The sequence below is a fragment of the Zingiber officinale genome, chromosome 8B (assembly GCF_018446385.1).
Source record: "Zingiber officinale cultivar Zhangliang chromosome 8B, Zo_v1.1, whole genome shotgun sequence".
Lineage (NCBI taxonomy): Eukaryota > Viridiplantae > Streptophyta > Magnoliopsida > Zingiberales > Zingiberaceae > Zingiber > Zingiber officinale.
The window spans coordinates 58039039-58108973 of record NC_056001.1 but is presented as its reverse complement, the minus strand read 5'-3'; the positions used below and the strand labels follow the sequence as shown (position 1 = coordinate 58108973).

Genomic DNA, 69935 nt, shown 5'->3' with positions numbered 1-69935 from the left:
GCTGCTGTCGGAAGCACGATCACGGAGCAACCGAAAAGCGTTTCAAAATTCACGAGCCAAATCCCAGCCTACGAATGTTTTTCCTTTGCTCGCACACGATCACCTCCAATGCTCCTCTACTCTGATCATCTTTGCAACACAATTCGTCGTCCCTTTTTCTGATTGACTTGGACGCCTCTTATAAGAAGGCTAAGGAAGACGAAGGGGAAAGGACGCCCCTTCGTCTTCCTGCCGTTTGCAGCAAACATGGGTTTGCAGCAGCGAAAGGGACGAACCCTTTCGTCTGCCAAGTGTAACGCCCAACAGTTGTCTTATACTTCTTATAGCAAATACATGAACTTCTTTAAGAATGGGTTTCACTCTCTCCGTAACCGGACATTTTATTGTTCCATGTATGGATTCGCTCTGCAAAAATGTAGACAGAGTAAATATATATATATAATATAAATAAATCAGATAAATATGCTAAAAAAAATAACAAACCTCTTTATCATGAAAGACACATTCTAAGCTAAAATTTATGTTGTTTCCCTATGTAGGTAAATTGTAATAACGAACCATGCGGAGTTTCAGAGTGCGCTACATTTTTGAAGGGTTAACCTCTAGGATGACATTAAAAAGAGGAATCATTTTTTCTACCCAATGTAATAATAACCATTTTAATATAGAAGATACTTTCTTTGAAGAGTGCAGTATTATATATAGCACACAGAACTCCCATCCTCATTGGTATTAAATCATGGAACTGAAATGCAATTTATATTTTCAAACTGTGTAAGCATATTTCCGGATTGTTAGATTTATTTATAGAAATTAAAGTTACAAATAAATATTTAGAGGGCGCTTGGTATATATTTGGCGATGAAAATGATAATGAGTTTTGATTTAGGGGTTAATGGCAATGAGAATGATTGTTGGATTGATGATGCTTGATATAGATTCTGGAATGGATATTATTTGGTCTCCTCGGGGCGGTGCGATGGTTAAGACATGGGGTGTTGCCACATGAGGTATTGGGGTCGAAACTCGGCGTGACCGAGCATAACCTCCCCCATGTCTTGGCCATTTGCACTAATGGCTAGTAGCCATCCGTGATTTACCTCCTCCGTGTTGACCTAGGGACGGGTTGGCGGGGGCGCTGGGGGCGAGCGAATCGCCTTATGCCACATTGAATGGATATTATTCCCATTAATGTTGCTTGGTCTTGCATAATCAAAACATCTACCACAATATCAAAAATGCTAGAAGTAAAAAAGTATTCATCAAATCCAACGACGTCACAAGCATACTATTCCAAGCAACTAAGTATAAAATCAAAAACTTCAAAGGAATCCAAATTGAACAATAACTCAATCTTCACAGAATCTTCACAAATTACTTCAACAATCTTGTACTTGTTCTTACCAACGAAACCATACTTATCCAACATCTCAAGAACTTGTGGCATTTTTAAGGATTTACCTTGAACCCAAGATGGCATTGACTCAAAGTGTGAGCTAACATTTTGCATGAATCCCTCAACTTGATCATCGAGTAACTTGAAGTCAGAATCGACATTTTGCACAGTTGAAGTTGTTGGTGCAATCTTAGGTCAAGGTTGACCTGGTTGACCAGACTCGAGTTGACTTGACTCGAGTTGTGTTTTGATGTTTGACGAGTTATGTTTGACGATGTTTGACGAGAAGAGAAGTTCTATTCTTGATATGGGACAAGAATAGATGTTTGGGAGATTATTGGTGCAACCCTAGGTCAAGGTTGACCTGGTTGACCTGAAAAGTCCAAGTATGGAGACTTGGCACTGGAAAAGTCCAAGCAGGGAGCTTGGCACGCGAAAAGTCCAAGTATGGAGACTTGGCACTGGAGAAGTCCAAGCAGGGAGCTTGGCACGGGAAAAGTCCAAGCAGGGAGCTTGGCACGAGGGAAAGTCCTAACTGGGATGTTAGGCAGTTGGAAAGTCCTGGTGAGTAAAGCCAGGCAGTGGGAAAGTCCTAACTGGGATGTTAGGCAGTTGGAAAGTCCTGGTGAGTGAAGCCAGGCAGTGGGAAAGTCCTAACTGGGATGTTAGGCAGTTGGAAAGTCCCGTGAGTGAAGCTGGGAGAAAGTCCAACTGGATGTTAGGCAGGAAAGTCCGTAAGTGAAGCAGGAGAAAGTCCTAACTGGGATGTTAGGCGGTGTGGAAATCCTGGTGAGTGAAGCTGTTGGAAAGTCCCGTGAGTGAAGCCGGCAAGGAAAATCCAGATGGATCGGTGATCGGACTGGTGTTGGAAAGTCCAAGTAGGTCAAGGGAGTGATCGGATACTTGGCACGAAGAGGAAAATCCAGATGGATCAGGGATGATCGGACATCTGGTGTGGAAAAGTCTAAGTGGGTCAAAGGGATTGACCGGACACTTAGCGGGGAGTGCTAGCAGGTCAAGGGAGTGACCAGATGCTAGGCATGATGTACCAACAGGTCAAGGTTGATCGGATGTTGGTGTGGAAGTCTTAGGTTTAGGGCTGAGAAGTTTGGATCGGGCTGCAGACCGATCCAATGATACATGGCTCATCTGATCGGTCTGGTGACCGATCAGTATGCTACTGATGGTTATCTGATCGGTCTGGAGACCGATCAGAAGGAGATCAGTGGCAAACTAGCAGAGAAGAGAAGCCTGATCGGTCTACGGACCGATCAGAAGGTTCCCTGATCGGTCTGTGGACCGATCAGGATGTTTCCTGATCTGTCCATGGACCGATCAGGACGGAAGTTCTTCCGATCGGTCCGCACCGATCAGATAGTTGCTGATCGGTCCACGCATCGATCAGGTTCTAGCCGCCAGACGCAACGGCTAGTTTCTTCACTGTTTCTTCTTCACGGTATAAGGAGACGAGGGCATCTTCCGTGCACAACTCGGTTCTTTTTCCTCCTTAGAACTTCGTCGCTGAAGTTTCAGCTTCGATCGAGCTTTGTTGAGCTCACTCAAGCCCGCGTGAGCTTCTTTCTACCGAGCTTGTTGGCATTCGTCCGTGAAGTTGTTGCTTCCGGACATCCGACGACAAGAAGGCAAGCTTGTATTGTTACATTCATTGTATTTACTTCTTGTATTCCTTGTATTCTATCTTGCTGTTGCGAGTTATTGTGGCGAGGTTTCTCCACCCACAAGGAGTATCTATTAGTCGGGTTTCCGGGGACTCATCCACCGACGGATTGACTGGACTCGTCCACCTTACGGACACGCCGAGGAGTAGGAGCCCTAATCTCCGAACCTCGTTACATCCTTGTGTTAAGGTTTGGTTTTCTTCTCTTTCGTTTCTTTGTATTTTCCGCTGCGCTAACACGTTTTGTAGAAAGAAACGAGCGAATTGGGGTCGGCTATTCACACCCCCCCTCTCTAGCCGCGTACGAAGAGATCCTAACAAGTGGTATCAGAGCGAGGCCGCTCTTCGACGGATCAACACCCGGGGGAGCACGGGTTAGAGATGGATCTCTATGGAGAAGATGTCACGATTCAACCCTTCTACGAGTCTCATGACAACTTCACATATTGGAAGGTAAGGATGATGTATTTTCTTAGAACTAATATGTTACATTGGTTTTGTGTACAAGAAGGGTTTTCCCCTCCGATGGATGAGGAAGGAAAACCTATCAAGAAGAAGGAGTGGACGAAAGAGCAAATCCGACAATCCGAAATCAATGACGAGGTAACAAAAATTATTGAATTTGCTTTGCCTAATAATGTTTTGTGCAAGATAGATAGGTACAACAACGCCAAGGAATTGTGGAACAATTTGGCAAAATTCCATGAAAAGGAGCCTAGTGAGCCAAGTAGCTCACATCATGGAGGAAGCGAATTGGAAGTTGAGGGCTACTCAACATCCAAGGAAGAAGAGGAGAGCTCTTGTTCAAGATCGGAGCAAGAAGAGGCATCTACCTCCGGAAGGGATGAAGAAGAAAGCTCATCTCCATCCACAAACCTAGGTAACTCAAACACTTTAATTTCGAGCAAATTACATATATTATGCTTTGAGTGTAGGGAGTATGGACATTACAAGAGCAAATGTCCAAAGAGAGTTAGGAAGACTCCACCGGCGCCTAAGGTCAAGGAAGCCGGAGGCCCGATACGCAAAGGCAAGGAGCACGTGGTGTGCTTCCAATGCAAGCGAAGGGGACACTATAGGAGCCAATGTCCGAGGGGAAGGCAACCTCACAAGGACAAGAAACCAAGCACATCAATAGGGGGGGCTAAGGCAAACCCTAAGGTAATCTCTAAGGTTCATTATTGCAATTCTAATAAAACTCATGCTAGTAGTTTTGTTGCAATTGTTAATAATGATAAGCATGTTAACCTTAGGAACCAATACATGTGCTTAGGAGCTAAACATGTTAGCCTAGGTAAGGATAACACTAGAAATACCAACCCTAGGATTAACGCTTCTAAAGTTAAGGAAAACCTAGGTAGAAATCCCAAGAAGACTAGACACATGCCTAGGAATATCTCAAGAGAAAATGGCAAATTAACACTTGAGGTATTAGAGAGGGAAAATCAAGTCTTGAGGTCAAGACTTGATAATTTAGAAAAGGCTCTTAAAAACATGGAGAAGTCATCTCTAGGGTTTAAGAGTCAAAAACCCAAGTCCAAGGACAAGAAAGGTTTGGGTCACAAACCTAAGTCCCAAGTGGTCAAGCCCACTTATCATAATGTTTCATTCGATTATGGAACAAAACCTAGGGCTAGGAAGACCATTACCAAGGTCACAAGGGAAGTCACCCCTATAGTTGACCTTGATGAGACCCAAATGACCAAGGCTTTAAAGCCTAAGAGGGTCATTAGGAGGGTTGCTAGGGAAGTTATCCCTAGTGAATATTTAGTGAACCCAATGAGCTCTAATAGGTATTGGGTTCCTAGGAGCATCTTCTCTACCCCATAGATGGGTTAGAGAGTGTCAACTCCGATTAGAAGGGTAGTTAACCCAACTTTGAGGAAATTGACACTCAAGGAGCATTTTCAAGGTTTTGAGAACTTTTGAAAATGAAATGGAATTATCATTTACTCCTTTGAAGAGTTAAATGTGCCTAAAAGATTGGAAATTTCATTTTTAATCTCAATTGGCACAATTTGGGAAAATCTAGAGAACTCTCGAGGAAAAATGAAACATGCCAAGTTTTGAGGATAAATTTGATCTTTAAGTGGCATGAATTAATCTAGAGTTCAAGAAGTGTCAAAATTAGGATTTTGGCATATTAGGGCAATCAAGGGTTAAAGCTTAAGTTTTAGCTAAGGCTAAGGATACTTAGATAGGTAATCTAGGTATGTCTTATTCATGCTAAATCTTGCCATGATTGTTTTGCCCTCACATGTCATGACATCATGTTTAATTTTATCATTTGATATGTCATGATAATGCTTAGGCTAGTTTTTATGTCATGTTTATTTAAGTTTCAAACTTTATGCCATGACATCATGACATTGGCACATGTTTTCATTTATGATACCATTTTATGCCATGTCATCATCTCTTGCATTAATAATCAATTGAATTGATTTAAGGATGAAAAACACATTTTGATATTGAGATCAAATTTGTGTTTAGAAAATGCATGAGACCTTAGTCTAAGATACCTAAACCCATATCTCACATCAAAATTGCCATGGATGTGTTTGATACACTTTAGATGTGTGTGAGATATTAGGATCATGAATTAGGATCAAGGTGCATAGTTCTTGTACCTAGATGAGCCTAATTCAAGAAATGGAGGATCATAGGGAAAGCTTGTGTACAAGCCATGTACATTTAGCCCTAAGATTATGGTCCTAAATTAAAAGGTTTAAAATCATTTTGAAATTGATTTGGAAAACCTTGATGAAGCCATCTTAGTGATTGCATTCATCATTGAACATTGTGATACAAAGTTGAGTTAAACTTGAACTATTTCAAAGTTTCTTGAACTTTGTATCAAGATTGAAAAATGGAAGTTATTTTCATAGAAAACTATTTTTCCATGATAGTATATGTTATGAGGAATGTATCCTCAAAATTTCACAATTTTTTAAATTTTCTGGAATTTTCTAGGAGTTTCTGAATTTCGGGAAGGAAATTTCCTGTCAGAGTCTGGATCGATCTGGGGACCGATCCAGGGAAGTCCTGATCGGTCTGTGGACCGATCCAGTGAAGCATGGATCGGTCTGCAGACCGATCCAGTAAGAACCAGAGAGCTTGGTGCGATCTGGTGACCGATCCAGTGAAGGTTGACCGGTCCGGGACCGATCAGCGCGTGCCACTTGCTGATTTTCACTGTTGGTCTGAAATTTCAGCTGAAGTTGGGTTTTGGATTTCTAAAGGTTTGAAACTCTCCAAGACATTGTTGGTGCAATGGTCAAGGGAGTTGACCTTTAGGAGAGTTTTACCTAATTGTCAAGGGGAGTTGACTTTAGGGGAGTTTTACTCCTTAAGACTTTTGAGGATTAGTGATATGGGATTATCACTAAGTTGATTGTTGAGTTTAGTATCAAGGGGGAAATTAAGAGTTTCAATGAAAGGTATGGGACTTTCATTAGGAAGAAACTCTTGACCTCGATACCCTCCTTTTTCCTTTTTGATGTGTGTCAAAAAGGGGAGAGTATTCATTGGAGAATTATTGGAGAACCCAAGTTAGGTTATCGGGTTAACCTAAGCTAGGGGAAGAATGTCAAGGAATGTTCGAGGAAAAACATTGGAATTCTTTTTGATGTGTGTCAAAAAGGGGGAGAATTATTGGAGAACCCAAGTTAGGTTATCGGGTTAACCTAAGGGGAGAATGTCCAGAGAATGTTCAAGGAAAGAACATTAGACATTGGAAGATAGTTGGAAAACCTAAGTTAGGTTATCGGGTTAACCTAACTTGATTTTGGATTTTGTCAAACATCAAAAAGGGGGAGATTGTTGGTGCAATCTTAGGTCAAGGTTGACCTGGTTGACCAGACTCGAGTTGACTTGACTCGAGTTGTGTTTTGATGTTTGACGAGTTATGTTTGACGATGTTTGACGAGAAGAGAAGTTCTATTCTTGATATGGGACAAGAATAGATGTTTGGGAGATTATTGGTGCAACCCTAGGTCAAGGTTGACCTGGTTGACCTGAAAAGTCCAAGTATGGAGACTTGGCACTGGAAAGTCCAAGCAGGGAGCTTGGCACGCGAAAAGTCCAAGTATGGAGACTTGGCACTGGAGAAGTCCAAGCAGGGAGCTTGGCACGGGAAAAGTCCAAGCAGGGAGTTTGGCACGAGGGAAAGTCCTAACTGGGATGTTAGGCAGTTGGAAAGTCCCGTGAGTAAAGGCAAAGGGAAAGTCCTAACTGGGATGTTAGGCAGTTGGAAAGTCCTGGTGAGTGAAGCCAGGCAGTGGGAAAGTCCAACTGGGATGTTAGGCAGTTGGAAAGTCCTGGTAAGTGAAGCCAGGCAGTGAGAAAGTCCTAACTGGGATGTTAGGCAGTGTGGAAATCCTGGTGAGTGAAGCCAGGTGGAAAGTCCTGGTGAGTGAAGCCAGGTGGAAAGTCCTGGTGAGTGAAGCCGGGCAAGGGAAAATCCAGATGGATCAGGGATGATCGGACTTCTGGTGTTGGAAAGTCCAAGTAGGTCAAGGGAGTGATCGGATACTTGGCACGAAGAGGAAAATCCAGATGGATCAGGGATGATCGGACATCTGGTGTGGAAAAGTCTAAGTGGGTCAAAGGGATTGACCGGACACTTAGCGGGGAGTGCTAGCAGGTCAAGGGAGTGACCAGATGCTAGGCATGATGTACCAACAGGTCAAGGTTGATCGGATGTTGGTGTGGAAGTCTTAGGTTTAGGGCTGAGAAGTTTGGATCGGGCTGCAGACCGATCCAATGATACATGGCTCATCTGATCGGTCTGGTGACCGATCAGTATGCTATTGATGGTTATCTGATCGGTCTGGAGACCGATCAGAAGGAGATCAGTGGCAAACTAGCAGAGAAGAGAAGCCTGATCGGTCTACGGACCGATCAGAAGGTTCCCTGATCGGTTTGTGGACCGATCAGGATGTTTCCTGATCGGTCCATGGACCGATCAGGGACGGAACAGAAGCGAAGGCTTCTTCCCTGATCGGTCTGCAGACCGATCAGGATGTTGCCTGATCGGTCCACAGACCGATCAGGGTTCTAGCCGTTGTGACGCAACGGCTAGTTTCTTCGCTGTTTCTTCTTCGCAGGTATAAGGAGACGAGGGCATCTTCTGTGCAGAAAATTCTTCCTTTTTCCTCCTTAGAACTTCTATTTTGCTGCTGAAGTTTCAGCTTCGACTGAGCTTTGTTGAGCTCACTTCCGAAGCCCCGCGTGAGCTTCTTTCGGCTGAGCTGCTTGTTGGCATTCGTCCGTGAAGTTGTTGCTTCCAGGACTTCAGTCGACGACAAGAAGGCAAGCTTGTATTGTTACATTCATTGTATTTACTTCTTGTATTCCTTGTATTCTATCTTGCTGTTGCGAGTTATTGTGGTGAGGTTTCTCCACCCACAAGGAGTATCTATTAGCCGGGTTTCCAGGGACTCATCCACCGACGGATTGACTGGACTCGTCCACCTTACGGACACGCCGAGGAGTAGGAGCCCTAATCTCCGAACCTCGTTACATCCTTGTGTTAAGGTTTGGTTTTCTTCTCTTTCGTTTCTTTGTATTTTCCGCTGCGCTAACACTTTTTGTAGAAAGAAACGAGCGAATTGGGGTCGGCTATTCACACCCCCCCTCTCTAGCCGCGTACGAAGAGATCCTAACAGAAGTCATTGCCCTCTTCGAAACTTTTTGAACTCTGTCAACGGATGATTTCTTTTTCTCCTTAGAGTGAGATGCCCTTGATGTAACAGAAGGTTATTGATTTGCCATCGAATCAACTTCAACTCCTTTTTCAACAAGTGAATTATCATCCGATATGGTCAACTCGTCATCCACATTAGTGATATTTTGTGCAGCCATCATAGGATCTTCCGTAACAATGCTTGTTTCTCTGTCTTTACCATATACTATCTCTAACTCTGAAAAATAAGGGAATGATATATTATAGAAACTTTTGGCGCCATGTGATTCTGTCCAAAAACAAAACATAATAATTAATTTAACAAAGTTTGATAGCGTGTAATTTGAAAAAAAAATAAATAATGAGTAATACACATATCTTGATCCATTCAAAATACCATGTTTCTTCATAAGTTATCTTTTTTTTATATCATTCCAAGTAAAACCACTTTGCCTGCACATTTCATTGATAGCATGGAATTTCCTCTTTAAGGTTTTGATCCTAGATTCAATGTGATTGACAGATTTTGTGAAAGTTGGCAGCTTTTGAATCATTTTATTTCTTATCTCGACCATGTAGTTGTTCTTGAACCCTCCGTCTATTTTCCAAAAAGGATCGGTTGTCATATCTTGCAAACATCTTATTAATGCCCAACTCTCCTCTTCCATCCAAAAAACTTTGTTTTTACCTCTTCCTCGTGCTACATTCTTTCCCACAGATTCCTCAGGATTACTCTCCATCCTACTATTCAGGTCATATCAGAGTCACATAAAATATAATATAAAGAGGAAAAAATGTTACATAATATGACACATAATATAACAATGAAATTACAAGAATATCAAATATGGTTGAGAGAATGTTAATTACACATAAAAAAAAATTTTTATAGACAACAGACCAAATGGAATAAGCATCAAAATAAGGAGTACACATAAAAGTTTTCACAAAGTTGCATAGACAACAGAACAAGCATCACAACAATGAAAGTCATTCCATATCAAATACTTCATTTTCTCCATTGTGAAACATTTGTAGTGCTAAATTATTCCTAAATGCAGTCCACTGATTAGTTGGGGTAATTGTACGTATGCACTCCGTTTTAGTCCCGCAATCATTATCTATTGGATCGGATGAGTGTGATAGAGGGGGGTGAATATCGCACTCTTAAAATTTTTCTTTTACTTTAAAAACAAAGTTGTGCAGCGGAAAGTAAAAGGGACTCATTCGGTTACTTGGTTCGAAGTGTAGGTCGACTCCTACTCCAAGTCTCACGATCCTTGACCGCACCGATGGGCAATCCACTAAGATTCTTCTTCCCGAAAACCTCGGAAAGAAGTAATGCGTACAGTATGCAATGATATAAGATAATAACAATCCTACTATCTTATATGAATTTAAGTGCAATACAAATAAAGTATACTGACAATAGTAAGTGAAGGTTGAAGCTCGGTCGGTACTTCCGGACGGAGTAGCTAGAAGAGTCGTAGAGAACTTGTAGCACGGACCACTTGCAAAGAATAGTTTTGAGATTATTAGAAAAGTATATCCTTTAGCCTCAGACCTTGAGCTACTTTTTATAAGATCATCGAGGTTCGGACGACCGATCCCGGGTTCGGTCGACCAAACTAGCTTCCTTCCTTCCTAGCTGAGATCCGATGTTGATTCGATCTTTGACATTAATTGATCATTAAAGGTTCGGTCGATCGATCCCTTTGTTCGATCGACCGAACAGGATCCTTCCCTGTTCGTCGAGATTTGTCGTGATTTATATTTACTATGCGTTTAATATTGATCGTTCGATCGACCGATCCTCTAGTTCGGTCGACCGATCAAATGTAGCTTTCTTCTGCTTTTGATCATTGTTGATTAAACTGACATGTGCTGAGTCATCCTGGTTCGGTTGACCGATCCCTACATTCGATCGACCGATCCGACCGAACCTGCAACACAGAGTTAAACAAAGTATCCCTGCAACACAAAGGTTAGCACAGTAATATATAATGCATGAGTAATATTAGACAGTAGAACTGTCTTGATCTCTACTTGGAAACCTTCCTGATTTCTTTAGTTGGATCAGCGACATTAGGTTGTTCCCTTCAGGAACCCGACCTCATTGTTGCTCCTCCAGTTGTTTACCTCAACTTACCTGCCAAACATGGTCCTCCAGATATGTTTGGAATTTGCTTGCTCAGTGTCTGATCGTCTAATCTACTAAGACCTTTCCTGCAATATTATATTAACCAACAGCAATAATAATGTAGAATACAATGGTAAACCTAAACTTATATTTACCGAGATCCGTTGGTCCGGTCGACCGAAAACCATCCGATCAACCTTGCTTGGAGTTCACTCCTCCAAGACTTCTCTTACCTAAGGTTATCTCCCCCTAGGTTTTTCACCACTTGGCTTCACTCACCAAGACTCAGTATTCGGTTACCCAGGGATCAGATCATCTAAACCTATCCACCTGGCTTCCACGATATACCGAGATTTCCCTTGCCTCAGTATTCAGCTACTTAGGGATTAGGTCCTCTAGACCTATCCACCTGGCTTCCACGATCTATCGAGATTTCCCTTGCCTAGCCTGCAACTAGGATCGACTTCCCTTGCCTAGGCTACAATTAGGACTTCCCTAGATCAAGCTCCATACTTAACATACTTAAACATATTTGTCTGACATTAAAACTTTGGAGGTCGATTGCACCAACACTATCATCATTTTCACTTTGTTCATCTTCATCAGGAATACACTTATGGGGATCATGGCTCATGAATTTACGGATCAAGTTATGAAGCAAACAACAGGCAATGATAATACGAACTTGGGTTTGCATTAGAAAAAATGAAGGGGAAGCTAAGATTTTCCAATGACCCTTCAACAATCCAAAACACCTCTCAATAACATTCCTAGCTCTAGAGTGCTTCATGTTAAAATATTCTTCGATTGTCTCGGGACGACGACCTTCCCATTCATTGAGGTGATACCTATGCCCTCGTTAAGGTGCCAGAAATCCATCTGAGTTGGAATATCTAGCATTGACCAAATAATAATAGCCTAAACCAAGGACACTAGTTAAATTAATAAATGCAAGTATTCCAGAAATTTGAAACCTGTCATAATTCTAACTTCAAATAAAAAGTATTTGTTATTTACCTTGGAGGAGTTTAAGACCAAATGATCTACTGATGGCCGAACCTTCCCACCCAGGTAACAAATATATGAATTGCATTTGTGGGCAATACACTCCCAACACATTTGTTGCAATCCCTCCCTTTCTTGCATTTGTGGGCAATATATGAATTGCATTTGACGTTGTTTTCCTTCTTTAGGAGGTGTTACTTGGATAAAAGTACCGTCTAAAGTACCTAAACAATCTTATAATAATTTTTAATTAATTATAATAATTAGAGATAATTATTAGAATTATAGATTAAATAAAAAATATAATTAAACTGAAGAATTATAGGTGATTAAAAATGCTTACTTTAAATGGTTTCCATCTATCTTCTTCGTAGTCATCGCGTATCGGTTCGGGTTTCTTGAGCAATATGTTGTGCAGTTGTAAAATTGCTCAAAGACATAGATTGAAATAACGGCTCACTGTCTCCCGACTTTGTTTAAAAAGGAGACTTATCGTTCGATTTTTTTTATGATGTGCCAACCGTAGACAAATAAGGCTACAATTTCATCAAGGGTGGACTTTTTTGTGACTTTTAAACCTCCAACATCTTGAATCATATCACACAATATCCTGAATATTCTCTTATCCATTCGAAGTTCACTAATACTTATTTCATCTCTCTCTTTTGTAAGGTTGAACATCTATTCCACACGTACAATCGATTTGTCCTCCCTACTTTTTATTTGACGAATCCTACTTTGATGATATGCAAGTATTGCAATTTGATAAAGTATGACAACCAAACAACCCATGAGCATTCCATACATATTCCACAAAGTGTATAATAATCTACGTCTTCTATAGTTAAACGGTAGTCATGCCATGTTTATCTACATTATATAACAACCGATGTTACCAATAATAAGTCAGAACCAAAACCATACGTGAATAAATATCAAACAGCTTATGCATACATGAATAAATACAGAACCAAATCAGAACAATGCTCAACATTTCAGATAAAAAACATGTAACTACAAGGTAGCATACTGCTTGTAAAAACTTACCTCTGCAATCACAGCTTCCTCAATCTGTAGAGAGGAGAAGAAAGTTTCTGTAATCATAGCTTTTTCAATCTATAGGGAGGAGAAGAAAGTTTTTGCAATCATAGCTTCTTCAATATGTTCAATATGTAGGCAGGAGAAGAAGTAGGAGCAAGGAGGAGAAAGGAAGAAAACGAAGAAGAGGAGGAAGAGAAGGGAAAGGGAGTGGAGGAGCTCGAACTGTCGAACAGGGAGGAGGAGGAGAAGAGGGGGTCAACAAAAGAAGGGGGAGAAGAAAGGGGGTGGCCGAGAGGAAGAGGTGTGGGCGGTCGGGGAAGAAGAAGCGCGGGTCGGCGGTCGGTCGGGGAAGCAAAGCCGCAGGTGGGGTCGGGGAAGAAGAAGCACGAGCGATCAGGGAAGAAGAAGTGCGAGCAGGTGAGCGGCCGGGGAAGCAGAGCCGCGGGCAAGGTTGGGGAAGAAGAAGTGTAGGTGGGGTTAGGGAAGAAGAAGTACTGGCAAGCGAGCGGGTAGCCAGGGAAGCAGAGTCGCGGGTGGGCCGACAAGCAGGGAAGCAAAGACGCAGCGACAAGCGAGGAAGAAAGGCGCAGAGATGAAATGCGAAAAGTAAAAGAGAAGAAAAGAAGAAAAAGGTTCGGAGGCGGGGGACTGGGTCGTCAAAAAAAATCACACGAGTAGGAAGGAATGAGTTTAGTTATAACCTAGAGGGGGTGAGTTATGAAATTAGGAGTATTAAATCCATATTTTAATTTCGATTCACATCTACCAAGCATCAAGAATGAGAATGAAATATATTTCATTCTCATTCCAGTCTCCTAAATTCATTTATCGAACACCCTAACTTTGTTGGCAGAAATTTGTAAAGAAATTATGAATGATATATTTATTTTTAATAATTAAACATCGAAAGATTGTGTAAATATGTTTTTGAATTATTAGTTCTATTTATTGAAACTGAAATCACTATTTTCAAAAAATATTAATTTGTTTCCAGGTATTTAAAAGTATTAATGATATATCTATTTTTAATAATTATCAAAGCGCATATTTTTAAATTATTACGACTATTTATAGAAAATAAAATTACAAATAAATATTTACTTTATCCACATAAATTTGTAAATAAAGTATTAATAATATATCTATTTTTAATAATTAAACATTGAAAAAAAATTATAAAATTTCTACTTTAGCATATAACTAAATATTTACTTCTAATTAACTCTCTCTCATAAACAAATTAATTTAATTTTTTTATATCATGATATTAAATTGATAATAACAGATACTATATTTATCTTAGTAAAAAGGTCAAGCAAGATATATTTTCTAATGTAGATATATTTTCTAATGTAGTCATCCAAAATATTTATAAAAATTTCTCCATTTTTGTATTATTAAGATATGTGACGGTGTGTATTTTTTATATAAAAATAATAAAACTTAAAATTATTTTCAATATGAAAATAAAAAAACATTAATGACAAAAGAAGTTTTAGAAAAAGCTGCTGTATGAGGTCGTATTTTGATCAGTACATTCTTGAACTAACATAATTTAATTGAATTTTACCAAAATTAATTATTAAACAGTTTAATATATATATCCATATATATATGATTAAAATTATTTTAATATTAGTTAAAACTATTATTTTAATATTTATTAAAATTAGTTTAATGCCGGTGAAAACTGCTACACTCCTAATATTATTTTGTTTTAATATTCATTAAAATTTAATAGTTTTAACTAAAACTAATATAATAATATTAGATTGATGGTGTAAGAAGGATGATTTTAATTAGAATTAAATTTAGGATGAAGAATTGTTTTAATATATATTTTTAAATATATTACGATTATAAAAATAAGAAAAACCATTCACTTGACATTTTAAAATACTTCTTATTAATATTAAAATATTTTGATATTTTGTATCCTTTCTCCAATTAACTTAGTGGCAATTGAGAAGGATAAATTAGAAAGTGTAGATGGTAAAATAGAAATATAAGGGTGTTTTGCTAACAATAAATTATAAAATGAAGGTAAAATAAAATAAAATAAATCAATAAAGTGTAAGGGTCTGAAGATAAAAAAAGTCTACCATATAATTACGGAAATGCCACCGTTGGGTTGTCAAAGTCTGCTCTGTTTTAAGAAGAGCAGAATCGCTGGCTTTCCCTGAAACAGAGCTGAGCCGAGCTGCTTCTGATCGATCGGCCATGGCGGAAGGACTGATCCCTTTCATCTACAGAGCGATCAAGAGTAGGAGGCGGAGGGACCAGACGTTCAGCCGCTCCCTCTCCACCGGGTCCGAGCGGTGGTTCGGTCTCCCCAGCCACCGCCACCACAAGCTCCTCCAACCGCCGGCGATCAAGCTCGGGAGCTTCTCCGAAGGTGCAGCCGGGCAGGGCGCCGGCGTCCACCACCGGAGGCACCGCTCCATGGAGGGCTTCTCCGCCGCGGAAGAGATCTCCACGCCGGAGGGCGGCGGCAGCCGCCAGGCGAAGGAGATGGTGAGGTTTGGAAGCGGCCGCCGAGTCTTCTCCTGCATCACCGGCGCCAATTGAGCCGATAAGTAGATTAATTAATTAATTAATTATTAATAATCATGCAATTAACCGTGATTTTAAAATAATTAAGCACCTCCTCTTTAATTTCTATTTTTTATTTTTATTGAAAAATGTAGAAAAATACAAGTTGTGTTTGAATGGCTGGTGAAGTATAATAATCTCCTTTTTCTAAAATAAATTATTTGAATTTTTAAATTGACTATCTACCAAACTCTCATTTAAAATATCAAATAAATTTATATTTTATTTTCTAAAATAAATTGTTTTATATTTTATACGAGTGGGGCATTAAAGTGACTATCTATCTACTACCAACAAGAAATCTAATGAACATGATGGGTGCATTTATTGATGCCATTATGAAAGTGCTTATCTAATTTTATAATTTTATTTATAGAAAATAGATCTAAGATAGTTTGGTATGTAGGTTGATCTCGATTGTGATGCTTGATTTGATCTATATAATTTATTTATTAGTTCGATTTGATCAATTATTTCTCATCTATTTTAAGTGTTTCACTCTCAATTTATTATTTCATCTCGAGCAAAGTCATGGCAAAAAATAAATATCGATGAACTAGATAATAGTGTCTTGTTTCAGTCCCATAAAATTTTTTTATTAAGATAAATTAAAAAATATTTTTAGCATATAATTAGAAGTTCAACATCCTATAAAATTTTTTTATTAGGATAAATTAAAAAAATACTTTTGGCATATAATTAGAAGTTCAGCATCTCATAGTTATATATTTCACTTAGATAAAAAGTTAACTAGAGGATGATAAATTTACTATAATGGATAAAGATCAATTCTTATTGAGCACATGTTTTCGGAGAAAAAACTCTTCTCACCCCTAGTCATTTGATGGTTGACTATAAATTGATCTCATAATTTATCTCCTTTGACATAACCTGAGGACTTTTTGTTATAATACAATATGAATATTTCATATCTTATCAATATTATATTATAACAACATTTCAATTTTGATCAACATTAATAATATCGTATTGTAATAATTACCGTTTATAAATTTTTTAATATAAATATTTCATCTTTAGTCAACACCAATTAATAATAGTTATAACATTTATGAATCATAGCAGTTACAACCTATATAATTTATTTTTATCAATACTAATTAGTATTGCATTGTAATCATTATAAAATTGTAGTTATTATAATTATATAGTATTTATGATTTTGTAATTACTATAATAATTTAAAATTAAGGATAATTTTAAAAAGTAAAATGTACCGAGATAAAACACCCTTTGATAATAAATAAAAAAAACAATATTGGCAATTCTAATAAAAATGGACATCGTCTGAAAATTAAACCCTCATTATTAAACAGTTGATATTTGACAAAGATACACATACGGTTGGTCAGTTCGATCGAGTTCAACATAGACCAACCCGCCTTATGGCAGACAATTTTATTTTTAAAATAAATAATTAAAATATAATTTTGAAAAATATTTTTTATACGAGAGATGTGGAGTCGACCAGTGGCAAACACGTGGCACGTCCATGAGCGGTTACTTATCTCTAAATTTAATTCGCCCTCGACGCGGAAGCAGGCGCAGCGCTTTCAGCGCACGCGCAATCGACGCGCGGACCTCGCCATTAGATGCAGAGCCTACAGCTGGATCGAAGCCCACTCCTCCTCCTCCTCCTCCTCCAGCTACCGGTCTTCCATCTCCAACTACAAGATCGGAAGAGCGCCACCGAGCGATATCCCCTTCGGCCCCCTCCGGATCTGCTCTCGGTACGTGATGGCCCGTGTTTTTTTGCCTTCCCGTCAAGGTTTCGTCTTTCCGTGTTTTGAAACCAGATGCGTTTGTTGATCTTGTAGGCGATCCGCCATGGCGTCCTCCGGCGAGCCCAAACTCGCGGAACGGGAATCGAAAGAGGACGAGAATGAAGGAAAAGGGGGCTTTTTGGACAAGGTCAAGGACTTTATTCATGATGTGGGCGAGAGAATCGAGGAGGCAGTCGGATTCGGGAAGCCCACCGCCGACGTAACCGCCGTCCATCTACCTTCCATCAACATGAAGAAGGCAGACATCGTCGTCGATGTCCTGGTCACAAACCCTAATCCGATCCCCATCCCTCTCGTCGACATCGATTACTTGATCGAAAGCGACGGGAGGAAGCTGGTCTCTGGATTGATCCCCGATGCGGGCACGATTCACGCGCACGGTTCGGAGACGGTGAAGATCCCGGTCACTTTGATCTACGATGATATCAAGAACACTTACGGCGACATCAAGCCTGGAAGCATCATCCCTTATAGGGTCAAGGTCGATCTCATTGTAGATGTGCCAGTTTTCGGCAGGATTACGCTGCCCCTGGAGAAGACTGGCGAGATTCCAGTGCCCTACAAGCCGGATATTGATGTTGAAAAGATCCACTTCGATAAGTTCTCCTTCGAGGAGACGATAGCTTCGCTGCACTTGAAGCTAGAGAACAAGAACGACTTCGACCTGGGGCTGAACGCATTGGATTATGAATTTTGGCTGTCTGAAATCAGCATTTCTAGTGCGAAGTTCAACAAAACCACAACAATTGAGAAGAACGGGGTTGCAAGGATGGAGATCCCTATCTCTTTTAGGCCCAAGGATTTCGGCTCTGCACTGTGGGATATGATTAGGGGAAGAGGCACCGGGTATTCCATTAAAGGGAGCATCGATGCCGACACTCCATTTGGCCACATGAATTTGCCGATCAGCAAAGAGGGAGGAACCACTCGCCTTAAGAAAGGAGATGAAGATGATGATGACAATGAGGTAAACTAGTAATTATATCGTCCTTTGCTTTGTACTAGAGTAACATGCTTGCAATTCAATTTGTTGGTAGTTTTTATAGATCCATCTTTAAGCTCTGCCGATGACAAATAAACTCTACTATGGTCAGTCCAAGACCGAATAAAAGAGGACTATGTTAGATTGTCAGCCAACATAAAACATGGATAAATATTATGTATGAATCCATAAAATTATTGTGCTAATGTTAGATTATTCTCGGAAAAAAATATAGTAAGGGATCGAGCCTAATGGCGTAGATCCTAACCTTTGCCAATGATAAATAAACTCTGCTATGGTCATAACTCAAAACGGAATAAAAGAGGACTTTGTTAGGTTGTCAACCAGCATAAAATGTAAGCAAATGTTATGTATGAATCCATAAAATTATCGTGTTAATGCAAGATGGTTCTTTAAAAAAGATATAATAAGGGATTGAGCAGCTGAGCCCAATGAAGTAGGAGGATCTATATAGCTGGTTGATTATTGTTGTATAGCTGGTTGATTATTGTTGTATAGATCCATTCTTAGCCATGTGTTATATTTAACTGCCTGTATGAAAGTAGTTGTCACATTGTGAATTCTAACTGTGGAACAGAGTTTGGTCTTGGATGCAAACCTCACTTAGATGGACTAGATGCATACAATATGTTTAGATAGTAACACCAGTTTGTGTAGACGAGAAAACTGGACGCGAGTATGAATTACTTGAGCAAAATTTATAGAGAAAAAGTAGGGGCCTCTATCCATTCTCCAACAATGACATCTTTAAGACGACCTAGACAACTTGTAAAGAATTACTTTGCATTTGGCTAAGGACTACACTTGCATCACATGGAATAGAGAAGAAAACATCACTAAGTGTTGAACATGGTAAACTTATCTGTTGTTAACAAGTTCTAGGAAGTTAAAATCTAGTCCATTTATATCCTCGAACTGTGTTTACAAGTTGATTGATTTGCTGAACCTGTCATATTTTCATGCAGGACTAGAGCAAAGAGTCAAGTCTTCTATGTGAGAGGAGCATAAGGTTATATATACTTATTTGAGATAGAAAAATCTGTTACTATTTTCTTTGCAAATAAGCTGCTCAGATTTATAGTCCATTTGTGTTTTTTTATCTCTTGACCTTTGGACCATGAGTATGAGGTGTTGTGTGACTTGTGAACTGTTTTAGTGTGTTGGTTTTAATGTATATTTGGCAGCCATTTATCGTGCTTGTTTCTGTTATGTTGTAAGTTTTAGAATTAAACAAAATTTTTGAAAGAAATGAGCCAATATATTAGGATTAAAATTCTCCATTTTCAGCTACCTAGTGCTTAAAGATGCTCACTGTTTTTTTAGGAGAATGGAAGAGACTAATTAGTCCTCATGCTCAATTGGTAGAAATGTCTCAGATAGAAATGTATTTTGAAGAAATAGATAAACTATGAAATGAAGTATTAAAAGGTTATTTTTATATAATTATATTGTTAAAATGATGTTTTTTAAAAAAAATTATTAAAATAATATTTCATTTTAATTTAATATTTAAAATACTCTTATCACCTCGAAAGCTACTCTAAAATGTGAATCAATACAACTTGGATAAAAATAAAAAGAGCATTGTCTTTTTTTTTTTTTCTTTTTTCTTTTTTTTTTCTTTTTTTTTTTAATTGTCAAATATATATATGTTGTTATAGTAATTAACAATAACATGTGCATCGGGTCAAATTAATATTATTTTTATTAATAGTGGTCCATAATGTGACATTCATCGCTCATCAAACCAATATTATATTATATCAATCCCCAGGACGTAGCACAGATGGAGAGTGCATGGTTCTGTAGTTGAAAAGTCCAGGGGTTGATCCTCGGAGTGTTACTGTCTGGGGTTAACGTCTCCGTCATGTATTTTCTACCTGTGTACCTGTATTTACCTTCCTCCATATCCGTGGGACCGGCTCTAGGGGAGCTGCTTCTGAATATTATATTATAACAAATCAATATTATATTATATTGTAATAGTCATAAATCATAAAGACTATAATACATATATATTTTTAATTATATTATAGTAACTATAGTCTATAGAAATGTAAGTTTTATAATTATATAGTTATATATAATTATAGCAGTTATAACATCATAATTACAAGTAATAATAATAGTTATAAGATCATAATTACTACAATATCTTAGAAAATAAAATTTAATAAATAAAAAAATTAATGCCTCATTACCAATTCTAATAAGAAGGGATGCTCTTTTAATTTTTGCTCATATAATTTTAAATTTTAATCAAAGTTGTTCCTTTAGAACAATGTATTTCTAGGTGGCAGTAGTTTTGATTTGATCTAAATACTACGTCCTTGGGTAAAGCTGTTTTACTGTCCTGCAATACAACAGTTGAAGGATATTTTAGATATTAAATTATAAAATGAGTTGATGGTTTTAATAATTTTTAAAAGAGGATTTTTTTTTTTTTTTTTTTTTTTTACGATCTAGATATTTAGATGCCTCTATTTTTCCTCATTTTATTATAAAAGAACTATCATTTTAAATAATTATTACAATATCTTTTAATATTTTCATCAAAATTCTACACTCGAGAAGATGTACCTCGGTGTATGCATCGTCGGCGGCGCGGAGGCGTTTCTTGCTGAAGTGTCGGCTGCCATCTTTCTTCAGGAAATCTGCCTGCCTCGCCACTCTCGCCTGCAACGCTGCCGCCTACCGTCCGCGACTGCCTGATCTGAAAGAGGCGAAAGAAAGAATGAACAACGAAAATGCGGCCTGATTATGAAATAAAAATGACCTTAAGGTGGTGACTGTAAAATTATGCACCGAATGTACAGTCATTATCCTCCAATTAAAGCGAAAATAATAAAATTAAATTTCTCCTAATGATGTTAATAATATGAAATAATTAGATACTCTATGTAACATAACGGATCTCGTCTTCATGGATAATTAAATGATAAATTTAAATTAAACAATCCAATTTCTCTTTATATAGAGAATAAAATGATATATTTTTTCTTTAAAAACAACCCAATTTTTTTTTTATATCACAGATTTGCATCTCAAACTCTACGGCACAGTCAAAGGCACAAACAAATTTTACAGTATTACAACAAACAAAACTGCAAGAGGATGTGTCAACACACATCGAAAAGTTCGATAGGCAAGTAACTCCAGCAGTACACAAGCAAAATTGTTTCGGAAAATGATCTCTGTCTCCCAGTTTGCAGGGAGCAGAAACTGGGAGAGCAAATCCGAAATAGAATGTCACCACTTTGTCAGTCGAGTGGTTTTGGTAGACTTTCTAACTCTGCGGTGGCATAAGATGTTCACGTACCTGAGACTAGCAATCCACCGCTCGTGTGTTAAGATCTGATACGAAGAAATAGTTTCAGCATCAAATTCTCTGCGTCGAAATTTAAACGAGAAACCAGCAAAACAAAGGAACCTCTGAATTTATGGATGGTGATCGCAGATCAGTGGTGTAGAGTACTAACTAGCCGTGCTCTACCCGGATTAAGCAAAGAGTGAGACATTATCCATCCCTAAGCAAAAGAAATGGCATCGTCAATAGAGAGTTCAGAAATACTTGAAATATAGATCAGTTTCAATGATAGAAGAACCAACAAAAAGTTTACAATAATTAGATTGAACATAAAAAATGGTAAGTCGACAATGCATCACCTGTTTGGTAGCTTTATTCTTGAACATTGTATATGATGATGACACGATCTTGCAAGACTCAGCGATGTGAGAAAGAAAGTTGTCATTTGAAACAAGCAAAGTTCCTTCGTGTCTTGATTGGTCACTGCTGCTAAATCTTCTCAAAGCTAGTTTTGAGTTTGACGACCGGATGAAATGCAGAAGAACATGCGCCTGTCGTAAAAGAAAGTTGTCTTGTTAAGTTGGTGTTTTTTTTTTTGTATATTTGCCATTTAGTAATCAGTGCTTACATGGAACGCCGCTTTTAGTATATCATCTGATTTTGCTTGATCCTTGAGCAATGCATAAATTTTACCCTTTGAAGGGTTATAGGTGACCATGTATCTCTCCTCCTGCAATTAGAAGCAACAAGATAGGCGTGTGGATTAAAATTATAGCAAGCAGGAATCACAATCTCAGTATATACCTCGAACAAGGGTTGCGTGGCAAGAAATGAAGACAGCTCCTGGAACGCTTCAGAAAATCTTGATCCTGAAGACGATGTAAAGTAGATGTAGAAGCCTAGCCGGATGAATAGAGATAAGGGTACCTTATTTGCCGCGTACCTATAACTACTGGTGTATGGTTAGACCATGGAGGATTGAAAATATTCTCCTTTACGTTTCCTTCCTTTAATGATGGAACATGTCCTAAAATTTTTTTGGAGTATTATTAGTAGGTATTACCAAAGAAGATGATAAGAAAAAATCTGCTCCAAAGGTTGCCAAATGTCATTATCTTAGTCGATGTACTAGAAATGAAATAAAACTCACAAAACATAGTTCAATTTGGTTATATTTGAATTAAATCCAATATAAGATTTTCTGTTCTAGTATATAATTAACAATTATAACCAGATCTCCATTTACTAAAGCCTTAGTCCATATCTAAGGACCTTTGAATTTATTCTCTGTTTATCAAGGTGATTTATGTAGAATGAGCTTCTCAGAATAGATGGTATCGACAGTTGACAAGTTAAATAGGATTGGAATTAGAAACGTGATGGATAAAGGAAAAATCTAGTTAACATAGTAAAAGGGTTAAACAAAAGCGATATAAGAGATTAGTATTGCTAGTGGCATAGCATGACATAGCATATAATTGCAAAATCCATAAAGCCAACCTAAATAGTTTGGACTAACATAACTTAGAAAAAAAAGGGCAGCCCGGTGTACGAAGCTTCCACTATGCGGGTCCCGGGGAAGGATCCATTGTACGCAACCTTATCCTACTTTTTGCAAGAGGTTGTTTCCAGAATTCCAACCCGTGACCTTTTGGTCACAAATCAACAACTTTACCGTTGCTCCAAGGCTCCCCTTCTTGCGCCAAGGCTCCCCTTCTAACTAACATGACTTAGATGTTGAAAAATCTGCTCTAACATATGGCCCTTTTCTTTCTTTTTCCAAAAGAACCATTCATTATTCTTAAATACCATTACCTATTCACCTGATTTTATTATTCAATCAGTATGTATCTATACAGTCGCTAGTTTTTCAAACTTTTCTCTATTAACAAGATCCTCATAAGTTTGGGAGCATTGCCTACCTGAATAGATCCTAGTTCAGAGTTGATCATGCAAGTAGTTAAGCACACAACATCAAAGTACTTCAGCATATCTTAGTGCAAACAAAAATGCATTTAAACTATACATATCTTGCTTGACTTACCAGTCTTGATGAAGGAATCCACAGCCACAGTGAATCTTGCTGTGTTTAACGTATTCAATACTACTGATTTGACCTAGCAAAAATGAAGAATAAGCAAAATAAATTTGTTGAAGAAACTGTCAGAGAAAGGCACACAGCACCTTAGGCCCGATAGAGACTAACCTCTTGATATGAGCTAAATAGATATCCACATGACAAGAATGTGAATGAGGCCACCAAAGATGGATTTCGTTTCGATATCAAGATACTCAGTCCAGTGCCCAACTAAACAAAGATAATTTATCAGCCATTAAGATTTGATGCAGTATTATTGTCAAAAATTAGTAAAGGAAAATGCAGTATAGTCAAGACAATTTATCTGCATTCTAATTTCTAAAATAATAAATCATTTTTCGGAAAAGCATATAAGCATTGCTGTATAATTTATTCAAAAAAAAATGCATTCCTAATAGTAAGATCCTCATTATCTTGAATAGTTGAAGCAAATGCAAGCGGTTGATTTGATATATATTATAATTGTCTGAAAGTTCTTTTAATGTAGAACACAATCCAACATAGTATCTGTGAAGGCTAAGAAAAGTTGCATATCAACTCTACCAAGTTGCTTGTCTTCTAATGCATATTTTAAAATCTTTCTGAGGTAACTGTGAATTTATTTATTTACCTTTATCTTCTTATTATATTTCTATTTTGAATAGTTTGCAAGAATTACTGTCAATCTAGAAAATAAAACTGTGGGACAAAAAAAGGAAGTTGGAAACTCAAAAACAAAGCATAGCTTACAAATACTGCTTTCTAATTCCATCCATTCCAACATTTGCAGAATTCGATATGCCTTGAGAAACATCAAAAGGATTTATTAGGGCATGTCATCGAGAAAAAAGAGAGTAACTTAACTGACTCCTGCATAATAGCATATTAGCATACAAAAGTTACACTATGAGAATAGAAGGGATGAACCAATTTGCTAATTGGAAAGTTCTCGAACTTTTAGGATGTCCATATTCCAAGTAATGATTGATCAGAATAGCCTACCAGATCAGCTATATTGGCAACACATTCTCCTTTAGCAGTGACGTCCCCTATATTTTCTCCTTTTGCATAGGCCTTGTATATTGGAGTGCGTGTGGATGTCGAGGTAACAACAGCAACATTCTGTAAGGGAGACAGTTAAGCTATCACACATCATCTACATCCTTTTATCCTTGGGTAGAAACTAGACACCGAGCGCATAGCTTCCTAACCTTAAGAACATTGGCTGCACATGCAAGTGGCAAGAAAAGCTGTGGAACTGCAGCAGTTGCTAACTCTACTCCTGCACCTAACTCCATTAAAAGATCACCTGCAAAGCGAAGCTGAGGAGAAATATAAACTATCAATCAACACCATACATAGAACCTATGAAGTCGAAAGAGCACAGGTATGTACCTGCTTCAGATCATAGTCAAACTTCTTTCCTTGACGTGAATAGAGCATTTTGCCGACACGGCCAGCTCCATCCTGGAGAATTTTTTAAAATAGAGGGTAAAAGCCCAAAATGAAGTACTTGGTCAAACACAGGCAAATGGAACTGTTTGGACCAACCAACAACACAAAATCTATCATCAAATAACAATAACAAATCATTCTTCAAGTAATGCAAATTTTGTTTTTTTACAGGATGTGTACTTGAAAGTGTATAGAAATTCTCTTATTTAAAGCAATTATTTCCTGCAAGGCAAGGATATACACAAGAAAGAATAGTAAGATCAGAAAAGAAACAAGTTTACATATAGACACTATCTGATCATAACCAAAAAAAATAGGTGAAAGTTGATCCATCCCATTACACAAAAAAAAAGCCTGTCACTTTTTTTGCCCCAATGGTACCCGATTCAGCATTGTTTTTTTAGCAATGCTATTCATAGGAATCCAAGACTTGTTACAATATTATAGGGAAAGATAATAGGAGGTTGCTTCAAAAAAGAGATCTATCATCTCCATTAAAAGAGTAAACACATCCATGAACATAATTTTGCAGATAACTAGAACATAATTTTGCATCTACATGAGATACTGTTTTTTTAACACACACAAAAAAAATAATTTACCTTGAGTATCCAATTGATGGCAACAGCACCTGATGCAGCTGTATTTTTGGATACTCCCGCAGAATTTAACAGAGTCCTTGTTGTGAAAACACCCATGGCTCCACCAAAGAAATGCTGAACAAAAGAAGTAAACACTAGTGAGGAAGAACTCAAGTAAACAAGAAACAACAATGTCATCCTCCAGTATAAGGACAAATTAATAACTGGATTCACACTATTTTGGATAAACTAGTATGTACCTTCAAAGCCCTCCATGTCATATATGGGACATAAGAAGGGGTTACACAGTCAGGAAAGCCATCAGGCACTACATACGATCTTATGAATGACATCATCTCCTGCATAAATGTGAATTTAGCAGTCAACGTTGATCTTAATACTAGTGCTAACTAGCTACAACCTCCATTTAAATCCACAAAATATAAGTCATCACTTCCTCTAGGAGTCACTGGATAAATTACACACAATTGTTATACCACATAGCATACAACATTAAAAATTTCAATAATGTTTTTCAGAACCGAAGCAAAAAAATTACATATCTCAATCTTTGTAGATATACATATGTAATGTAAGCAAGATGGCCCACATTAAAAGGGACAAACATGAACTAAGACAGCATGGAAAAATAACCTTATTTCATCACTTGGAAAACTGTGGTATGCTTCCCTCATTTCAGAGGAAGCATATGCTTCAATATCTTAAAACTCAAGTGTGTTTACACTTTACAGGTACACTCATATCGTGTTTTTTTTTACAAAGGTAAGATACTCTTTCTACCAACATTTTCAAGGAAAAAGGGACCTTGAAAACATCTTCCATATTATGATCTCTCATCTTCCTACTCGAGCAAATTCTTTCTATAGGATGTTAAGGAACAAAAGATAGTGTTAAATAAAAGATATATAATTCTGTTTCGATTAAATCCATGAGAATATGATCTCTCTGGTGTATTCGTAAAACATGACACAAGATGCCAGCTTAATGATATTTTCTTACATGAGATAAAAGGAATTCCACAGTGCTAGAATCAAATTAAGCATCAACCTCAATCAGAACAGAACTGAGGATCGTCGGAAGAATTCACCTCCAAGGGATCCACGGGGTTCTGCATCGGGACGGCGCGAAGAGACGGTCCCTTCCTCGCCTTCGTCCCGGGGGGGCCTTCCACGTCATCCAGCACGTAGCTCCACCTCCTCCCGTCGATCTCCTCACAGCAGAGAACCCTAGGAGCGGCTGGCGCGACGAGGGCGAGGCCAGGGTCGATAGCCGTCCCGAACTTGATCCCGGCCTGGATCCAGTCGTCCCGCGCCGTCAGCGCAGGGGACGAGGCGAGGGTAGCAGCGGCGCTGGAGCGGACGGCGTCCCGGACGATGTCGCGGGTCTCGGGCGCGAGACCCGGCGAAGGCTTCAGCGGAACCGGAGCCATGGACGGATCTAAGGGGGACAGATGCGGATTCAGATGAGGAGAGGAGGTTCGCCTCGGTTTTATCGCGGGAGCTTCGGGGGGCGTCGACGTCGCCGGGGCAGTGACAGCGGCCAAACCGACGCCGTCCAAATAAAATTAGTTCTATAAATAGATAATTAAACACTTGTGAAATTCTTGCGTGGCTGGCGGTGGATCACCGAACCGGCCCCACTTGGTCCGGACGAATCGCTTAATGAACCGAGTTCACGTGGGAGTTGCATCAGGAGTTAAGTTTGCCGTTGGGTTGGTACGATCCAATTCCTTTTACTTGTGTTTGTTTGTTTATTTGTTTTTTTGTGTTTTTTTTCGTTTCCCACTAACTATAACGTAAATCAAGAAGCAAAGATCGTGTCACGAATAATTCAAATTCTGTAATATGTCATGGATGAGATTCAAATTATTATTGTCCAAGGAGTTCGTCACACTGTTTGCCATGACAGTGTACTCGGGAGGCTTGTTTTTGTGTATTTGTGTTCATTTTTTGGATGTAATTGAGATGAGATGAATAAGAATGAGAAATGAAATAAAACTGCTAAGAAGACGAAATTGTTTACGGGTATAATAAGGTCATCGACCGAGTAAAGTAACACACTAGAGGTTATGTGACCTAGAGTCAGTCTCATGAGCTAGCTTCGTTGCTTTAGTAGCTAGAGATGTAATTTTATTGGCATGATGTAGCTTAAAAATGTAGAACCGTCGTATTAACAACTCCCTAAAATGATCTCAGGTTGTATGGAGCAAGATTTAACAGGAGCACTTGTAGCACATGATGTAGCCCAAGGGATTATGGATGATAAACAAACTTAATTACTAACATATTGTGGCTCTACTCTCCACATCCAAGTTGTTTCTTTGTTTGCACGTCAACATCTTTCTACGGGTGCCAACTGTCATGTCTGGAAGTTGAGTCAGTCGAATTATCAGGATGATATAGCTGGAATGTTGACCAAATCGCTATGACCTAAAAGGGGGTATGCTAAGTTGTTTCTTATGTTGACCAAGTTGTCAGAAGTCTTCTGATCAATGCTACCTGTAGCCAGCGACCGGGTTATCCGGATCCCTGGTACCCCGATGCTCGAGGCAGATCTAACGAATATGTAAGGAATAGACTAATAGTAGAATAATGAAATGAATGTAGAGTAAGTACGGTAACGTACCCTGGCCCGGGGGGCGTCCTCTGGTGGATCGGTGAACTAGTCGTGACACTGCTCGAGTTGTCGCGACCCGGAAGAGTAGATGACTCCGAGCAGGATGAAGAACTGGATCTAACGACACCTAGACGAGCGTGACCTAGATCCGGAAGACGGCATATAGGCCGGGATATGATATCGGCACGTGGGTCGGGATACAATAACAGCATGAAGGCCGGAACATGACAAACGGCTGGAACAAGATAACGACGCGAAAGCCGAGAATAACCACAACTCAAAGGCTAGAGACGGGCTAGATGAAAAAGGTCGAGCAAAATGCTGAATGGTCAAAACACAGGCACCATTAAACACGGATCAGCATCGTATCTAAAGGCATGAGCGTCGGCAAGTCAGATCCGCCAATAAGGGTGCCCGTTGGTTGGATTCAACGACGGGGGCGCCGACAGTGACGTTGGCAGCAGCGTTGACGGCTGGTGGTTGCTCACCGGGACTGTAGACCGGGCGAGAGGTGGCACTGTGGCGTTGGCGTGGAGAGGCAGAGAGAATCGTCAACGCGTGGAAGGTGGCGGTGGTTGCTGGAAGCGGTTGTGGATGCGCCGACGCGCCAAGGGAGAGGGAGACGACATGCGTGGTAGCTACCTGACCCGCAATGAGGACTACGCGGCAGATCGCGATGGTGGTTGGAATGCTGTTGTAATCACCAAAAGCTATCGGCGGGTGATGTGGGGGAACAGGAGGCGACTACGGCGTCGCGAGAGAAAACAACGGCCGCTAGAGGCGGTGGGGGGACGACTGTGGAAAGGGTGGAGCTAGCACTGGCGTTAGAGAATAGGCGGCGCTGGCTAGTCCAGTGAGCGGCGAAGGCGACGGGAGTCCCCCCTCTCCCTATGTGTGTGGTAGCAGAGAAAAACACCAACCAGCCTCTTGTGAATAGTGTCTTCTCCTCCTCTTAATGCTCTAAACCCTGATTTGACAAAAATATCCCTCCTTTTCTTCTTAATTCCTCCTGGGCCCTTAAGCTATATCCATATCACCGACAATGCCCAATTTGATCCCTCCAACGATCAAGTCATCGTTGAGCTGAAACAAGATAAAATGGCGAAGAAAAAGAGCAAAAGTAAAGTTTTGATACCACTATGTATAGAGGTATGTTCCTAAACTTTAATGGTCCCCTCAGGATGGACAGTTGGCTAGTGTGTGGTGGTGTTACCACCATAAGATCCGGAGGTCAAATCTATTGGGGCAATTTCCCTAGGTCAAGTTTAACCAGTTTGACTAAACTTGAGTCAGGATTTGAGTTTTGATGTTTCACAATATAAGGAGATTGCTGGAGCAATCGTCCGGTTATGAAGGTGGACAAAGGATTGACCAGGTTGATGAGAATACAAGTCAAGTAGGTCAAGGTTGACAGGAGACTTGGCTGGGAAAGTTCTAACTGGAGGTTAGACATTTGGAAAGTCCTGGTGAGGAGCCAGACAACGGGAAAGTCCTAGTGTGGAGTTAGGTAGGAGAAAGTCTTGGTGAGGAGTCAGGCAACGGGAAAGTTCTAGTGTGGAGCTAGGCAGGAGAAAGTCCAAGTATGATCTTGGCAAAGGAAAAGTTCTGGTGAGGAGCCAGGCAATTGGAAAGTCCAAGTGTGATCTTGGCAAAGGAGAAAGTCCTTGTAAGGAGCCAGACAATTGAAAAGTCCAAGTGTGATCTTGGCAAAGAGTGTAAGTCCAAGCATGTGATCCTGGCAAGGTAAGTCCTGGTATGACTTGGCAAGGAAGACCTGACAACTAGGATGAGGCCGAAGGAAGCTCCTAAAGGCAAGGCGCGAAGGATGGGAAGATATCCGAGGGACGCGAGGCTGATGAAGGAGGCTAGAAGGCTCGTTCGAGGTTGGTCGGGTGTGGCCAAATGTTAGGCATAGAGACCCAACAGGTCATGGTTGACCGGGATTGGGTTGGAGACTTTGGACTTGAGATTGAGTTAAGTCCAGGATGGTCAATCGATTGGGAAATTGATTGAACCAGGTTCCAATCGATCAGCCGATCGATTGGAGTGTGTTGCGAAGGAAGAAATGACCTAATCGATTGGTCGATCGATTGAGTGTATAAGTTGCGAGCACAGAGGCCTTCCCAATCGATCGGAAAATCGATTGGGAATCTCCAATCGATCGGTCGATCGATTGGAGCTGGGAGTTCTCGCGTGATCGCGAGAACACAGAAAGCATCTGAATCGATCGCTGGATCGATTCAGAATGTCCCAATCGATTGGCCGATCGATTGGGATTCGACTGTTGCGCAGGATGCAGGTGATGGACGGCTGGGATTGTGCGGAGCTAACGTGGCGATCGATTGGGGTTGATTTCAATCGATTGGGAGCACAGGATATAGCCGTTGCGGAGCGTTTTTCTCCGTAGATCTTTGCAATCTTCTCCTGCGAGCTTACAGCGATCTTCACAGTGATTTCTCCGGCACTCACGCCAGTTCTTGAAGGCACTTGAGGAGCATCTTCAAGGTTCAAGAGGCAACAACAAGTAGCAAGAAGAAAGGTGTATTCACTTGTATTCTTAGAGTTTCTTCTTGTATTTGTGTTTGTGTTATGTGTGAGTTTGTACGAGGCTTCTCCGCCTTCGGCTGCGACCGAGAAGGAGGTTTTCATTAGTAAAGATAGCATGTCGTGTGTGGATCCTTGGATTAGTCATCTCTTCTTGAGGTAGATACCAAGTAAATCCTAGGTGTTAGCATTGTGAGTGTTTGTCTTCGAGTATTCCATTGCACAACAACAAGACGAAGCAAACCGACGCAAGCACGACGTAACGTTATTCACCCCCTCTAGTGGGCACATCGGTCCCAACAAAATCTTGACTAGTAGTCGGGTCTCTAGCTAGCTTCGTTGCTTTAGCTAGCTAGAGATGTAATTTTATTGGCATGATGTAGCTTAAAAATGTAGAACCGTCATATTAACAACTCCCTATAATGATCTCAGGTTGTATGGAGAGAGATTTAACAGGAGCACTGGTAGCACATGATGTAGCCCAAGGGATTATGGATGGTAAACAAACTTAATTACTAATTGTTGTGGCTCCTACTCTCCACATCCAAGTTATTTCTTTGCTTGCACGTCAACATCTTTTTACGGGTGCCAACTGTCATGTCTGGAAGTTGAGTCAGACTAATTACCAAGATGATGTGGCTGGAATATTGATCAAATCGTTATGACCCCAAAGGGGGTATGCTAACCTATCTTCTATGTTGACCAAGTTGTCAAAAGTCTTCTAGTCAATACTACCTGTAGCCAACGACCGAGTTATCCCGGTCCCTGGTACCCCGATGCTCGAGGTAGATCTAACGAATATGTAAGGAACAGACTAAAAATAGAATAATGAAATGAATGTAGAGTGAGTACGGTAACGTACCCTTGCTTGGGGGCGCCCTCTAGTGGATCGGTGAGCTAGTCAGGACGCTGCTCGAGTTGTCACAACCCGGAAGAGTAGATTACTTTGAGCAGGATGAAGAGCTGGATCTGAAGACACCTAGTCGAGCGCGACCTGGATCCGGAAGACGACATGTAGACCGAGATATGATATCGACACGCGGGCTGGGATACAATAACGGCATGAAGGCTGTAACATGACAATGGGTTGGAATAAGATAACGGCGCAAAAGCCGAGAACAACCACAACTCAAAGGCTAGAGACAGGCTAGATCAAAAGGGTCGAGCGAAATGTTGGATGGTCAAAACACAGACACCATTAAACACGGATCAGCGTCATATCTAAAGGCAAGAGCGTCGACAAGTTAGATTTGCCAATAAGGGTGCCCGTTGGTCGGATTCAGCAACGGGGGCGCAGGCAGTGATTCTGGCGGCAGCGTTGGCGGCTAGTGGTTGCTCACCGGGACTGTAGACCGGGAGAGAGGCGGCGTTGTGGCATTGGCGTGGAGAGGGAGCGAGAGTCGTCGACGCGTGGAAGGTGGCGGTGGTTGCTGGAACTGGCTTTGGACGCAGCCGACCGCTAGAAGCTGCTATGGACGTCGACGTGCCAAGGGAGAGGGAGACAACGTGCGTGGTAGCTACCTGACCCGCAATGAGGACTACGAGGCAGATCGCGATGGTGGTCGGAATGTTGTTGCGATGGCCGAAAGCTATCGGCGAGCGACGTGTGGGATCCAGCCACAATACCACTTGCAAGTATACCTGGGATGGGTTTGCTCCATTCCCCTCAAGACGGTCTAGTGGTTAGTGCATAAAATGCTACCAACTTAAGGTCTAGAGTTTGAATATTGATACAACCGAAGTAAATGTCTCCCTTATGTTCACCCGTGATTTATCTCATCTTTTGCCAACTTGGGTTGCGTTTGCCCCATGTGAGCCAGATTCAAGAGTCCCTTGGTATCCCTAACCTTGCGATGGTTAGGGCTCACACTCTCAGGGCCGGAGGTGGGTATCGTTCAAGATTGAGCAACTTTGACACGATCAATGACATCGATCCGACAATGTACTTCAAACATCAAACATTCTGCTGTGATCAGACTTTTGATGCTATGTGTGTCCTAAACAACACAAACAAAACGCTGAAGCAAATCCACACTAATAAAATTATTCATTATCCACAAGAACATCAGTGCAAGGTTACATGCCAACAAATAACAATTAAAATTCGACGAGCAAACAACTTATTCAACTCGCATAACCTTAGCATTCGGGGCGATGGAGGTCTATCTATACAAATAAATAAATAATCGAACAGTTTCAGTAACGGGCAATACCACATAGGAAGGAGCCATCGAACATTATGCTTTTATATGGTTCTCCGATGATCCCCTGACATCGATAAATACTAATGGGCAGAGCAGCATATTGCACATTTGCCAATCACCGTCCTGTTTTGGCTCGTTTCATGCCCGTGCTATTGAACGGAGACAAGCTCGGGCTCAATTGAGGGCTTTCTTCTCGGAGAGTTCCGTTCAGAATGGCTAATTCCCTCAGCTGTTGCTTCTTGTAGTAGTCCACAGACTCATCCTGCGAGATTAGCATTAAGTAAGTTGATCAGGATTTGGAAACCAGTGGCAATACAGCGATAGCGAGGCATTGATGTATACCACTGGCTTCAAGAGGTCTTCCAGTATCGTCACAGCTTGATCCAAACGACCGTCGACTACATCAGCCGTGAATTCGGCCTCTACAAGAACATGTAATGGCTCATTCAGGTGCTCGTATCCAGGTTTATCTCTTAACTTTTCCTCCTGCAAAAGCGAAAAATAAATAAACTACAATTTATTATAAACTTCTCTCAATGGCAGGACAGATTAAAAGAATCTTATGTATTTTTGTTATAAGCATATTTATCCAAAGACAAGCAACATTCCATGAACCATAGCAACTACAAAGGTGCTCAGACCTGTTTGAAAGCCGTAGTATTAGATAATCAAACTTCTTATACTAGAATAGCATATACCTTAAGAAAAAGAATTTTATTCAATTGATATTGTAGAAGCAAACGAGAGGTATCTGTATTGTTGATTTGTTCACAACAAACCCCACACTAGGGACATGGATACATTGAAAACAATAGAATATTGTTGGAAGGACTCCAGGATGATCGGCAAACACAGCCATAATAGAAGTAATCAGTTGATGTACTTGAGAAAGTTTGTTTCAATTGATTTTTTTTCCAAAAAAAAAAACAAAAACAAAATCTTACAGTTTGCATTTTAAAGGCTGCACTTCTCTGTTTCATTTAACAAAAAAAGGAGATTCCTCAATATCAAAGGTTGAAGAGGACGAATATCGAAGCATCAGTCTCACTCAAAAACTAGGACTTATATAGTTGATCATATTTTCTTTCGAGAAAAACGCAGACCATGTTATGAACTACCTTCACCAAATCCTTCACGGAGCCTCTACCTCGGATATATACTCTGCATTGAGTTGTAGCTTCAACTCTTTTCAAGGAGTTCCCTCGAGGTCCCAACAAGCGACCAACAAAGTTGTACTAAGTAAAATAGAGTGACACGTTAGTAAAAGTTTACTATCCAGTGACTGAAAGATAGGAGAAATGTACAGACATTAGGATACTTGTCGACAGGGACATCTAGCCTCACAATTTTCTTCACAATTGGGCTTGTGTTAACTCTAGTAATTCCATTCCAGCCTATATTTGATGTTTGGATAGTCCCAACTCTGTTGAGGTACCCATTTTCCTGGAAAAAAAAAGAAGAAGAAGCATAACAATGGTGAGTTGTCTTAATGCAAAATTCGGTATCCTCTAAACAATACTAGCCAATAAAAAGAATGATCTTATAAATTCACATCGTTGAGGAATGAACATTATTTAGTTTATCCTCACTGTGTTTCCTCCCTTCCTCTCTGCCCTTCTTTATTTCAATCAAGCAAAAAAGTAAATAAGTTTGGATATTCACGAACAAAAAAGTAAAAGACTGATAAAACTGATATAATTAAAAATGAGTTCATTTTTTAAATGATAATTTTGTCAAACTTTTTTTCTAAGGAATCAAAATAGTTCATTTTCGAAGATGATTGTATCACTTGCATTCTGTTATTTGGAAATTAAACAATATCAGTGTATTAGTGAAATTTAAGTGTATTCGTGAAATTCTTGGTTTCTGTGTTGCACAAAACCAGAAACATATATATGGAATAAAAATAAATAATTGTAAGTGAGAAAGCAGATCAACCACCGGTGAAATAAATTTTCTTTTTTATGGAAATTATCACTCTAAAATTTGTTATTTGAACTCAGTCAGACCTCACTGCTTTGCCAATCTGCATCTATCAGGTTTCTGTTCTTTGAAGTTTTAACCAGCTATTTAAGCTGCTAGTTTTGGTAGCAAATATGTCTTTATTGTAGTGATCTAAAGAGCTAAAGCTTGACGCAAGGTTTCTCCAATATTGAAGATAAGTAATGCCCAGATAAGGTGTTGATGCACAAAGAGATGCCATTGAATTAACATGCATAACACTTCAGTTTAGAGTGAGTTAGATTGAATTTTTTTTTAAGAATTATAACTCTGTTAGCCAGACTTAAAGCCACACAATGAACTTTGTGGTGGATCATAACTAGCACAGTATAAATTTGACGTTGAACAAAAAAAAAGGAAGAAAAGACTTCATGGCTTGAATGGAGGAAAGGAAAGAGATATAGGTACCAAACAAAAATGACTCTTAGCCAGTTAGAAAATGTTAGCCTGCAATTGTAACCAAAACCAGACTGCAGGACCATAATAACTGAGGATCTGAATAGAAAAAAACTACTGAATAACCTCATATAATTTGAATTAGCTGCTTTGTCACACCAGTTTGGTTTAATTTGAACAAATAAACACATGTACTTTCTTCTTTATGGACTTGAGAAACAGCAAAAAAAAAAACTCATATTAGCTAACAACCGAGATGTTAGACATTATATGATGTAGCTAGAGATTGTGAGGCCTGGTGAATATATAATGGCAGCACATATGGGAGAGCTGCAGAGATGGCATATTTTACTGGTTGAGGTTGATTAATAATGTTTTTGGAATCTTACAGAATTTCTAGAACTCCATAACATATTCCATTCATCTCATCAACATTTTATATAATATCTTTGATGTCTCCATTTGGTAAGAAAAAGAACAACCTGAATCTGTGAGTATTAGAATATAACCAATTTGTTTCCCAAGTAACCATGAAATTAGAGATTTATGCATTCAAAAAGGGCAAAAACTCCGAGTGTAGTAAAAAACCACATAAAACTGTATTACCTCTGTCTGCATTCCTGACCATCCCTCTAGATCCATTGGTTCACCTAATCTTAGTGGAGAACCATGATCCATTCTCTCAGAATCAACAAAAGAATGATTAGGCACCAAACCAGAAGCCCTCATAATTTCTGAAAAAATAACAGTAATTTCATGATCAATTTTGTTGTCATGCAGGATATGGAACAGGTAAATGATCCAATGGAATTATTTGCAAACATCAAGTCATCTGACAGAGTGCAGGGATTAGCAAAAGAATTAGTCCACAAAGAAATGTGCAAATCATTTGATTCAAATAAACAGAAAAAAAAAACATTACAGCCAATGATACCACCATCATTATAGGTCAAAGCTTCAATCATGGATAATTGAAAATCGGGCACCTGCGTCATTGCTATGCTCATGATTTGACACTGAGAATGATTGCTACCATGCACACTTTTTATAGAAGCTTGACTTCAAATTACATATATAGCATTTTCCCATACATTATATGAGGTTTAGTTCAATGGCTCCAAGTCATCCATCAATCCTTGGTAACGAGCTTTTTTTCTCCAAGGGAGGACATCTCACTCTGATCGATATTGTTTACCTGCAGTGATTCTACATCCATCACAAATTTATCATACTCTATCTTGGATGCTAATAAATTGGACCATATCTGTAGTGCTTTTTTGGGCACCACCAATAAGAGGGTTCATCATCTAACAAGCAACATAGGATCACATTTTTCAGTTGATTTTATTGGAGCCTGATAGTGTTCAACCAGACTTACTTATGACATCGGCGGCAATTATACTTTCTTGTGGTGCACTCCCCCTTTATAATCGATTATTGTCAGATCCTACTCTAACATTTCGTGTGAATTACTTTCCCTTGGCTCAAGTTGACATTCAGTTAGAGGTGCATCTGGTATATTATAGATTTTTATACGGTGAGCATCTGTTGTTGCTCTTTATATCTTCTGATGGTGCACTCCCCCTTTATAATCGATTATTGTCAGATCCTAGTCTAACATTTCGTGTGAATTACTTTCCCTTGGCTCAAGTTGACATTCAGTTAGAGGTGCATCTGGTATATTATAGATTTTTATACGGTGAGCATCTGTTGTTGCTCTTTATATCTTCTGATATGCTCCTTCACTGTGGCAGATGGTCCAAGGCAATCCTGCCGAAGTGCCAAATTTCCCATGTTTTAATCCCTGTAAACTTATCAAGATATTCACAGCAACTAAAATGACTTTGCCTTGGTGACTCTTGGTCTATCCTTTTTAAACCCACCCCTTCCATTGATTTAGGGAATTCAGGAAGCCAAGCGGTCCCTAGCATTCTGCAAATTTTGAATAATCGGTGGCATGTAAGGTCTATACCAACATACAAGCAACCCTTTCCAACCTCTCACCATGCCTAGGATTAGAACTGTTCAATTAACCCATTAACTTCTCGAGCTCAACCATTGTCACAAAATTCTTAAGCCAAAGTTAATAGTAATCTCACGCATTTCATTAAATCTTCTTTAATATCCCACAACTCACCACCTGGGACTAAACTAGTGTGTGCCCCAATTTACAACAACTAGATCAATTGATTCCACACCAGATAAACTATCTAAAGAAAGTTTTAAAGCAATTAAAGATCCATCAAAAGCAACATGTGGAGTCAACCAAACCAATCAATGTAACAAGCAGAAGAAACATGCGACTGCATACCTAGGTTTAAAAGCCTATGGCAGAAGGGAAGGACTTGCATAAATGGTATCATTTTCTGCCTCTCAGCCAGTAATTCAGTCAAATATCTGCAAAGACACCAATATCAGCTAATGAATCACAAATCCTCAGATTATAAATCAATTTTAAACTGCAGCGGACATAATTATGCAGTAGTTTCAACTACTAGATCTTCTTTTGATTGAATACACTATGGAGAAGTTGGCTGCCGCCTTTAGAAGACTAGCACAATGATGGAAGCAGAACCAGGTGCGGATCTGGCAATAACTAAACATCAAGCATTACAAAGTAGCATATTTACGATACAGCAAGCGAAAACCATGTCCAGAAGCAAAACTTAAGCATGAAATCTTAATCAGCAGCACGAAATCTAGAAAAGCCCCAAACTCAAAGATTCAAAAGCTACATCAAATTCAGGTCAACCGATTGAGAGCCAAACATCCGAAACTCCAAACCAATAACCGCAAAAGCATCATCAGAGGGGGTAGCACCGGTTACCAAACCTCTCTCTTTCCGAAGTCGCAGGCGACCTGATGGAGTGGTGCGGGGAAGGAGATGAGTGGACACCGGAAGGCGAGTACTGGAAGTAAGCAGGAGAAGGGATTCTCTCGTCCATGCTCAATCCGCACCGATACCTTTCAAAGAGGCAATTTTGCAAACCCAAAAGAGGCAACTTTGAAGAACGCTGCTGCTGCTGCTGCTCCACCACCTCCTCCTCCTCCTCCGCCTCCTCCCTATCGAGGTAGAGATCGGAGAGGGAGAGACGTGCCCAGAAAGAGAGCCTTGGATGCTCCTTCTGGGAGTATATATAGAATTCAAATGATTGAGAGGACGGGGCTGGTCGCTGCGTGTTACAGATCTTGCACAGGCTTTGGAGTTATATTTCTGTCGGTGCTTGCTCTGCTTCCGTGTACGGGCGGCGCGGCTGCTGTTGCCGTTGCCGCTAAGGCGGCGCATCAGAGCCGTTCGTCCCCGGGCGGACGGATGGCGATGCACCTGGAACTTATCTTACTCGCCATCTGTTCGTTGACTTGGAAAGTTTGGGGTCGTTCCGCGGGTTAGTTTGAGCAGGCGGTTCGTTCCTTGACTCCGGTCCGGTTTTCTATAATTGGACCGGATCAGACCGACAACCTCGTACAGCGACAACCTTTTCCATTTTTTAAAAAATATTTGGTGCACTTTTAAAAAAAGTTTCACTATTTTTTTATTATCTTTTATATATATATGAGTGTTTTCTAAAATTTAAATTATTTTAACATTAAAACATCTCTATTTTATTTTATTTTTTAAAATTATCATCTAAATTATTCATTCCTTGAAGGAGAACAATTTTGACTAAAATTTAAGATGCATTTGAAAAATCAACAAAGATTAAGGAGCCAAAATTGACTTCTCGGGCATGACATAAACCTAAACGAAAAAATAAAATAAAAATAAAAATAATTATTTATTTAATAGAATATTTATAAAAGGGGACTTCTGGTTGCCTGTTGGTGTGTTTATTTAGAAGGAAATAAGATGGAATAGCAATATAAATGAAATAGCTTTTCAGTTTTTTTCTTTATGTTTATTTGGAAGGAAGAGTGAAGAAGAAAGCAACTTAATCCCGTCTAGTGAGACCCAAATTGAGAAAGCAAATTTTGGTACACTACATTTAATATCTAAGAGATATGCAGTCATATTGATGTGGCTCACATAAATCATGTGCATATCGTCTTATCTGGCTAAGAGCATCCACATCAGATACTCTAAATATATATTTTACTTTAAATTTTATATTTTACCTAAAAATATCCCTTGCATCAGATACCTTATTAGTTCCCTAAATTTAGATTAACAATAACTCCCTAAATTTAAGGAATAAAAACGCTACCCTAAACATTAAAATATTATTATCATCGTTTCTTTTTCTCTCTCTCCAAGGCTTGCAATACTATTCTCTTCGTTTCTTTTCTCTCTCTCCAAGGCTTGCAATATTATTCTCTTCGTTTCTTTTCTCTCTCTCCAAGGTTTGTCGTTTCTCTCAACGCCAACGCTGATTTCTTCTTCTTGCTCAGGTTTTCCATTTCTTCTCTTCGTTTCTTCTTCTCTGCTCAAAGGTTTGTCATTTCTTCTTCTCTCAAAACCTATTTCTTCTTCTCGCTCAGGTTTGTCATTTCTTCTTCTCTGCTCAAAGATTTGTCGTTTGTTCTTATCTCAACATCTGCTTCTTCTTATCTCAACCCTCATTTTCTAAAACCTCTCACACTTTATTTATCTGAATTTTACAGATCGACGGCCATCCGTGGAAGAGTATTCCGAGTTTTTGTTTTCTCTCCCTAGGGTTTTTGGGGCATTTTTCAGCAGATTTCACATTCTGAGTTTAGGATCACTAGATCTTTGATCGGGAACTTGTAAGTTTTCTCACGATCTTATTTTCTTTGTATTTATCTTGCAATTTTATTTTTAGTTGCTTTATTGTTGATTTTGTATGAATGTGCAGATTTTATGAAGGATTTTAGTTTTTTTATTTTTGTATAGTTTACTGACTCAAGGGGTTCTTTTGTCATTTTCAGTTATTTTTTTTATACTATATTTTCTTCTTGGAGAAGAGTCGTGCATGTTACGATTGTGAGGTATTTATGGAGAGTTTTGGTTGTGTGATTATAAAGTTGGTCGATTGCGATTTTTAATAGGTGTTTGTGAGATGACTTGATTGCCTTGGTTTATAAATGAATTGAAGTCGTTTAATGAAAACGATTAATATTTGTTGCGCATCTGCCATTCTACATGTTCGTTTGCATTTAGTGATTTTTACTTCTTTTTTTCATCTGCTTGTTCCCATGTTTATATGTATAATTTTGTAATGGAGAGTTGGCTTAACTAAAAATCATGGGAATCGAGCAAAGAATTAACTGTGTGTGAGATCTAATATGTTGTTCGTGGTACAGATTCTTTGAAACAATGATATTTTCATCAGTAATGTCTTATGCAATGAGTGTAAGGAACTAAGGGGGTGTTTGGTTGATGGGTTTAGGAATGAGGGAATGGAATGATAGTAAAAGATGGTGTTTGAATTGTGAGTTTGAGAATCACATTTTGGGAATGATTACCAGATTTATGGGAATCAACCAAACTCATATAACTAGGTGGGTTTCATTTCCATTCCTATTTCCATTCCACCCTACTATTAAACTCATACTCATAGTCATTCCCATCATTTAACCAAACGCCCCCTAAATGATTTTACTGCATGGAAAGTTTAACTTAAGAAGGGAATCGAGATCACCATCTACTATAAAATTTTTTGGTTAATATATATCTCACTATTTCTTTGACTGGTATCTATACATGTTGATTATATAACAAATTGTTTAATTTTTCAGCACTATGGATCCTCAAAGTGGTGATGGAATCTTCACTCAACTTTTACAAGATAGAGATCCAAACCTTCTGAATGATTTCGTGACGGCCATTCCGACTCCTCAAACTACCATCGAAGGCACTAGTAAAAAAATTCAGCGAGGTGTGAATTTCACTCATGAAGAAGACAAAATATTAGTTAGTGGTTGGCTTAGTACAAGCTTAGATGCAATTGTTGGGAATGATCAAAAATCCATTACATTTTGGAGTAGGGTACATCAATACTACCATGAATGCAAGAAGCTTAATTTTCAAGAACGAACCGTTCACTCACTAACAAATCGTTAGAGCACTATTCAACGTTCAATCAATAAGTTTTGTGCTTGCTTGGCTCAAGTTGAAAACTTGCATCAAAGTGGTCATAGTGAGAATGATAAGGTACCGATTTTTTTTGTTCAGGTTATTTTGTTTGATATGCAAACACTTTTTAGATTTCTTTTGTTCAAGTTATTTTCTTTGATATGCAAACACTTTTGGTCATGATAAATTTATACTCTTTACAGATTAAGCTGACCAAAGCTAGCTACAAAGAGAATGAAAACAATGAATTCACATTTGAGCATTGTTGGGAAATATTAAGATATCAACCAAAATGGATATTGTAGAAAGAAGAAGTCAAGGGAAAAAAAAAAAAAAGGTCACTTCTGCTTCTCCTCCTACCCCACACACTATAAATTTGGGAGATGAAGACTTGTCTTCAATGTCCTCTCATTGGGGGAGACCACAAAGCAGGAAGGCTCAAAAAGATCAAGAGAAGAAAAAAAATCACAAAGAAGAAAAATCGAAACAACTTGAAGCAGTGGTTGAGCGAATAACTAATGACAAGAAGCAACTCCACGATGAAAAGATGGCCAAAATAGATATGTTGGTAGAAATTGAAAAGGAGAAGATTAAGCTGAAAACATAAATTGAAAAAGAAAAGGTGAAGCAGAAAGACCGTTTGATCACGATGGTCGAGGAAGAAAAAAAATGAAAAGATTATGTTGATGGATATTAGTGGATTGGATGAAGTGCAACGAGAGTACATTATGAAACGACGATTACAAATTCATCAAAATATGAAGAATTGATATATCAGATTTTATACTTTTGGTATTGTGTTGTAATATGATACTATATTCTGTTTTTTGGAATAACTATTGAAATTTTATTATGGTTTGTAAATATGCTACTTCATCATACAATATTACATCAAAACCAACTTAAATTCAAGTGCAATAACATTGTAAATAAAATGTAATATAAAAAACACATATTTTGGTTGATATTGGTTCACTTTTCACCTCGTAGCATCCATTGATGTTCAATAAGGTCAAATTGTAGTTGTGAATGAGTTTCTTTGTTTCTAATGCCGCGATGACGTTGAAGAAAATCTACAAATTGAGAAGTGGGATAACGGGAAATTGGTTCTAGGTTTGTATCATCTTCTTAGTCATAATCAAAGTCATGTGCTCTAAGGTAAGAATTTCTTTCATCCTCAACGATCATGTTGTGTAATATTATGCACGCCATCATAATATCTTTTAGTTCAGATTGACAAAAATATCGTGCTGGTCCACGAACAATTGCAAATCGTGCCTGTAGAACTCCAAATGCTCGCTCGACATCCTTCCTTGTAGATTCTTGAGCTGATGCAAACAATTGCCTTTTACGACCTTGTGGTGTTGGAATGGTTTTGACAAATATAGATCATGAAGGATAGATTCCATCTGCAAGATAGTATCCCATAGTATAATCGTGACCATTGATTGAGTAGTTAACTTTAGGAGCACGACCTTCAGCAAGTTCTGTAAATATATTAGATCTTTCCAGCACATTGATATCATTATGTGACCCAGGTAAACCAAAAAATGCATGTCACATCCAAAGATCATAAGACGTCACTGCTTTCAAAATAATTGTTGGCTCATGTGCATGACCAGTATACATACCTCTTCATGCAGTCGGACAATTCTTCCATTTCCAGTGCATACAGTCAATGCTCCCCAACATACCTGGAAATCCCCGTTTCTCACCGACTGCTAGCAATCTAGCAATGCCATTGTTATTTGGAGACTGCAAGTACTCATCTCCAAAGATTGAGATTACCGCTTTGGCAAAAAGTTTCATGCTCTTTATGACTGTGGTTTCTCCAATTCTTACATACTCATCCATGAGATCAGCTCCAACTCCATAAGCTAGGATCCTCAAGGCGGCAGTCACCTTTTGTAAAGAAGAAAGCCCAAGAGTTCCAACAGCATTTCTTCTTTGAACGAAGTATGATTCATGATTCTCCACATTGTTAAGAATTCGAAGAAAGATGTCACGATTCATTTGAAACCTCCTCCTGAATATATTAGGAGGATATATCGATGGATCGGCAAAGTAGTCATTGAAGAGACGTATGTGACCCTCCAAAGGATTTCTCCTAATAAACACACGTCGTTGCTTGCCGGGAATGATCTGTGATCGCGAACCTTCTTCATCATCTAATGAATCTTCAATTAAAAAGGCAGTTACAATTGTTTCCAACTCATCATCAGAAGAAAGTAGACAATCGTAATTACAAATGAAATGAGACATTATTGGAAATTTTTGGGAAAATTGTAATTGTATGAGATTGATGATATGGCTAGGTATTCATAATATTATGTAATTTTATACTAAAAAAATATGGCCGTCGGAGGAATATAGACGTTGGGAAAGTTGGTGCAAAATCATTAATATAGATAATAATAAAAAAATATAGAGGAGAAAGAAATAATAATAAATAAATAAAGATATGATAAATTATAAAGTAGCTGATGTACCCTATATTGAAAAGAGATTCTTTAAATTTAATAAAGTTGATTATTTACTTTAAATTTTAGAAAAGTTGATAAGGAAACTGATGCAATGCAGATGCTCTAACCAACTCACAACCACAAAACTTATCAAACCAAGCAAACGAACACGTCAAGTGAATGCAAACCAAACCGGATAAGATTACCCAAAACCAAACCGATAAGATTACCTGAAACCAAACCGATGAAGCACTAAACTAAGTTTTTACCTGAAACCAAACCGATGAACCACTAAACTAAGTTTTCGGGTTTGGTTCGACTTAGTCAATCTGTAACCACCGCAATTCAGCATTACAAAACTGAACACCTCCACTATGAAGTTACATGAATTGGTATTCATAAAATCGATAATGACAACTTTATTAATAACCCTATTTTTCAATCCCTCGTGTTGGATTTTCTCTAGGAGTTTCAAACTAACATGTATAAATAATAAGAGGGATGGAATGTCGATTATATAGCAATTACCTCTCCGGCCTTAGGAGGTGGTGGGTTTGAACTAAAAGCTTCAGAATCCCATCGCTCTTGAAGAGAGGTTGAGAAGAGGGCCCAAGGCATTCGGGGAGAACTTCCTGGCAAAGAGGAAACAAACTGATGTCGGTTTCGAGTTGTAGGTACATGTGGTTCCATTGTTTCGAATAGACTGGATAAATTCCAGTGTGATACTGGAAGCACCATATGCTGCTGGATGAGGCCCTCCCCTCGACCAGTCAACCCAGGTGACAGTCCGATTCGAGTTTAAAGAACCATGGAACATGTTCAGGTAAGTCGGCATATAGTGCTCGTCTGGATAGCAAGAAGGCTTGCAGTATTTGCGGAAGATTAAGTAGTACTGGTAATCTGCTACGATGTACGCTGCCAGTTCTCTGTTGAGTTCAAACCACTGGGAACCTTTTCTCCAGTGATAGAGCTTGATTGTAGGAGCCATGCGACGGTTATAACGGCCGCGACCTTGTTGAGAGATCTCGTCGTAGGATTCAACAAAGCTGTGGGCAGAGTATACGAGATAGTTGTAAACGGTTGAGAAGTCGTACACTGGAATGCAACTTTCAGAGAGGAGAACAAAGCGTTCGTTGGAGAAATCCAGCAAAGCATTGGCCAAGAGACGCTTCTCTGCATCGACTAATGTCACTGATCCCCAAGAAACCTCCTGCAGGAAGAGAAGTTATTAGCATATAGAAATAGCAGCAGTTATAAGCTAAAATGAATATGTTAGTTAACAAATCCTTCATCATACTCTATCTAAGTACATTCCAAATTTGTGTGCTCAAATGAATGCCCGTAATGACTGCAAAACCTTAATTAAGCCCCTATTGTATAATTTAGTGAAGAATGTCAATGGTTTGACTAAAGTAAACATTCTTCAACCAGTTTACTGTCAACCAGTTCATCTTCATTCTCCAGTTCTAACTTAGCGTTCTGTTTATTTGGAGGCAAATAGGAGGGGAAAGAAAAGAGAAAAGGAAATGAATTTGCTATTCTCTTGTTCACTTGGAACCAAGATGACTACAAAACCTAATTCTATACAATTTCTCCATTTTCTTTCTGCCCAAATTGAATGGTTGCAGAAGTATAGAGTAAGATCTAATAGATAAAAGTAATGAAAAGACAAGAAATGAAATATGTTATCTGACTTCTATTCAATTCCATATCTTTGAAAACTTGGATGGAAATAACATCACTACCAATTTGTGTTAATTAGATGTTTAAACTTTATTTCCGTAGAGGAATTGGATTCCTCTTCTCTACTTGCTTCTGAGAAAACAAGAGAAATTTATCTCTTTTTTTCCCTCCTACTTCCATCCAAGTAAGCACATAATTCTTTTCCATCTGGTTTCATAAAAAAAAACAAGATATAAGGAAACGGGTGAAAATATGATTCAAATTACTTCTCTCGCATTTTTTCCCCCTTCAAGTAACTAGCCTTTAAACAGAGAATAAAGATCACACATACACCTTAAGCTTTAGCAAAATTTAGCATGCTCTAACCATACATCATCCAATATCCTATAACAAGGTCAAGAAAAAAGCAATTCATCTTTGCATAAAAAAGAACCTTAAAACCAGAGAAAGCCACATGCATCTGCAAAGCTTGACACGGTTGGTCATCAAGCCAGTAGTGGGTAGCACTTCAATTATGATTTTAACCTTTGATACTAAATATACACAGGAGACATCATTTCAAAAACAAAAGATGAATCTCACCTCGCTAGGGATCTGCCGGCTGTAGAACGCAGAACTTTCGGAGACATTAAGTTTGTAATCAGGAAGTGTGTGGACATATACTGAATACAGCCCCTCATGGCCTTTGAAGAATCTGTCCCACAGTTGCACGAAGGGCAGAGGCCCTCTTGTCATGAACATGAAGGCCACCTTTGGCACCCTTTGAAATGGATACTCTTCCATCTTAGGCACCATAGAAGCTCTCCAGAATAGCTCTTCGTCTGTCATACTATGCATCAAATGCTCAGGAGTTACAAAACTCTTGAAGCTCAAAAACTCCTTATCACAGTTGGCCATGTACATTGTACTCGGGAAAAAGATTTCGGTCTGTGAATTGAAGGAACGGGTGAAGCGACCACTCGCTGACAAGCCTATGACGACCCCGGCCATGAATATGACCAGAAAAGAGATGAATTTGATCAACCCAACAGACCAGTTTTTCCTCGGAGGGCAAGGGAAGAAGTCAGCCTCATCTTCATCTGGTTTGCTCCTCGGCTTCATCTTTTCTGCTCTAGCTAATCACCCTTTTCTGATCAAAGGAAGATGCTCGAACAACAGGCTGAATTTCACACCAAATAGAACAAACCGCCGAATCTCCCGACACAAACCCTAAATCCTCCCGGGAAAACTATCTAATGAGACGGCGAGGGATCGAGAAACCCTACGAAATCATCTACCAAATATTTGCGATCCAATCCTCCAAAGATGGGATTTTCTCCAGAAGGGATCACGAGACGCTCACCAGCAAGCCAACTGTTCGTCTTTGCGCCTCGATCCTCCAGCAGCCGCAGCAGCGATTCTAGGGTTCGCACAAGGACGAATCGAGAGCGAGCGGAGAAAAAAAAGGATCGTCTTTTCTGCACTTGGATCGATCGCAATTCATTCTCCGTCGTCAACGGATCGCCTTCGATCGAATCGTCCGTTTCAAACTGCTACCGCACCAGTCACCACGACATTGCCGAACCAACACACATGGATTCTGTCAACTGTCCACTGTATACGATCGGTAATGAGAAATAATTATATTTATATGTTTTAAATTTAAAATCATATCATTTGAATTATAAATTGAGTAAAAAATAATTAAAAGGGTAAAAATCAAAATAACATCTCAAAATATACAAATTATTAAACTTTTCAAAAAAAAAAAAAGAAGTAAAAGGCACCCATCCAATAATTTATATTCAAAATACTCCTTCTTAATATAGAAACTACCAATAACTACTCCAACATGTAATAACTACTTGATAACTACTACAATATCATTATTTTTACTTTCAAAGTCATTATAATAGCTAAGACTAACTGTGTTTGTTACAATGTGTAAAGTTACTTTATAACTATCATAGAAGCCTAGAAGTACTAAAGTAGTTGCTATAATTATTTTAAAATGATTTTGATAATATTTAAATATTTTTACCAAATTGTTAAATAATATTTTATATAATAGTATTTCGCCTTTAATATTTATGATTCAAGATTTTAATATTTAAAATTTAGCTACATGGTAGCGGCTAATTATAGTACTAAAAACTAGTTATTTAATTGCTACAATATGAAAATTCAAATATTTCATATTAAAAATTATGATTTAAGATTCACGATTATAAATTTAGGATTTAACTACCATGTATAAAAATTATTTAGTAGTTATTACAACATGAAGAAAAAAAACAACTAATTTTCTAAACTTTAAATCATAAATTCTAAATTTTATTATGTCAAAATACTCTTTACAACTTAGGGGATATTTGATTCTTTCCTAAGAATAGGAATCGAAATAGAAATCATAATATTTTGGAATGAGAATGACTATGACTGCAGGGGCGAAGAATAATATGGACAAAGCTGGCCACAAGCCCAGCAGAAATTTTAAAATTTTAAGCCTAGGTATATATATTTAAAGCCCATTTCATTTAGAGGTAATTATTAAATCAAACTCAATTCATTTTTAAAGCTCAATTCAAGGACTAGGTTATTAATAGCTGATTATTAAATATTTGATAAAGCATTAAAGCCACCGACTAAAGTCACTAAACCCTAAATCATTCACAAAGAAGTTAGAAGTGGCGGCTTGCACACAGACAAAAAAGTGGCGGCTTGGAAAAGTTTGAAGAAACTAAAATTCTCTTAGGTTTGTGTTTCGATTTTATTTATATATAATAGTATAATCAATTACATAGTATATAGATTACGTTTTTTTTAATATTATGTGAATATATTAAGATTTTTATTTTCTAGGGTTGAAATTGAATATTGGAGATTTTAAGATTTCTAATATTTAGGATTGAAAATGTAAACATTGAACTTAGTATCTAGTTTATATTTGTTCAAAGAAGATAAATTTGTGAAAATTTTTAGGGTTGAAATTTGAAAATGTTGTGTACGGTTGAAATTTTTATCTTGATATTTGAAAATGTAGAGAAATTTGTTTCATTTGTTAGCTTCCCACATGTTCGAAGTGTATTTTTTAAAAAATTATTTTTGAAAAATGATTTTACTTGTTATTTTATATTTATAATTGTGCTGATTCTTTTTAATTGAACTTATATTATAGGTTAAAAAAAGTAAAAAATTTGCAATTTGAATTGAATTAGCTTAAATAATTTAGACTTACAAAATTTATTTTGATTACAGGTGAAATATTACAATGAAGAATCAAAAAATCTTTGATTTCTTCAGAAAGAAGAATGATGAATCAACAAGTGATTTAAATGGGTCAAATAACATATCTCCTTGTATTTCAGAACCAGCATCTACTAAAAGACCAAGACTTGAAAATGAGGCTCTTGATGAGCCGCTTCCGAATTCAAGTAACAATTTGCAATATGTTTCTGATCCTGGAATTCGCATCCCAATTTTACAACATCCCATTGAACTTCAAGATGAGGTAAGAAGAGCATATATTGATAAAGGGCCAATTCAACCTATATATGATTATCCTTTTACTGAATGTGAAGGTCAAAAGCGTAGATTCCAATCTTCTTGGTTTCAAAAATATCCTTGGCTTGAATTTTCTATTGAGAAACAAAGTGCATTTTGTTTCCCTTGCTATGTTTTTGACACTAACTCAGCACAATTTGACACATTAACTGTCACGGGATTTAAAAATTGGAAAAGAGTTAATTGTAAAAATTGTCCATTCAAGAGACATGAAGGAGATGGGAATTCAAGACATAGCTTTGCCATGCGAAAATGGGGAGATTTGAAAAATCTTGATCAGCATATTGATAGAAGATTAGAAAAACAATATTCTAAGCAAATTGAGCAAAATCGGTTGCTCTTAAAGGTGTCCATAGGAAGTGTGAAGTTTCTTGCAATGCAAGGTTGTGCTTTTAGGGGTCATGATGAATCAGTTGCCTCTAAAAACCGTGGAAATTATTTGGAATTGGTAGCTTTGTTGGGAAGAATGAATCCAGAAATTGGTAGTACTTTGGAAAAAGCATCTAAAAATGCAAAGTACACATCACCAGAAATTCAAAGAGAGATTTTGAAAATTATTGCTGATATTGTGAGGGATAAAATTCGTGCAGAAATTGGAGAAGCCAAGTTTTGTATCCTCGTTGATGAAGTAATTGATGAGTCAAGTAAAGAACAAATGGCTATCATTTTAAGATATGTTGATCGGGATGGGTTCATGTTAGTTAGAACCCTAGAGCCAATCATTTGATGATTATAAGGACTCATTGTATCATATTCTTGTATATATATTAAGGCATTTGGTTTTTGGTTATTATGCTTATTTGTATTAGTGCCAGATAAAATAAGTATAGTAACGTCCTTGAGTAGAAGGTTCTTACCTATATCAATCGATTGGTTGAATCGATAGTGAGATGATATAGGGAACACTACTCTAAATCATTCCTAGTCGAGTATTAACATTCAGGGATGATGTTAATACAATAAGACTAGCATGTAGGTCAGCTCGATGACTTGATCTCACAAGTCATGGATATAGAGATATCAAGCTGACACATGGGTATGCATTAGAGAATGTATACTGAATGACCCGCCATGAGAAAGTATCATGGATCGTTATATGAGTGTCATATACTTTCTCAAGTGGCTATTAGTATGACTATTAGTCCTTTGACCTGAAGTCACCATGGATCCCTACATAAGAAGTTATGTACTTTAGTTTCATCAAACGTCACCCGTAACTGGGTGAACTATAAAGGCGATTACTGGGTATATAACGAATTATGTAGAGGGATGTGAGTGATGTAGATGGGATCTATCCCTCCCATATGACGGGAGCGACATCAATATTCTTGATAGAGTGAGACCACTAAATGCATGTCCATGCCCAAATGAGTCAACATGAGATGTTGAGCTCATTTGATCGAGTGAGTCTACTTGGAGTTCAAGATTTAGATTGATTAGAGGATGACACGGTCTATGCCTCACATTGATCAATCTAGATGTCTAGGATAGAAGGACAATGTCACATATTGTGAGGAGTCACAATTAGTAGTCACAAGGTGATGTTGGATCTCAACATTCTTGTAACTTGGGTAGTAATGATGTATTGCTAGATACCGCTCATTACTTATGCTTCTAAATGAGTTTAGGGGCATTGCCAACGTTACAAGAACTTATTGGGTCACACACAAAGAACATGTGGATGGAGATTAGGTTCATATGATGAACCAATTGGATTAGGTTCATTTGATGCACTAAAGATTGGATTCAAATTAGACTTATTGAGTTAGACTCAATTAGATTCAATTGTTGAATGAGTCTAATTTAAATTTGATTTATTGAGTCAATTTATATTAATGAATTGAGATTCATTAAATTGAAATTGACTTGAATCAAAGGTTGGATTTAACTCAACAAGGAAGAAAATTGGTCAATTTTGACTTGACTAAATGGATGTTGAAACATCAAGTTTGACTTGATGCATTGCCACATCATGTAGGTTGACTCATCCTACATGGCATGACACATCCTTGCCACATCATCACCACCTCATAATGGTGTGCCACCTCATGGAGGTTACACACCCATTCCTTTTAATGTGGTCGGCCACATTAAATGAGGGGGTTACATTTGTGTGGCCGGCCACACATTTGATGGGGTGTGAATGCAATTGATTTGCATTCATTCTTGCTTCTTCTTCCTTGGATGCTTGCTTCTCTTGGTGGTTGCCGTGACTTCCATGGTGGTGAGAAGGTGTTGAGTTTTCATCCAAGAAAAGATAAGAGAGTGTGAAGGACACAAGAAGAGGATACTACTAGTTGAGTATGTGAGAGTCTTCTTGTTTTCTCTCTTTTCTCCCTTTCCCATCCGAGAGCTCTAGAAAGTGCTAGCACACTTGGGGCTCTCTTCTCCATCCTTGAGTGCTAGAGAGCACTCCTTGTTCGTGTGGATATCACTAGAGAAGTATCTACCTTGATACTTTGGAGATCCGACATGTACCTTGGACGAGCGGGAATTTTGCGAGGGCACGCTTCAAAGGTAAAAACTCTCAACATGTAGATCTAGGAGTAGATCTAAAGTTTTTGAAACTCGTACTTGTATTTCGTTCGGTTTTCCTTGCACGGATCTACAACTTTGGGTGATTCGGGGTTTCCGCGACGCGAAAAGCGATTTTCGCGGCCCGAAAAACCCAACAGTTCATTAGAGAACGATTTTTTGAAGTTGTTCACGTTGAAAATACAAGTGCATTAACTTTGAAAAAAGAGATATGCAATGTATTCAACCAATACAATATGTTAACTGAAAATCTAAGGGGGCAAGGCTATGATGGCGCAAGTAATATGCGTGGGGAATGGAATGGACTCCAGGCTTTATTTCTTAAAGATTCTCCACATGCTTATTATATTCATTGTTTTGCTCATAGACTACAACTTGCTTTAGTTGCAGTTTCTAAAGAGGTGCATGATGTGTGGCCTTTCTTTTCAACATTAACTTCGGCTATTAATTTTGTTGGTTCATCTGCTAAACGTCAGTTTCAATTAAAATCTATCCGAAAAGCTGAAATTAATGATTTGATAAAATTGGGAGAAATTGACACTGGTACTGGATCTAATCAAAATTGTTCTTTGGTACAAGCTGGAGCTACTCGTTGGAGTTCACATTTCAACTCTGTTAGGAGATTCATTGGTTTGTTTGGTTCAGTGAGTACACTTCTTCAAGATCTTGTCGACAAAGGTCTCAATAGTAACATTCAAGGAGAGGCTAAAGGTTTGTACTTGGATATAAAATCATTTGACTTTGTATTTGTATTATTTTTGATGCATGAAGTTTTGGGAATATCAGATAAGTTGTGTCAGACATTACAGAAGAATGACATAGATATTTTGAATGCTATAAATTTGGTTTCTACTACTAGACTAAATCTTCAACAGATCCGAGATGATAGATGGGAAGGTTTTCTTTGGAGTGTGTTGAAGTTTTGTGAAAGCAATGATGTTGAGGTGCTAGACTTTGATGATTGCTACACACGAGGTACAAAACATTCTTGCCAGCAGAAAAACAATATAACAGTCCATGATCACTATCATTTTGAAATATTTAATACAGTAATAGATTTTCAGTTGATGGAATTGAATGAAAGATTTCCAGAGGGCACAATATAACTTCTTACTCTCAGTAATGCTTTGAGTCCCATTGATGGATTCAAATCATTTTCTCTGCCTAACATTTGTTCTCTTGTTGATAAATTTTACTACTATGATTTCAATCTAGAAGAAAGAGGAGATTTGGAGAGAGAATTAGATCATTATAAATTTGATATACCGCGTCATGTGTAGTTTCAGAATCTTAATTCTTTGCATCATTTGTGCCAAACATTGGCCAGAACGACAAAGTCAGTTATCTATTCTTTGATTGATAGGTTGGTTCGATTGGTTTTGACTCTTCCAGTTTCTACAACAACTACAGAACGAGCCTTTTTAGGGATGAAACTCATTAAGACGCCACTTCGTAATAAAATGGAAAATGACCTTATGGCCAATACCATGGTTGTTTATATAGAGAGGGATATTGCTTCAGGTATTGATACAGAATTTATCATAAACAAGTTTGATGTATTGAAAAATCGCAAAATACGACTTAAATAAGAATTCAGTATGTTTATTTAGTTTCTTTTATTTTTATTATGTGAAGTTCAAATTAATATGTAAAAACACTTTGCCCAGTGCCCACCAGACAAAATATTGCTGGCTACGCCCCTGTATGACTGTATGAACATGAATATCACTCTTAAAAGTAATGTTTGATTAGATGGATATTTTCTATCGAAATAAATTTAAAAAAAATACCCTTAAAGAAAAATAAGAGAAACAATTATTTGTGAGAGAAAGTTGAATGTGAGAAAAATATGATGAGAGAGAATGATGAGAGAAAAAGTGTAATAAGAAAGAATGAAGAGAGAGAAAGCACAATGAGAAAAAATGAGAAAAGAGAGTGTGATGGGAGAGAGCATGATGATAAAAGACAGAAAGAGGAAATATGATGAGAGAAAAAATATGATAAGAGAGTATGAAGAGAGAGGAAGTGTAATGAGAAAAAAATGAGGAGATAGAGTGTGATGGGAGAGATTGAGGAGATGGAAAGTATGATGAGAGAGAAAGTATAATAAGAGAGAAAGTGTGATGAGAGAGAAAGTGTAATGAAAAAAAAAATAAGAAAGCGGATGTGATGGGAGAGATTGAGGAGAGAGAAAGTATGATGGGCGATAAAGTGTGTTGAGAAGAAAGAGAAAAGAGAGTGTGATGTGAGAGGTTGAGGAGAGAGAAAGTATGATGATCCGGTGGTAAGAGCCCGGGACCCCCTAACGAGGGGACCCCCTACGTGACCCTCTGCCAAAGCACTACGCGCCTCCGATGATCGGCGAGTACAATGGAACAACCGACCCGGATGATCATCTGGGTAAGTTCGATAACACAGCTACTCTCCATCAATACACAGATGGAGTAAAGTGCCGAGTTTTTCTTACCACTCTCTCGGGCTCGGCTCAACGGTGGTTTCGGAGATTGCCGGACGGATCCATCACAAGCTTCAAAGATTTCCGAACGGCCTTCCTCCACCATTTTGCAAGCAGTTGATGCTACCAGAAAACGAGCGTGAGCCTGTTCGCCATCAAGCAAGAAGCCCGTGAATCGCTTCGAGCTTACATCCAGCGGTTCAACCAAGTGGCGATGGACATCCCAACGGCCACCTCAGAAACCATGATGAACGCCTTCACACAAGGCCTGGTGGATGGGGATTTCTTCCGATCGCTCATCCGAAAGCCGCCCCGAGACTATGATCACATGCTACACCGGGCGAACGAATACATCAACGTGGAAGAGGCACAAGCGGCCAGGAAAAAAGAAATTCTAGCCGAGCGGCCCCCTCCGTCCGAGCGGAAACAACATGCCGCTTATCAGCCGCCCAGAGGACCGAGGGCCGAAGCAATCAGAGCCCACCATGTCCGATCCCACGTCCAAGAGGTAATTGCCGCTCGGCCAAAGCCAAAGAAGAAATGGACCCCGATGTTCTGCTCCTTCCACCGAACGGATACGCACAACACAAGGGCCGCCAAGCTTGTGGAGCAAAAACAGAAGGCAGCAGCCGAGCGGCCGGAGCAGCAAGCAACTTCAGCGTCTGGCGGCCGAGCGGAAGCACCACCTGGCAGCCCACCGGGATAGGGGATCTTCTTCGGATGAAATGCCTAGACAAGATAACAGAAAGGGGAAAACCCCCCGAGCGGACGTGTCGCCCGAGCGGATCAATCGCCAATTTTCAGAGGCTATCCTACGAGACCCTCTGCCAAAGCACTACGCGCCTCCGACGATCGGCGAGTACAATGGGACAACCGACCCGGATGATCATCTGGGTAAGTTCGATAACACAACTACTCTCCATCAATACACAGATGGAGTAAAGTGCCGAGTTTTTCTTACCACTCTCTCGGGCTCGGCTCAACGGTGGTTTCGGAGATTGCCGGACGGATCCATCACAAGCTTCAAAGATTTCCGAACGGCCTTCCTCCACCATTTTGTGAGCAGTCGACGCTACCAGAAAACGAGCGTGAGCCTGTTCGCCATCAAGCAAGAAGCCCGGGAATCGCTTCGAGCTTACATCCAGCGGTTCAACCAAGTGGCGATGGACATTCCAACGGCAACCTCAGAAACCATGATGAATGTCTTCACACAAGGCCTGGTGGATGGGGATTTCTTCCGATCGCTCATCCGAAAGTCGCCCCGGGACTATGATCACATGCTACACCGGGCGAACGAGTACATCAACGTGGAAGAGGCACAAGCGGCTAGGAAAAAAGAAATTCCAACCGATCGGGCTCCTCCAGCCGAGCGGAAGACCGTCGAGCTCCGACGTTAAATATCGAGAGACGAGCCGGCGTCTATAAACGTCCGAGCGGAAGACCGTCGAGCTCCGACGTTAAATATCGAGAGACGAGCCGGCGTCTATAAACGTCCGAGCGGAAGACCGTCGAGCTCCGACGTTAAATATCGAGAGACGAGCCGGCGTCTATAAACGTCCGAGCGGAAGACCGTCGAGCTCCGACGTTAAATATTGAGAGACGAGCCGGCGTCTATAAACGTCCGAGCGGAAAATCGTCGAGCTCCGACGTTAAATATCGAGAGACGAGCCGGCGTCTATAAACGTCCGAGCGAAAGACCGTCGAGCTCCGACGCTAAATATCGAGAGACGAGCCGGCGTCTATAAACGTCCGAGCGGATAGCCAGTCACAAGATACAATCAACGATAGCCTGGTTATATGGTTGAGCGACTCGCTTATCAAAAATGTACGGAAACCCCTTTGGGGGTAAGGCACAAAGAAAAAGTTGGTCAGCGGAAGTTAGGGATATTAGCATGTAAATGCCGAGCGGTCACATCCGAAAACCTAGCGGCCGCGCGGTCGCATGATAGATGTCATTAAGACGATCGAATTGAGCCGGACAGAAGCGTGGTGCCGAGCGGAAAGGATATAAAGAACACTTTGGCATGACGAGGGAAAAATGCCTTGCTAAAACAGAAGTGAAAGGAGCAGAAGGTCATCTATTACTCATTAGGTAAATCAAACAAGTCATTACAGAAATAAGTTGGGTCGAACGGCGGGAATACAAAAAAGTTCATAAAAACGCTCCTCACACATCAAAATCAAAAAGAGCGTCGGGGATGGAGTCCATCACGCTCGCGAGGTCCTCGGGGGGGATGGTCAGCTCGGCAGGCAGGTGGCCTTTGGTCTTCAGATAGCCCACCGCCGCCTTGATCGCCTCCTCAAAAGTGAGGGATATCTTGTCGGTAAACTTCTCTCCGAAGTCTTCCGAGCAGAGGAACGCCTTCCTCCCTTCTTCGGAGCGAGCCGACTCCCCCGCTTGATATTCTTTGAGTGCGGCGTGGGCAGCGTCGCTGGCGGCCTGAAGATCCTTCAAATCTCCATCAAATCTTTGGAGATCGGCTGAGCGGCTCTCCTTCTCGGTGGCTAGCAGGGCGTCCAAATCTTTGATGCGTTGTTCCAGCCCCCTGATCTCCACCTTCATGTGGTCCATATCATTGATGGTCTGTTGCTTCCGAGTGGTCGCCGTTTTGATCTCCTTATCTCGTTGCTTGATCATCGTTTCAAGCCGAACGACCTTGCTCGCCAGATCGGAAGCCCTTTTCCGTTCGGCATCCAGTAGTTTTTTGGCCTTCTCCAGAGCGGCTGTCGACGACCCGGCACCCCCCGCAGCTTTTTGTTTTTTCAACTCGTCCTCCAGTTTGGCCAATCGATCGCTAATGGCGATCTGCTCCACCCAGTTCTGCTAGCAAATGTGGACAGGTTAAAAACATAATTTTAATACGTAAACAAAGAAATAGAGCATACCCCGGTGGCCTGTTGTAGATTGCTATCGCCGAGCAGCCCGGGAGTCATCTTGGCTATTCAACGCCGAGCGTCCACCCAAGCTTGGGCCAGAGGACCTGTCAAGGTAATCTGCTGCTCGGGGACCACAGGCCGATCAGCAGCAGCCATGTACGCCTCCGAAGGAAGGCGCAAAACGGTTTTAATTAAATTTTGGCCGCTCGGCTCGCTCTGGGAAGCGTCGGCCTTACCGGACGGCCCACCGGTGGACGAGAAGGGAAGCTCGCCCAAGCGCCTGATACGGCGCAAAGTTCTTGAAGGGCTGGACGGCGGCACCTCGGAGAACCATGAGGGGTCGGAGTACTCTCGAGGGAAACCGTCCCGGACAGCACCAGTGCATCCGCGCCCTGCTCGGGCTGTGGCTCATCAAGTGTAGTCGAAGCAGATGCGGATTCCGGTCGTCGGCGTTTCCGAGCGCGTAGCGGCACATCATTGGCCGAACGACCCTCCACCTCAGCTTCGGTAGGAGGTTCTATGTCGCCCGCGGCCTCATCGTGAGAGGCAGGGGCGTCTGAGGCTTCGGGGACAGTTGGTGTCCCCTCACCTTCTTCGCCGGCTGGATCAGTTGGAGCAAGGCCCCGTTCGGCGGCCTCCTTGTTCGTCATCGCCTCAATCTGAGCGGCCTTCAATTTGAGCTTCTCGGTAGCTTTGGCGCGCCACATGACTTCAGCTGCAGGAGAGAAAAATAAATCAGTTAGAACAAAACAAACGGGAAGATAAGGAATCTTACTCATGCTGCAGGGCAGATCGGCTGTGGTAGAGGACAAGCCGAATATATGCATTACTCCCGGGAGGAGTAGCTTGTCAATATGATAGCGCTGGCCAACTAGCCGTTCGGCTGCATGAAGGTAGGCCGCGTCACCTCTAAATTTGCCGAGCTCCGGTTGCGATGGCATCGCCGTCTGCCACTTGGTGCGAAAAGTTGGCCGCTTGGGAAAACGTATATAGAAAAAATGCTCCTTCCAATGTTTGTTGGAGCTCGGCATATTATCAAAAAGGACGAAGCCTATCCTAGACTGGAAAACGAAGGTGCCCCACTCGGCTTGCTTGGGATAAAAAAAGTAGTGGAAAATTTTTGGTTCTAAGGGGATGCCGTTCAGTTTGAATAAAACTATCACTCCGCTCAGCAGCCTAATAGAGTTGGGAACTACCTGGCCGAGCGGAATGCGAAAATAATTGCAAACTTCTAAGAAAAACTTGTGGGGTGGAAAACGCAGTCCGACCAGAAATTGGTCTCGGAAGAAAAGAACAGTGTCGGGCGGCGGATCGTGAGGCCGATCGGCCGGTGTGGCTAACACTATTTGGTGGTCGATCGGCAGGTCATAGGCTCGAGTGAGGCGCAAGGCATCCTCCTCGTCGAACCGGCTTTCCATGTTCGAATACCAAAGACCCGGAGCACCACCGGTCGGCTGCGAGGTGCTAGTCATGGTCGACAGACAAGGATACGGGACCAAAAGGGAAGGTTCAAGCAAGGAATGGAGGGAAACCGACTGAAGGAAACGACTAACAGAAAAAAGAAAACGTTGGGAACGAGAAGGAGGGTCTTACGAGCAAGAAAGATGATCGACGGGGGCCTGGGGGTTGCCGAAGAATTGAAGGGCGAGGTCGCCGGAGAAACAAAACGAGCAGAGGAGCGCCGGAAGAAGATGAAGCAACAAGGCGGAGGAAACGGAGTCGCGGGCTTTATATCGCCGCCCGGGAGCAACCTCCACCGTCCGATCCAGGTCATCGATAACGAGGTCATCATCCAGCCGTCCATTTCAAACGACGGTTGTCCCATCGGAAGTGACGCCACCGCCATACTCTGACAAACGCATGATCACCACGTGATGAATACTCTGACAAACGGCGGCTCCCCTTACCGTGCGCAGTGCACGTGATGAATAGTAGGGGAGAGCATAGGACATGGAGTCCAAGAGACCACAAGGCACGGACCAGATATCGTCGAACGGGAGAGCATCATTAGACCTGGCCGAGCAGCCCAATGCAATTATCGTTGTTCTGTCAGATCAGCAGTCCAGTCAGTCGGACTTCGCCTCCTTCGACTAGACTCGAGGGGAAGGCAAGTGATCCGGTGGTAAGAGCCCGGGACCCCCTAACGAGGGGTCAACGCCACGTGGAGGTCAAATGGCCAAGTAGCCCGCCGGAGAAGGGTGAGCCGACCGGACTTGGAAGAAATGGATAAGGCCGATCGGCCGACCAATGGACATTCGGTAGTAAAAGGCGCCCTGACCGGGTTGGGGTTCCGACGCTCAATGAAACAATGTCTCAGAGCCGAGAGGAAGTCACTCGCCTGGAAGTCTCCTCGGCATCTCAGCACAAGCGACAGGCGAGATGTGAGGGGCGTGCCGTCCGGCCGGCGCAGGGGATGAAGGCCGGCCGGCGGTAAAGGAGAACAGGAACATCTCCTGATAGCCGTCAAGTCACATGACTAAGCCATACTCCTAGTCTGACAACGGGGTGTCTTGTTGTCCCATCGAAGGCGCGATGGGACTGTTGCAGTATGACGTCAGGTAAGTTTTCTGACAAGCACACACTGAGGCATGGGCTGCGGATACGCACACGCCTCGATAGGCGTGTAGGAGCTTTTTCATCGCCCTATATAAAGAATCGTAGACTTCGCCGGAGGTAGGCATTCTACAAACTTGGGAGCTCCTTTTTCCACTACTTACCTGACTTGAGCGTCGGAGGGTCGTCGCCGGGAACCCCTTCCCGGCCCGACTTCTGTGCAGGATCGCCGGAGCTTCGGAGACCTGTGCCATCGACTAGGAGAGCGCCACGTGCCCAGCGTCCCTTGGTTCGGCGATTCGGACATGATCATATGATGAGAGAGAAAGTGTGATGAGAAAAAACAGGGAAGAGAGTGTGATGGAAGATATTAAGGAGAGCGAAAGTGTGATGAGAGAGAAAGTGTACTAAGAAAAAAAGAGGAAAGAAAATGTGATGTGAGAGATTAAGGAGAGAGAATGTGAGTGATAAAATGAGGAGAGAGAAAATATGATGAGAGAGAATGAGGAGAGAGAAAGTGATATGGAAGAAAAATTAAATAAATATATTTTGATATTTGATATTAAGAGGGGAAATTTTAGTTTTGGGTCAAGGATATCTTTGGAATAAGAGAATATTTTAATTGTTGTAAATAGAGTAATGATTCATTGAAGGGAGGGGAGACATGAGTGTTGGGGTTGCAAGGTTGCAAACATAGTCCCATATTGGAAACACATGGGAAAGATCATGAGTTTATAAGAGAAAAGATATCTCCATTGGCATGAGGCCTTTTGGGGAGAGCCCAAGAGCAAAACCATGAGGGCTTAGGCCCAAAGTGGACAATATCATGCAATTGTGGAGATATCTAAATTCTTTTCGATCCTACAAGTGGTATCAGAGCCCGGACTGCCAGAAGGTTTAACCACCGACTGTGCACAAGAGCTATGGTCTGATTGAACCATGTGAGTACAATATTGACCTCGAACAAAGAAAGTGGGGGCTTCTATGTTCGGATCAAGAGGACCAGACACCAGGCAGGAAGTCCTAGTTGCGGCTAGGCAAGGAAAGTCCTAGTAGGTCGGGTGGACCGAGGGGCAGGAAGTCCTAGTAGGTCGGGTAGACCGAGGGGCAGGAAGTCCTAGTAGGTCGAGTAGACCGAGGGGCAGGAAGACCTGGTGGGTCGAGGATCGGACGTGGGAAGCCTATGGTCCTTTGTTTGAGGGGGGGATTGTTGGGGTTGCAAGGTTGCAAACATAGTCCCATATTGGAAACACATGGGAAAGATCATGGGTTTATAAGAGAAAAGATATCTCCATTGGCATGAGACCTTTTGGGGAGAGCCCAAGAGCAAAACCATGAGGGCTTAGGCCCAAAGTGGACAATATCATGCAATTGTGGAGATATCTAAATTCTTTATCTTTGGAATAAGAGAATATTTTAATTGTTGTAAATAGAGTAATGATTCATTGAAGGGAGGGGAGACATGAGAACGAGTCATTACCCAAATATAAGGATTCATTCCTTTATTTATATTTCCATTTCTATAATCCAAATATCAACAATGGTAATCAATGATTATTATTCCCATTCTCTACTCTTATTCCCCTAAACCAAATGCCCCTTAATTAAAATTTTTATAACTTCATCAAAAATATTTTTAATTGATTAAAATCATCTGAAAATAATTAGAGTAACTATATAGTAGCTTCTACACATTATAATAACTACCTAACAACTACTATAATAATGTTGGAAGTAAAAGTATTTTTGTTAATAGTTTATATACTTTGTATCATTTAGTCATACAATAACACTGAAAGTTAAGGTATTCTATAAATAAAATATTTGATGGAACATATATATGTTTTTTTATTTAAAGTACACCTATTTGATGATTGGCTTAAGATGGGTGGTTGATTTTCTACTAAAATTAAACTATTAAATATAGTGTATATATCGTTCAAATACATAATTTAATTATCCCGAGATACGGTGCGATGGTAAAAAGTTGGGCAGGCTCCTATGTAAGAAGGGTTTGAATCTCTCGCACAATATATTAGACCCTCATGGTATTTGAACTACTTGTGATATTGGGTTGTCCGTTATGACTCATCTGTACTTCTTGAATTTATCCTGGTGTCTAATAGAAATTTTTCATGGGTCGAACCAATTAGAGTTGTAAATAAGCCAAGCCAAGTTTGTCAGGAATCTTGGGGGCACCGTCTATTCAACCCCACTTCTAGACGGTCGCACAAGATCCCCAACAAGTGGTATCAGAGCGAAGACACTCTCCTTCAGACTAATCACCGAGGAAGCAAGAAGATGACCAACTTGATAGCACCTCCAAAGTTTGAAGGAGGAGGCTTATGAGACATCACACATTGGATTATGAAGACAGAGGTCTTCTTCGATATGAATTGGGACACCATGATGGTAATCAAGGAACCATTCGAAGTCCCAAAAGACAAGAAAGGGAAGAAACTCCATAGCGATGTTGGATAGAAGAGCAAACGTCACGAGCAAAGGCAAATTCAAAGGTAATATCGATCTTAATTGATATTTTGCCTAATGACATGATGAGTCATGTAGGTGAATACGAGAACACCCAAGATTTGTGAAGCAATATAAAGAAGGTTCCTTGGGAAGAACCTATGCCTACACAAGAATAAGAAGAGCCCAAGGAAATGGGTTCAATTGTTCAAGGAGAGGAGGTGGAGCAATCGGAAGTTGAGCCATGCTCAACATCTGAGGAGGAGAAGGAGGATGAGGAAGCATCATCAACATCCTCAAGGGCTGAAGAATAATCCAAGATGGATAAAAAAGAGGTATTGAAGGTCAACCTAGTAAGCACCTCCACTGAAGCAAAGTCAAAGGACCACATTGTGTGCTTCAAGTGCAATAAAAAGGGACACTACAAGAGTAGATATTTATTGGGTAAGAAGAAGATAAATTCTAAACTTATTCAAGTTAATTTAAACACTAAAAAAGGTTGTAGGAATAAAAAAGCTTAAAGGAGGAGAATGTGCATCGTATGCTTCACATATAGGGAGAAGGGATACTATCACACCAAATGCCCTAAGGAGAGGGAGATCAAGAAGCTAGTGCAATTGAAGAAATGAGAGAAGAAGAATAAGAGCTCGAGTTGAGGGGGAGCTTCAATGGTAAAGGTAAGAGAGGTATACTTTAATTTGAATTTCAATTCAAATGTTTATTCTCTCATACATGGTAGGAATAATTTTCATTATTTACCCATGCAAAATTTTACCTTTAGGTAGCATGATAGAAATAGGGTAAATGTTAGAGATAACCCTAAGGTACTTATACATGATAGATCTAGGCAAGTTCAATTCTCATTACCTAAGGAGAAGAAGGTAATGAAGAACCAAGACATTAATCCCAAAAAAGGAAGACACATGCCTAGGAAGGGTAGGTCTAGGGGTGTCCAATGTGGACAAGTCAATTCTAGGGTTAGGAACCTAGAAAGGGAAAATCAAGCTTTGAAGGCAAAACTTGATCAATTGAAGAAAACCCTAGACAGATTCAATGTTGGATCTAGAGGGTTAAGTATGGTGTTGGGTAACCAAAGACCCAATAATGATAGATCAGGTTTGGGATATCGATCTAGTGTCTCCAAAGCTAAGGAAAAGTCTTATGCTAGGGTTGCATATGACTATAGTAAGGAAAAGTCTTATGCTAGGGTTGCATATGACTATAGTAAGGAAAAGTCAATAAATGGCAATGAAACCCCATTTAATGATAAGAAAAAATTAACAAAGGACAAGGTGTCCAAGGTTAAGAAGGTTAGGTTGGTAGGCCAAGTGTCATTGGAGGTGCATCGATATGACCTAACAATTATAGATGAGTCACCTAGGGAGGTGGCTAAGGTTAAGAGCGTTAGGGAGCTCTAAGAGTCAAGTTGGGACTTATGTCCAATGAATCTCAAGTAGATATTATTTGGGATTTTAGATGGGTTATGAAATATGCTAAGTGGTTTGAAGACGGACTTGAGTCTCAAACCTAGGGCTTGACATAATTGGATTAGTTTCATGCATGGAAATATGACATTGGGGGCTATATTGCATGATAATTAGTGTTGGATGTATAGATATCATATAAACCAATGCTAGGGATGCATTGTGGTTTAGTATGAGCAAATACATCAAGAGGAAGCCAAAACTAAGACTTTAGGTCAATGTTCAATTGAACTATTTAGTTAGTTTTGGATTTTGTGTCAATCTTAGGATTGGTGATAGATATATTTTTGAATGTATTTTTCTCAAGTAAACATGGGTAAAATAGACATCTTCACAAAATTTGGAGATTTTTTGATGTTTGTGGAATTTTTGGTGTATTCTTGAAATTGGGTCAGAAATGTTGAATTGGGCTAAAATCAGGGTGTCAGTCGACTGGTAACAGTATTTATCGAACACATAATGGTTATGTTGATTTGTCTCGATAAAGCCAATCGACTAGTACTTTTGTCAGTTGACTGATATAAGTCTGAAACTGTTTTCAGCATTAGTTTATGACCGGGTCAACTCACATTGATGTATGAGATCCTTGGGGGATAAGTACACGAGTTTAAGTTAGTTTGGATGATCAAGTTTCCGACAATTGGGATATTGTTGGAGCTTTTTGATATTAGACAAAGGGAGAGAAGTTTTAGTTGGAAAAACCATAAATGTCTTTGCATGAAATTTCTAGCTCAATGGGGAGCATAGGTGTACCTTGTGTTAGGTTCTTAAATAGCCCTGTGGTAAAATTCTTAGTTTAATGGGGAGGTTAGGTGTAGGGGGAGCCTTGTAATAGTTCCAATGCATGCTTGCATTTTTCATTCGGCGGTGTAAGTCCAAGTGTGTAGCCTTGGCAACGTAAGTCCATTCGGCAGTGTAAGTCTAAGTGTGTAGCCTTGGCAACGTAAGTTCATTTGGCGGTGTAAGTCCAAGTGTGCATCCTTGGCAACATAAGTCCATTGTTTTTAGCATGTTTATCTACTATTTGTTTTCCCTAATTTAAACTATTGCCAAACATAAAAAAGGGAGAGATTGTTGAAGCAATCCCAATGGTCGGTGCGACTATGTATTTTGGTGTTTGGACAAAGGGTTTAAGTTAGGTTCACCCTTGTATTTGATATGTGTATGTGAATGTGCAGGTTTGCAGGATACACATATGACTCAGGTTGATGGCTTCAGGTCCGGTGAAGGATGGATCATCCGAGGGACCGTGTACAATGCAGCAAGGACAAGGCCCGAGGGAAGCGACTTCGAGGCATACGCGAAGGATAACATTGGGGATGAACTGCGAGCTTGAATGCATCCGAGGGATGAGAGCCAAAGGAAGTAGACTTGAAGACAAGAGGTCAAGGTTGTAACGAAGAGTTGAGTCATGAGGGTGAGGTTGACTGACACTTTCACCAGTCGATTGGTAGGCGTGGTTTTCCAACATGCGACCTATATAAATAAGGCTTGGTGGCTTGGTTAAGGTTGACGAAATTAGACTTGGTTAAAGTCTAATTAGTAGTCTACTAGTTCTCAAGAGTTCTTTGTAATCCAAGAGGTCTTGGTGAGTGTTGTGATGAGGTTTCTTCACCCACAAGGAGGCTTAAGCTAGCCGGAGTTTGCCGGGGACTAATCCACCGACGGATTGAGGGATCGTCCACCTTACGGACAACCGTAGAGTAGGAGCAAGTTATCTCAAATCACGTAAATGAGGTTGTTAGCGGGTTACATCTCTTTTTAGTGTTTAGCTTGTTTGTTTTGTATTATTATTCCATTGCACAAGCTAACAAGTGTAGGAAGTGGTCAATTGGGGGCGCCGTCTATCCAACTCTCCTTCTAGCTGGCCACACAAGATCTCCAACAAGTGCTCACACAAAGTGTCAGCCGGCTGCCCTCTGTGGAGATTCGATTGTTACAACCCAATGACTCGATACAGTCGACTGCTCCACACTGACAGAGCGAACAGAAGCATTCTGTTCACCCCCAGTCGACTGCCCAAGTCGACTATACCAGTCAATTGAATTTCCATCAGTCAACTGGTATCTCGAGTATATTTTCTCAACACTCGGATTCTCACTTTTATGACTCACTTGACTTTTCGTTGCAGCTTTGACCTCTTGCCTTCAAGTTTACTTCTTTTAGCTCTCGTTCCTCGGATGCATTCAAGCTCATGGCTCACCCCCAATGTCATCCTTCGTGTATGCCTCGAAGTTGCTTCCCTCGGCCCTTGTCCTTGCTGCATTATCCACAGTCTCTCGGATGCTCCATCTTTCACTAGACTCAAAGCCATCAACCTGAGTCATATATGTATCATGCAAACCTGCACACTTACATACACATATCAAATACAAGGTGAACCTAACTTAAACGTTTTACCAAATACCAAAACACATGGTCGCAAGAACCATTGAGATTGCTCCAATAAAATCAAGTTTGAAGGTGTTCAAACTTGTTTGATAAAGTAATCGAGTTGAGCCAAACCAAACCTGAAAAGAACTAAGTTATTAAAATGACTGTTCAAACTTCGCTTAATTTATTTTTTATGAGTTTGAACTCGATTTAAATTTGACTTGAGCTTAGTTCGTTTATATATTATCAAATTTTCAATTGAAGTTTATCTTAAATCATTTGAAATTTTTACTTATTTCATTAGTTATTGTGTTTCGTAATTCAAACTTTTTGTTTATTCTAAAAATTTCTTTATTTATTTAATATATTAATAAAATATTTATTAAAAAATATAATTTATGAATATTGTTTGTTATCCATTAATATAATTCATAAATATTACTGAACACATACATATATCTAATTTAATAAATTATTTAAATTTATTTATTTAATTAACCTTATATATTAAATGAATATAAACAAACTTTTAGTAACCTAAATATCAAATTTATTTACAGTCGTTATCTTGAAAAGTTGGATATCTGTTTTGCTAAAACACAATTTAATTAAAATCATTGTAATTTCACATTGTGCCTTTTTTTAGTTATTAATTAAGTATCATTCCTTTTATTCCAAAACAATATTTTAACATATCATTCTTCAATTTGTTCGTTAAACCCTAACCCCGCTGCTTCGTTCCCCCGCTCCCTCCTGCCAACCACTCGCCTCCTCTCCGCCGCTTCCAATTCTCTCCTTCGATGGCGAGCAGAGCCCAGATTCCGAACATCGAGGGCCCCCGGTTGAATCCCGTCAGGATCCGGTTACTATTGACGGGCTGCCTCCCTGAGGAAAGCCGGCCTACTCCAGACGTCATCCAACTCTCCATCGTCCTTTCTGATATCAAGACCTACGGCCTCCTCGACGAGCAAGTCCATGACCCCTCCGATGCGAAGCTGGTCGGGGAGTGGCGCAACGCCATGGATGCCTGGACAGAACGCGTCATCTCGTTGGCATCCAGTAAAATGGTATCTCATTGCACTCGTGCTCCCGGCTTAATACGTAGTCGAGAGTTTTGTGTGTTTGAAAGTTTTGCACTTTCAAAGATTTTACCGTAGTCGCTGTCTATCTTCACTGGAATATTGTTTACATTGTGTACGAACTAGTTTCTCATACTACTTTTTATACAGTCTGTCAGTTTTTGTCTATCAATCTTTGCATGCGACTTATGGTTTTTGTGATGTTTTCACATCTGAAACAGGAATTATTCTAAAAGAAAAAGCAATTTTTGGTTTTATCTTTTTGTTTTTTTGTAGTTGCTTAGATATTAGAAAGTAAGGCGAGTACCTTGTTACATTGGTCGTGGCTGTATGTTGTGTATGATCAAATCTCTCATAATCGAAACCTATTTATTAATGTATCTGGATATTATTAGCAACTCATTTTCTTTGTTTTTTTGAATTTTTTTTAGCCAGACAAATGTAGTGTGGGTCTGTCTTTGCTGGGGGTGAGTTGTGGAGAGTGCAGCTCTGATCGTTTCATGGCATCTTATTCTGTTTGGTTCCAGAAGATACTATCAATTATTCAGGTATGGACCATTGTTCACTGTGATTATGCACGTTGTTGAAATCAGTTTTCATTGATCTTTAAAATTCTATTTTCAGTTTGTAAAGTCTATTTTTTTAGGATGCTTAATTTTGAAAATGCATCCATGTGTTTCAACCATGTTAACCCTTTGTTAAAACAAAGGGCAGACACAAACTCATGTGCACTAAATAGGCTAGCTATCTGTGTCTTGTTGTTGTAATTTAATTTTGTCTTTTTCTTTATCACTATTGCATTGTATAAATTTATGTGGAACTAGTTAGCTATTACTTTTTTCTTAAAAAAACTCTAATTTATATGAAAATAAGATAATAAGCTAAGTTGATTGATAGAAACATTGTGCTTAGAAATTAGTTTTGTTGATAAATAAGTGAAGTTGTGTAGCTTAGTTACATATGCATTTCTGTGGTGTCACTTTCAGATTTTGTTAATGTAATTCATGCTTTAGGTCATATTGTCTTATTAGATAATGTGACATGATCAATATTGTCAACCCTTGCACTGTTGTTGATGGCTTATGAGATTATAGAGGTGAACTTAGTTGGCTTCCCTTGAAGTAGAATATATATTAGCTAATCATCAATTGAGTAATTAACCAAAACACCAACAACAACAACAACCAAATCTTATCCCACTAGATGGGTCGGCTGTATAGATCCTTTTACACAATTAAGCTCTATCTCCTACTATATGTCCTATTAAATCACAAACCTTCAGCCATCTTCAGTATACATTATATATAGATTAATGGAGGATTTCAACTTGACAATTCAACTATGTGACTGTCTTAACATTTGAAGTAAAATGTTATCCATGGCTACATCATATACTGAAGATCTTTTTTACATTAGATCTTGGTGTTTACTCTCCAGTTTTGACATTATATTTGTGAAATTTTTATGTGTTTAGTACAGGATATCAGAGATTGATTTCCTGTGTTGGAAATGAATTTATAGTTCTTTGTCTTAATATGCAGCATGTCTGTTGTTTATGTGTTGTTTCAATTAAATTTTGATAGCATGAGATAATTCAAGGATGGAAATAGGAATAGGATTATGGTTATCACTCAGTTTGCTACTTGTTCTTGAGAGGGCATGGATTTTCATTCACATTCCTAGATGCTAATGAGAAAATGCAACCTCATATAACCATGTTTTTTTAATATCTCATTTGTTTGCTGTGCTCAGCTTCCATCCAGCACCAGTTTTGTAAGAATGGCAGCTTGTGCTGCGTTATCTGATCTGTTCACCAGGTTTGTTGACATGCAATTTCTTATCTGCTGTTAAATTTTACTATTGACTAGCATTTCCTATCTTTTTTGTTTACTCATGAACAATCGATTGGTCAATCTAATTGTTTCAATTAGTTTCTTCTTTACCTTCTGGATAATCTTTGAGTGTCTTGAGCCATTGCGGTATCTTCTATGAATTGCTAGATATATGTCTTCTATGAATTTATTTTATGTCACTCTGGGTTTTATGTTTAATTTTATTTCTTATTTTCTGTTTGGATTTATGCAACCACATTGTTATATGCGTGCTAAGCTGATACGGTAATGAAATCCTCAGTTGGTTTCACTGGTTTGTCTGAAACTATCTGATCATAATAACCCACATCCTCATTCCTTGATTAATATAATTTTGTCTTATTTATTTGTCTCATAGTAGCATGACTGTATAATTCAGATTCTATTGTTATTTTAAATTATTTCATTTTTATCGGTGAACCCACCTGATATGTTTTGTTGTGATAATCCCATGTAGCTTCATTGTTTCTACTATACTAATAAATTTTTTATACTGTGAACACTTAATTCAATTCTTTCCTTTTCTTGAAAGTAATATGACTGTCATGTTATTAGGCTGGCTGATTTTTCCAACTTAAAGAAAGATGGAATAGCTTTTGCTGGAAAGGTTATACTGCCAATTATCGAGTTGTTGAATGAGAATGGATCAAATGAAGTATAACATCCCCTCCAGGATCATAGTCTTCTTTTCTCGATCTATTTGTGATGTGAAATTATTTTCCGTTGTCTTCCTCCCTGCAGGTAGTAGTTCTTGAATTGTTATGTACCATCCTGATGTTCTTTCCTTCATTGCATCGGCACTATGACAATGTGAGTCTATTCCTAGCATATTTTCTGCTTGATAGGGATGAACTTTCATAGACTCTACTGGTCAGATGAGCATGCTAGGTTGGTGTGAGCACAACATTGATGTAAACGTCAAAGTGTCATGTGCTTACGGTGAATTTAGGGAAGTGATGGGTATATAAATTT

General features: G+C 39.6%; 8 protein-coding genes across 11 annotated transcripts in view; 4 read left to right on the top strand and 4 right to left on the bottom strand.

Moving 5' to 3' along the window:
- The first annotated feature begins 15081 nt into the window (after nt 1-15081).
- Nucleotides 15082-16626, top strand: LOC122015938. The gene has a single exon (XM_042573047.1). It carries the CDS (start codon nt 15167-15169, stop codon nt 15512-15514), a length of 348 nt encoding a protein of 115 aa, XP_042428981.1. The 5' UTR covers nt 15082-15166; the 3' UTR covers nt 15515-16626.
- A 373-nt stretch (nt 16627-16999) lies between these two features.
- On the top strand, nt 17000-19555 carry LOC122015937. Of its 2 annotated transcripts, XM_042573045.1 has the most exons (3): nt 17000-17289; nt 17377-18310; nt 19312-19555. In XM_042573045.1, the coding sequence occupies exons 1-3, from the start codon at nt 17015-17017 to the stop codon at nt 19315-19317; spliced, it is 1215 nt and encodes a 404-aa protein (XP_042428979.1). In that variant the 5' UTR covers nt 17000-17014; the 3' UTR covers nt 19318-19555. The 2 variants fall into 2 exon arrangements, with proteins under 2 accessions (XP_042428979.1, XP_042428978.1); XM_042573044.1 differs by lacking the exon at nt 19312-19555 and having other exon boundaries at nt 17377-18388.
- Nucleotides 19556-20810: 1255 nt separating this feature from the next.
- Nucleotides 20811-27371, bottom strand: LOC122015936 (protein root UVB sensitive 6-like). 2 transcript variants are annotated; one of them, XR_006121009.1, is made up of 15 exons: nt 26875-27371; nt 26027-26125; nt 25788-25901; nt 25126-25197; nt 24942-25052; nt 24733-24852; nt 23860-23961; nt 23698-23770; nt 22597-22680; nt 22458-22522; nt 22282-22383; nt 22013-22204; nt 21777-21873; nt 21666-21700; nt 20811-21059 (listed from the first exon to the last, which is right to left on the bottom strand). XR_006121009.1 is itself a non-coding variant. In XM_042573043.1 (14 exons), exons 1-13 carry the CDS (start codon nt 27214-27216, stop codon nt 21805-21807), a joined length of 1545 nt encoding a protein of 514 aa, XP_042428977.1. In that variant the 5' UTR covers nt 27217-27371; the 3' UTR covers nt 21315-21700; nt 21777-21804. The 2 variants fall into 2 exon arrangements, 1 of the variants encoding a protein (XP_042428977.1); XM_042573043.1 differs by lacking the exon at nt 20811-21059 and having other exon boundaries at nt 21315-21700.
- A 5595-nt stretch (nt 27372-32966) lies between these two features.
- On the bottom strand, nt 32967-38668 carry LOC122015124 (KH domain-containing protein At1g09660/At1g09670-like). Of its 2 annotated transcripts, XM_042571825.1 has the most exons (8): nt 38381-38523; nt 38019-38134; nt 37860-37945; nt 36155-36282; nt 34460-34594; nt 34270-34386; nt 33494-33637; nt 32967-33413 (listed from the first exon to the last, which is right to left on the bottom strand). In XM_042571825.1, exons 3-8 carry the CDS (start codon nt 37909-37911, stop codon nt 33267-33269), a joined length of 723 nt encoding a protein of 240 aa, XP_042427759.1. In that variant the 5' UTR covers nt 37912-37945; nt 38019-38134; nt 38381-38523; the 3' UTR covers nt 32967-33266. The 2 variants fall into 2 exon arrangements, with proteins under 2 accessions (XP_042427759.1, XP_042427760.1); XM_042571826.1 differs by lacking the exon at nt 38019-38134 and having other exon boundaries at nt 38381-38668.
- A 4039-nt stretch (nt 38669-42707) lies between these two features.
- LOC122013865 lies at nt 42708-43841 on the bottom strand. The gene is made up of 2 exons (XM_042570081.1): nt 43274-43841; nt 42708-42934 (listed from the first exon to the last, which is right to left on the bottom strand). Exons 1-2 carry the CDS (start codon nt 43839-43841, stop codon nt 42708-42710), a joined length of 795 nt encoding a protein of 264 aa, XP_042426015.1.
- A 446-nt stretch (nt 43842-44287) lies between these two features.
- Nucleotides 44288-47319, bottom strand: LOC122017069 (glycosyltransferase BC10-like). Its single transcript, XM_042574546.1, has 2 exons — nt 46307-47319; nt 44288-45251 (listed from the first exon to the last, which is right to left on the bottom strand). Exons 1-2 carry the CDS (start codon nt 46823-46825, stop codon nt 44610-44612), a joined length of 1161 nt encoding a protein of 386 aa, XP_042430480.1. The 5' UTR covers nt 46826-47319; the 3' UTR covers nt 44288-44609.
- Nucleotides 47320-48974: 1655 nt separating this feature from the next.
- Nucleotides 48975-52908, top strand: LOC122013864. The gene is made up of 3 exons (XM_042570080.1): nt 48975-49963; nt 52170-52513; nt 52574-52908. Exons 1-3 carry the CDS (start codon nt 48975-48977, stop codon nt 52906-52908), a joined length of 1668 nt encoding a protein of 555 aa, XP_042426014.1.
- Nucleotides 52909-66713: 13805 nt separating this feature from the next.
- LOC122015805 overlaps nt 66714-69935 on the top strand; it is an 8582-nt gene continuing 5360 nt past the window's right edge. The window contains exons 1-5 of the mRNA XM_042572846.1: nt 66714-67080; nt 67524-67640; nt 68845-68909; nt 69519-69618; nt 69705-69773. Of these exons, the coding sequence (XP_042428780.1) occupies nt 66814-67080; nt 67524-67640; nt 68845-68909; nt 69519-69618; nt 69705-69773 (618 nt within the window). The 5' untranslated portion in view covers nt 66714-66813. The remainder of the gene's footprint in view (nt 67081-67523; nt 67641-68844; nt 68910-69518; nt 69619-69704; nt 69774-69935) is intronic.

Coding starts and splice junctions, on each gene's coding strand:
- LOC122015936 (XM_042573043.1), bottom strand. CDS start 27,216: ATGGCTCCGGTTCCGCTGAAGCCTTCGCCGGGTCTCGCGCCCGAGACC. Junction 25,902..26,026: donor TGACATGGAGGGCTTTGAAG/GTACATACTAGT, acceptor TCTTTTGTTCAG/CATTTCTTTGGTGGAGCCAT. Junction 24,853..24,941: donor GTGCAGCCAATGTTCTTAAG/GTTAGGAAGCTA, acceptor TCTCCCTTACAG/AATGTTGCTGTTGTTACCTC.
- LOC122013865 (XM_042570081.1), bottom strand. CDS start 43,841: ATGTCTCATTTCATTTGTAATTACGATTGTCTACTTTCTTCTGATGAT. Junction 42,935..43,273: donor TGAGAAACGGGGATTTCCAG/GTATGTTGGGGA, acceptor CAACACCACAAG/GTCGTAAAAGGCAATTGTTT.
- LOC122015124 (XM_042571826.1), bottom strand. CDS start 38,493: ATGGACGAGAGAATCCCTTCTCCTGCTTACTTCCAGTACTCGCCTTCC. Junction 34,387..34,459: donor CTGTCGACAAGTATCCTAAT/GTCTGTACATTT, acceptor TATTTTACTTAG/TACAACTTTGTTGGTCGCTT. Junction 33,638..34,269: donor CCGTGAAGGATTTGGTGAAG/GTAGTTCATAAC, acceptor TCGCTTTTGCAG/GAGGAAAAGTTAAGAGATAA.
- LOC122015938 (XM_042573047.1), top strand. CDS start 15,167: ATGGCGGAAGGACTGATCCCTTTCATCTACAGAGCGATCAAGAGTAGG.
- LOC122013864 (XM_042570080.1), top strand. CDS start 48,975: ATGAAGAATCAAAAAATCTTTGATTTCTTCAGAAAGAAGAATGATGAA. Junction 49,964..52,169: donor GTTGATCGGGATGGGTTCAT/GTTAGTTAGAAC, acceptor TTTTGCTCATAG/ACTACAACTTGCTTTAGTTG. Junction 52,514..52,573: donor CATTCAAGGAGAGGCTAAAG/GTTTGTACTTGG, acceptor TGATGCATGAAG/TTTTGGGAATATCAGATAAG.
- LOC122017069 (XM_042574546.1), bottom strand. CDS start 46,825: ATGAAGCCGAGGAGCAAACCAGATGAAGATGAGGCTGACTTCTTCCCT. Junction 45,252..46,306: donor GCCGGCAGATCCCTAGCGAG/GTGAGATTCATC, acceptor CTCTTCCTGCAG/GAGGTTTCTTGGGGATCAGT.
- LOC122015937 (XM_042573044.1), top strand. CDS start 17,015: ATGTGGAGTCGACCAGTGGCAAACACGTGGCACGTCCATGAGCGGTTA. Junction 17,290..17,376: donor CCCCTCCGGATCTGCTCTCG/GTACGTGATGGC, acceptor TTGATCTTGTAG/GCGATCCGCCATGGCGTCCT.